The sequence below is a fragment of the Hordeum vulgare genome, chromosome 7H (assembly GCF_904849725.1).
Source record: "Hordeum vulgare subsp. vulgare chromosome 7H, MorexV3_pseudomolecules_assembly, whole genome shotgun sequence".
In the NCBI taxonomy this organism is placed as follows: Eukaryota; Viridiplantae; Streptophyta; class Magnoliopsida; order Poales; family Poaceae; genus Hordeum; species Hordeum vulgare.
In genome coordinates this window covers 387,056,400-387,128,488 of record NC_058524.1, presented here as the reverse complement: position 1 = coordinate 387,128,488, position 72,089 = coordinate 387,056,400, and positions in this window count along the sequence as shown.

Sequence of the window (72,089 nt, the reverse complement as noted above, 5' to 3'; positions counted from 1 at the left end):
ATGAAGGGTTTCGTTCGGAAAAAAAAATCAGGGTGGAGCTTTTTCGTGGATTCTCCGCCGCCACGAGGCGGAACTTGAGCATATCCAATCTATAGCTCCGGCAGGACGATCCTACCGGGGCAACTTCCCTCCTGGAGGGGGAATCATCCCCATCGTCATCACCAACACTCCTCTCGTCGGAGGGGAGTCATCTCCATCAACATCTTCATCAGCACCAACTCCTCTCCAAACCCTAGTTCATCTCTTGTAACCAATCTCCGTCTCGCGACTCCGATTGGTAGTTGTAAGGTTGCTAGTAGTGTTGATTACTCTTCGTAGTTGATGCTAGTTGGATTATTTGGTGGAAGAGTTTATGTTCAGATCCTTGATGCTACTCATTACACCTCTGATCATGATTATGATTATGCTTTGTGAGTAGTTACTTTTGTTCCCGAGGACATGGGATAAGTCATGCTAATAATAGTCATGTGAATTTGGTATTCGTTCGGTCTTTTGATATGCTGTATGTTGTTTTTCCTCTAGTGGTGTTATGTGAACGTCGACTACATAACACTTCACCATATTTAGGCCTAGAGGAATGCATTGGGGAGTAGTAAGTAGATGATGGGTTGCTGGAGTGATAGAAGCTGAAACCCCAGTCTATGCGTTGCTTCGTAAGGGACAGATTTGGATCCACTAGTTCAATGCTATGGTTAGACGTTGTCTTAATTCTTCTTTCGTAGTTGCAGATGCTTGAGAGAGGGGTTAATCATAAGTGGGATGCTTGTCCAAGTAAGGGAAGTACCCAAGCGCCGGTCCACCCACATATCAAACTATCAAAGTAACGAACGAGAATCATATGAACATGATGAAACTAGCATGACAGAAATTCCCGTGTGTCGTCGGGAGCGTTTTTCCTCTTATAAGACTTTGTTCAGGCTTGTCCCTTGCTACAAAAGGGATTGGGCCACTTGCTGCACCGTTGCTACTACTTGTTACTTGTTATTTTTTGCTTTCTACGTTTCACCATCACTTGTTACCGCTACTTTCAGTGCTTGCAGTTATTACCTTGCTGAAAACCGTTTATCAGAGCCTTCTCCTCCTTGTTGGGTTCGACACTCTTACTTATCGAAAGGACTATGATTGATCCCCTATACTTGTGGGTCATCAAGGTAGCACGTCCGTAAGCAAGTAGACCGACACCTACCGGCATCTACTACTATTACTTCACTCATCGGCCGCTATCCAGCATGCATCTAGAGTGTCAAGTAAAACAGAGTAATGCATGGAGAAAAATGACATGATGTAGACAAATAAAATCTATTTAATATGAATCAACCCAATCGTTTTATCCCCAGTCACAGTAATACAAATATGTGTCTTGTCCCCGACTTTGTCACTCGGGTATAGAGCGCCACAAGATTGAACCTACTACAATGCACCTCTCTCACTAAAGATAGATCAATCTAGTTCACCAAACCAAATCAATAGATCATAGAGAATTACTAAGCAATCATAATCATGCATATAAGAATTCGGAGAATACTGAAATATATTTCATGAATAATCTAAGCATAAACGAACAATTGATTGGATCCTAACAAACTCATCGCACAAAGTGATTACATAAGATAGATCAACGCAAGAATCGCGGTGATCATGGTAATGAAGAACATAGAGGGAGAGATAGCCATCTAGGTAGTATCTACAGACCCATAGGTCTATGGTGAACTACAAATATCACCATGGGAGCAGCAAGGTTGATGTAGAGGTCCTCCCTGATCGATCCACCCTCCGGTAACACACCGAAACAGGGCTCCAAACGGGGCAGAACAAAGACTTGCGGCGCCGAAAAAAGTGTTTTGGGAGGCTCCTTATGGTTGTTGAGATAATTGAGACTTTATAGGACATAAAGGGGCACCAAAGGCCAAGGGAGGTGGGCCCAAGCCATCAGGGTGCGGCCACCCCCTGGGCACGCTCTGTTGGCTTGGCGCCACCCTGTGAGGCCTCCGACCTCCTTTCTAAGCTTCGAGGTACTTATTTTTCGCAAAACAATTGTTAAAAAGTTTCTGGGTATTTCGACTTTGTTTGGTATAGTATTCGTGAAAAGCCAAAAACATGCACAAAACAACATCTCGCACTTGGCAGTGGGTTAATAGGATAGTGCTCAAAAATAATATAAAATAACAAGTAAATGCCTAAGAAGCAACATCAAATGATAATATAATATCATGGAATAAGAAAAAAGCGTAGATACGTTGGAGACGTATCAACATCCCCAAGCTAAATTCCTTCTCGTCCTCAAGTAGGTAAATTATAAAAATGGAATTTTTGATGTGACATGCTACCCAACATGTAATCTCTTGCAGGTATGACCATTGATAAATGATGAATTAACAAACATCAACATAGTAATATCCATAAACATAAGTAATATAATCATCAATGTTCAAAATATACGATCCTTAAAGAATGTTTACCCTCCATTCATTTTCTCATATTAGCATGGCATAGCTCCATATTCACCACATAAATACAAATGTCAAGCACCAGGATGTTAAGCAAGGCAATTGGATTGTACTTTTTATCGCGCTTCAGCTTTTTATTACTCACTCAATACATGAGTATGAACCATGGACATAGCATATAGGTGGAATAGAATATGGTGGTAGGTTTCAAAGGGGTAAAAGTGGAGAAACAAAAAGTCTTCGACAAGCTAGGCGTATCAACGGTCTATGGAGATACCCATAAATAGATATCAATGTGAGGAGTAGGGATTGCCATGCAGGAATGCACTAGAGCTATAAGTGCATGAAAGGTCGACTAAAGCTAAGTGGGTGTGCATCCAACTTGCTTGGTCATGCCCATCATCGGAATATACAAGCCAAGTTCTATAATGAAAAATTCCCAAATAGCATATGAAATTGACAAAACATGAGATTCTCTATATGAAAAACATGGTGCTACTTTCAAGAACAAGTGTCAAAAAATAGGTAGTAGCACTGTTCCTTATCTCTTTTCTCTCAATTATTCTTTCTATTTTTCTTTTTCTCCTTTTTTCATTTTTTTCATTCTTTCTCTTTTATTCCTTTCTTATTTTTTATTCTATTTTTCGTCCGGAGTCTCATCCCAACTTGTGGGGGAATCATTGTCTCCATCATCCTGTCCTCCCTAAGACACTACCCTAATAATGAATAGCATCACAATTCTATTTACTAACAACTATATATATGAAAAACTACTAAACAATATGACTCTATATGAATGCCACTGGAAGTATACCAGGATGTGCAATGATCTAGCGTAGCAAGGATATGAAAGAATGGACAAGCCATGGAAATATCAATCTAGCTATCTTACGATCATGTAAAGCAATATGATAATAAGTGTACTAATCATATGATATGATGGTGGAAGTTGCATGGCAATATATCTCGGATTGACTATGGAATGCCATGATAGGTAGTATGGTGGCTATTTTGAGGAAGATATAAGGTGGCTTATGTGCAACAAAGCGTATCATGTTGTGAGATTTGGATGCACCGCTGAAGTTCGCACCGATCCTTTAAGTGAGAATGGGAAATGCACGGTACCAAAGAGGCTAGGAAATATGACGTTGTGAGAGTGCATACATCCATGGATTCACATTAGTCATAAACTAACTCACATAATTATCGCAAGATTTTATTAGCTCTCTAGAAGCAAAGTACTACTCACATGCCCCTCGGGAGGAGGTTGATAGGAGTACGCCCACCCCCCGTGACCTAATCAGCGCAGTATTTGAACAAGGAATAAGAATCCTCACACATCATCACCATGCCATAACCAATATTTAGTTGAACAAAAAATTAACATCATTGAACTATCAATATTTTTACTAACCAACAACCATAATTTCATATTACCACATCCTTTCATATTACCACATCAATATCATTAACACACAATTTCTCTTTTATGTGCTACATGTGGTTTTGATTATGCACTCTTTGAATACCTATTATTTTTGGACTAGGCTATTAACCCATGAAGATTATCGTAACTATTTATTAACTCTCAAACAAATTTAAGTGATGATCAAGAGTGCAATTATTTATACAAAGTCTATACGCCACTATTTGGATCAAAAGATATAACTGAAGCACTATAGCAACTGCTTAGCTCAAAACATAAAAGTTAAGCACATAGAGTATTCTAACAAATCATGGTGAACATGTGTCTCTCTCAAGTTGGTGTGTCCAGCAAACAATGATTGTGGAAAAAATAAACAATATCAAACAATCATACACGACGCTCCAAGCAAAACTCATATGATGTGATGAATAAAAATATAGCTCCAAGTGACATACCGATGGATTGAGACGAAAGAGGGGATGCCTTCCGTGGCATCCCCAACCTTAGACACTTCAGTCTTCCTAGATTTTGACTTGGGGTGCCTTGGGCATCCCCAAGCTTAGGCGCTTTGCCTCTCCTTACTCCTTCATCCATCGTGATAACACCCAAAACATGAAAACTTTGTCACACAAAACTCAACAAAAAACTCACGAGATCCATCAGTAGGATAGGTGAACCATAAACATAACTTATTTTTCTAAGTTGATTCATATTTTATTATTGCATAAGGTACTGTATTCTAACTTCTCCATGACTTATAGCGCCTGATATAGTCCATAGCATCATCAAAGCAAGCACACTATGCAAGCAAAAATAGAATATGTCCAAAACAGAACATACTACAGTGATCAGCAAACACACCCTACTTTTGTAAATCCAAAAATTCTGATAAATTTGGACAACCTAAGAAATTTGTATAGAAATATTGTGTAAATAATTCAGATCCAAAATACGTTCCAGTAAAACCAGAGAAATTCTTCACTGGATGCAAAAGTTTGTGTTTTGCACCGTATCAATTCTACTGATCATTCAAATCATCCCAAAGACTTTACTTGGCACAAACACTAATTTAAACATAAAATCACAATCATTACAGTATCAATAATAATGTTCTCTCACATAAACAGAAAGTATAACAAGAAGAATAAGATAACTATTGGGTTGCCTTCCAACAAGCGCCATTGTTTTACGCCCCTAGCGACACTCCACCCATAAGTACCCCAAATGATAGATTCACAAGGTGGTTTAATTCTCTTCCTAGAGAAGTGTTGCATCCCTTTCTTTAATGGTAATTGTAAACTTATGCTTCCCGTTTTCTTATCAATAATTGCACTTATAGTTCGTAAAAAAAGGTATCCCAAGTATTATTGGACAAGATGAGTTGCATCCAATATCAATAACTATCAAATATAAAAGCACATAATTTATATTATCATGTATAAGAACATCATTTACTCTTCCCATAGTGTTTTTATAGTAGAATCCACAAGACGCAATTTAAGGGAACACTCATATATATCGGTGAGACCAAGCACATCACATAGAGATTTAGGTATAGTTGAAACACTGGCACCAACGTCACACAAATCATTGCATTCATAATCTTTGAGCTTAATTTTAATAGTAGTTTCCCACCCATCATGCAACTTCTAGGAACAAAGAATTCTAGCGTAAGTTTCTCATCATATGCTTTTATCGTTGCTTCTACTATATGTTTGGTAAAAGCTTTATTTTATTCATAAGAATTCGATGAGATAATTAAAGATTGAAGCAAGGAAATATATTATACTAATGAGCAACTCTCATAATTAAATTCCTTGTAATCCAAGATAGTGGACATGTCACTATTGAAGTTTTGACCTCTCCAAACCCACTTTTACATTTTCATCATTACAATAATCACCCTCCAAACAAATGGGACGCCTTCTTGATAAAGTTGAATCAAATTCAGTCCCTCTATCATATGTTTTCTGATTACTAAACAAAGTTCAATGGAGTAAGTACCAATAATTTAAAGATCTTCATCATAATTACGATAAAAATCAAGTGGAAGAGTCTTTTCTAAGAACTCTCATTTGGCTCTCAACCTTGCGGTCCTCTATTTAATTTCAATAATAGATATTTGGATGGATTTAATGGAATCATTAGTATCATTCTTTGGTGGTAAGTTTTTTATTCTTAATATTTTCCACATCAAGAGCAATTATATCCATGTTCCTAGCCAAATCATCAACTTTATGCAACTTTTCTTCTACCATAGTATTGAAAACCTTTTAAGAACAAATGAATTATTTAATGGTGTTGTAAAGATCAGAGGATAACCTATTATTATTTTTAGAAGTATTTCCATTATAATTACCATAATTATTATATGAATTGTTGAGATACGATCAAGTATTGAAATTTCCTCTATAAGCATTGTTCTTGAAATTGTTTTGCGAGAATAAGTTCACATCAATAGCATCATCATTTTTCTCAATCAAGGAAGACAAAGGAATATCATTGGGATCAACATGAGCATGTTTACTAGCAACCATATTCATAAGAGCATCCACTTTCTCACTCAAAGTAGCGATTTGCTCAACAGAATTTACCTTCTTACCAGTTGGAGCTCTTTCGGTATACCATTCAAAATACATTGTCATGATGTCGTACAGATGTTTGATGGACTCTCGTAATGTCACCTACATGAAGGTACCACCTGCAACCTATTATAGAAGATTTCTAGATACAAAGTTTAGTCCAACATAGAAATTTTGGATAATCATCCATAATTTCAAACCATGAGTAGGGTAATTTTTGAACATCAATTTCATTTTCTCCCAAGCTTGTGCAACATGTTCTTGGTCATGTTTCTTAAAATTCATAATTTTATTTCTAAGGAAGATGATCTTAGTAGGAGGAAAATACTTGGTAATAAAAGCTTCTTTAAATTTATTCCATGTTCCAATACTATTACATGGTAAAGATGAAAACCAAGATTTAACATTATCTGTAGTAAAAAAAAGAAATAATTTTAATTTAACCACATCATTATCCATATACTTTTTATTTTGCATATCACATAACTCAACAAAGGTGTTGAGATGAGCAGCGGGATCCTCATTAGCACTTCCCGAAAATTGTTCTTTCATCACAAGATTCATCAATGCAGCATTAATATTATAAAACTCTGCACTAGTGGCAGGTGGTATAGGAATACTAATAAAACCACTGTTATTAGTATTTGAGAGGTCACACAACTTAATGTTGTCTTGAGACATGGTGACCAACCAAGCAAACTAGCAAGTAAAATAAGTAAACTAGCAAGTAAAGCAAGCAAACAATTTAACTAGCAAAGGTTAATATTTTTGTATTTTTGATTTTTATAGCAAGCAAAATATAACAACAAATAAACAATACAACAAGTGAATGCTAATTTGTGAGAAGGTACTTGATAGGAATTTGATGGTACTCCCCGACAACGGCTACTTGTGATATGCGTTGGGCTTTTTTAAAGAGGAGGCGATAATGCAACACAGTATAGATAAGTATTTCCCATAGTGAGAACCACTGTTATTGATCCAATAAGAGAACCACACACTTTCTAGTATTCAACGCCTACACACAAAAGAGCACATACTTGCACCCAACGCGGGCAAGAGGGTTGTCAATCCCCTTGAACTCGTTACTTGCAAGCAATAAGTAGTGATAGCTAGAGGGTTGAAATATATAAAATATAAAAGTAAATAGAAATAACAAAAGGCAGCAAGGTATTTTTTATTTTTGTGAATAGACCTGGGGGCCATAGTTTTCGCTAGAGACTTCTCTCTTGTAGAAAGCATACAATACGTAAGCAAATTACTATTGGGAAATTGATAGAAAAGCACATACTTATGCAATATATTTTCATGGCAATGATCATTAAATATAGGCATCACACATGTAAGCAAGTAGATCGACTCCTACCGGCGTCTACTACTATTAGTCCACCCATCGACCACTACCAGCATGCATCTAGAGTATTAAGGTAAACAGAGTAATGCTTGGAGAACAATGACACGATGTGGACAAAGAAAACCCAATTAATATGAATCAAACCCATAATTTTCTCCTTAGTTACAGCACTGCAACGACGTGTCTTTTCCCCTACTTCTTCACTAGGACATAGAGCACCGCAAAATTGAATCCACTACAACGCACCCCTCTCATTGAAGATAGATCAATCTAGTTGGCCAAGCCAAATCAATAGATCGGAGACAATTACGAAGCTATCATAATAATGCATATAAGAATTTATGGAAGACTCAAATATATTTTCATGAATAATCTGAACATAAACCCACAATTTATTGGATCCCAACAAACACACCACACAAAGTGATTACATAAGATAGGTCACCGCAAGAATCATGGTGATTATGGCAATGAACATAGAGGAAGAGATAGCCATCTTGGTAATAACTAAGGACCCATAGGTTTGTCCTGAACTACTCAAACATCACCATGGGAGCAAAAAGGTTGTTGTAGATGTCATCCATGATCGATCCCCCCTTCGGCAGGGCACCGAAACAAGGCGACATATGGGCACGCGGCGGAAAAAAGACTTGAAGTGGCGGCAAAAGTGTTTCAGGATGCTCCCTAGGGTGTATGGGATAATCGAGAATATATAGATACATAGGGGCACCGGAGGCCAAGATAAGTGGGCCCGAGCCATCAGGGTGCGACCAACCACCCTGGACGTGTCATGTTAGCTTGGCAACACCCAGTGGGGCCTCTGGCCTCCTTCCAAAGCTTCCACATACTTATTTTGTCCATAAAAAATTATCAAACTTTTTTGGGGTATTTAAACTTCGTTTGGTATAGTATTCCTGAAAAGCAAAAAACATGCAGAAAAGGAGCAAGTGGCACTTGGCACTGGGTTAATAGCTTATTGCTAAAACATAATATAAAATAGCAAGTAAATGCCTAAAAAGCATCCTAGAATGATAATATAATAACATGGAAGAATCAAAGATTATAGATACGTTGGAGACATATCATTCATATTTTGTTGATGCTCGAGGCGCATGGAGGACTAGTAATGCGACACTTTGGCGTGAAGAACACGGAGGAAATACTTGCTACACATTTCTTTTGGTCAAAAATGAGACGGGATGTTGAGTGTTTTGTGGCTGGCTGCACTACACCTCAAAAAGTTAAGTCACGTATCAATCATCATGATTTATATATTCCTTTGCCTGTACCTAGTGTTCTGTGGGAGGATATATGTATGGACTTTGTTTTAGGTTTACGTCGAACCAACAAGGGATGATATAGCATATTTGTTGTCGTGGATAGTTTTTCAAAAATGGCACACTTTGTACCATGTCATAAAAGTGATGACACTCATAATGTTGTTGATTTATTTTTCTGTGAAATTATTCGCTTACATGGTGTGCCAAATACAATATTTTGAGATCATGATACTAAATTTCTTAGCCACTTTTGCAGATGTTTATGTGCTAAGTTGGGGACTAAATTGATTTTTAGTACTACATGCCATCCCCAAACTGATGGAGAAACTCAAGTGGTCAACAAAACATTGTCTACTATACTTAGGGCTGTTTTGAAGAATAAACAGAAAATCTGGGAAGAATGCTTTCCTCATATTGAGTTTGCTTATAATCGTTTGTTGCATTATACTATGAAAATGTGCCCTTTTTAAATTGTGTACAATTTCCAACCTAGTGCACCTATTGATTTGTTGCCTCCTCCATATTCGGAGAAGATTAATTTTGATGCTAAGAAATGTGTTGAATTGATCTTAAAAATTCATGAGTTAACTAAAGAAAAACATTATGTGTATGAATGCTAAATATAATCTTGTTGAAGATAAGGGTACAAAACATGCTATTTTTGCACATGGAGATCTTGTTTGGTTACACTTGCATAACGATAGGTTTCCTGATTTGTGCAAATCAAAGTTAATGCTATGGGCTGATGGTCGGTTTAAGGTGTTAGAGAAAATAAACGATAATGCATATAAACTTGAGCTACCTGCAGATTTTGGGGTTAGTCCCACTTTTGACATTGCTGATTTGAAGCCTTATTTGGGTCAGGGAGATGAGCTCCCATCAAGGACGATTTCATTTCAAGAAGGTAAGGGTGATGAGAACATTAATACCATTATTCCACCCAAAACCCTACTACTACACATACCAGACCAATTACTAGAGATCGCGCACGCCAACTGGGTTTCCAGGTACTTTCATTTCTTGGTAACAATTCCAATGTTCATGAGAATATGATGCTGCCTAAATTGGATAGATTTGTGTTGATTCCTAATGAACGGGCTAGCATAGACAAGAAGGATGAACACTGGAGTTAGATCAAGCATGGAGATGAAGGCGCACGTGAAGGGAACCAAAACGACATTTCTAGTGTCGATTTTAGCACTTTGAAGCCTCCTTAATGACATTCAAGGACATGGACGAAATATAGAAAATTCCCTTTCATAAATTCCGTCCATAGATTATTGTAGGTGTTGCGCCACCGTATTTTTGGTCAAGGCCCATGTAATTCTGGTATACAACTTTCTAGGTCGGTTATAGAGTCCGTATTGTAGGGGAAACAACCCAGGAGGTGTTTTAATCCCACCTTGCCAAGGGTGGATGGAATACCTTCCTTTTCCTCCTATAAATACACCCCTTAATGAACTTTTTATACTTGGGTTTTGTTTAGATTAATACTTCTTCATAGCTGCAACTTCGCATCCTTCGTTTGTGTTCCAAGACCAGACCAAGACATCACTTAACCCCACTTTCATTAATAAAGTTTTCATCTTATATTTTCAATTTTAGTTTCTTGCTTGCTCTTCATTTGCATGCAGGAAATCGACCTTCATGGTCAGGTTGATCGAGCTCTGGCGTGGTCAATAACCTCTCAGAGTTTGTTTAGCGATTGCTAAGGCGTGACGTCCTCACACGTTCATAATCGGATCGTCAAAGTCTACTACACAAAAAACAATAGTCACTATCTTATCAGAAGACAGACATCGTTGCCTCTATCAATACCTCCGTGGTGATGGTGTGTCCGTGCGGGGCTCAATGAGATCATTCTTTGATTCGGAAAGAGCAGACTCAAACTTGGTGAGAGCCTTGTCGGGCGCGGCGTCAAAGGCCTTTACAAGGTGTCTCCGGTTGCAGGGGGTGTCGGCCCCCATGACTTCTTCGGACATTGCCCCTTTCTTGCTCAGGGATGAAGGGCCTTCATCCCCTTCTCCTCTTCTTCCTCTCCTTCCTCCTCGTCAGAGGAGATGACCATAACGTTCTCAGACTTAGTGTCCAAGGGATATCGTATCTGAAGGCCTTCCCTTTTCTTCCCGAGCTCCTTCTTTGCCTTAGATGGGGCCTTAGGTCACACCATGGACAAGAGGGCTAGTAGCTCGGGGGTCCTAATGTCTTCAGGCTATGCCGCCAAGCACTTGATCCGCGCCGCCTTGGATGCCCATTTCTAGAAACAAGGGGAAGACCTAGGCAAATACGAAATGAAAGATTGTTAAGATCATGGGCATTAATTATTACCTTGTAAGGGACGCATGAAGCCTTGTAGACGATGTCCACCCCATTCTTAGGGAATTCGGTGTGGGACGGCTTGAAGAGAGTCATACACACACCATCAATATTGGTGAGGAACAAGTAATGCATCATTGGAGCGTCTTCAGGCGTGTAAAGCCACATTGGTCATGTACGAAGCTCGAGTGGTAGGATGCAGCGATGCAACATCACATCCACCACATTGACCAACTCGATTTTCTTTTGAGGCCTCATATCCTCTCCTCAAGAGAGTTGACCTCCTCTCGATTTCTGCACTCTAGGCCAGCCTCTTCTAGGACACCAGCTTCCTTGGAGCCATACCTATGAAGGCGGGAGTCGCGGCCTAGACCGTAACATGGGGGTTGCTAATATAGAACCACTCGAGCTCCCAGAGCTTCACAGTCTTGACAAAGGTTCCCTTCAGCCAGTTCAGCTTCTGGAGTTTGCTGATCATGGCACCCCGCACTCAATAAATTCCGCGTCGCCGCCCTTCGACTTGGTGCAGAAGGTCTTCATCCAAAAGCCGAAGTGCGGCTCCATGCGCATGAGCGCCTCACATACCGAGACAAAGGTGGTGATCTGCCAAATGGATTTCGGGGCTAGATTGTGGAAATCTAGGCCGTTGAAGAAAACGATTCACCACATGAAGGGGTGCAGGGGGAACCCCAGACATCGAACGAGGTGGGGAATGAAAATTACCCGCTCCCCAAGCTTGGGAGTGGGGACGTGTGGGTCAGGCTCTCGATCCCTACAGACGATGTCTGCGGGGATGTACCCTACCATTCAGATCTCCTCGATGGTGGCATCGGTGACCTTGGAGGCCACCCACCTCCCCTCCATATTTGCTTTGGACATGTGCACAACATGCAGAGGGTTGGATAAAGCTTCGGTCTTGGAAAGGGGATTGGTGGTGCGAGAGCTGGGGGAGTTGGGGTGCTTGAGCAAGAGGAGAGTGTGTGGCAAAATATTAGTCGCCCCTGCACTATATAACTCAGTAAAAACGATGAACTCCCCCACCACCACCCCCGCTGCAACACAAAAACACCATGTTTCAGATAATCGTGTTGTTGGGCTACATTGGGTGAAACAATCGATTCATGATATCTGCTAAAATGCACGCATGATATCTGCTAAAATGCACGCATGATATCTATTTGATACAACGAGCCAATGAGAGAGTTACAACTCATGCATATAATGTCATGGGCGATGACACTTTGGGGAAGTTGTCAGTAATTGATTACTCATCATGCCTATAGTTTAAGTCTTCGAGACTAAGTAAGTCACGCACTTAGGATGGACAAAGAGGCATTTTGGTAACACGTGGTTGGTTGACTTTATTTCTTGTTAAAGGGTGATATTAGGTTGTTGGATATCGACTACCTTTGTATAGTTGTTGTGGCTGGGGTTTTGAACTTGCTTTCTAAGTCGAAGACAATATCCAAGGAAGATTATCATCCATGGCTTCCAAGACAAGTGCGGGGGCTACTGACGATGTCCTGGACTAGGGGATTGGCCTAGTCGGTTTAGTCCAAGGTTCATACTAATAGCTCGATAAGAAGGAAGGATTTCGGAGGCCTTTAACATGTAGTGTAAACATATCCGACTTAACCAAGGACCTGGCATGCACTCAAAGTAAGGCTATTAGAATCCGGCATGAAATCCCTAGATGGCAAGCGACCATGTGTAACCCTAGATACCCGTGGGGCTTATATAAGCCAGAGGGTTTAGTCTGTAGAGAGACATTCATTCATCATCATATTCACCCCTAGGGTTTAGACCACAACTTACGATCTCGAGGTAGATCAACTATATACCTTGATAAACCATAATATAAGCAAGAGCAGGGCGTAGGGTTTTACCTCCTAAAAGAGGGACTAAACCTGGGTAAAAATTGTGTTCTTTGTCTCTTATTACCCATCAATCCGATCTCATACCTCGTCCCCCTACCCAAGACTCAAATAATATTCATGGATAGAACAAATCATGTGTCTTCGTGTTCTTCGTATCTTATTACCCATCAATGCGATATTCACGACAATGATCATGTGTATATAGGTATCACGTCCATAAACAAATAGGTCGACTCCTACCTGCACCTATTACTATTACTCCACTCATCGACCGATATCCATCATGCATCTACAGTATTAAGTAAAACAGAGTAATGCATGGAGAACAATGACATGATGTAGACAAAGTAAACTCAAGCCATATGAATAACCCCCTTCATTTTATCCTTAGTAGCAGAAACATAGAGATGCATCTCGGCCCTTCTACCACTAGGATATAGAAATTCACAAGGTTGAACCTACCACAACACACCTCTGTCACTCAAGAAATATTGATCTAGTTGGCCCAATTATTTCAATAGATCACAGAGAATTACGAAGCTATCATAATCATGCACATAAGAGTCATATAAGTATTCAGCGGAGACTCGAATATTTATCATGAATAATATGAACATACACCCACAATTCATCGGATCCCAACAGACGCACCACACAAAAGGAATTACATCATATGGATCAAAGCAAAGATTTGATGATCATTCTATTGAAGATCAAAGAGAGAGAGAGAGAGAGAGAGAGAGATTGCCATATATGTACTGACTATGGACCCGAAGGTCTGTGGTGAACTACTCACACAACATCGTGAGGGCAGCAAGATTGATGAAGAGGCCCTCCGTGATCGATCACCCCTCTGATAGGGCCCCAAAACGGAGCTCCATATGGCCTCTAGTCGGACGGAGACTTGCGCCGGAGGTAAAAAGTGTTTCGGGACTCCCCCTGTTGTTTTTAGGGTATATGAGAATTTACGAGCCAAAGAATGGAGTCAGGAGGGCTACGAGGGAGGCACAAGCCATTATGGCCCCAACTAGGCCGCGCCATATTGGCTTGTAGGCTCCTCATGAGGCCTCCAGCCTTCTTCCGATGCTCGTTGGTCTTCTTTTGGTCCAAAAAATCACCAAAAAGTTTAAGGGCAATTGTACCTCGTTTGGTATGGAAAACCTAAAAAGTCAAAAACACGCAGAAAACATAAACTCGCATTGGGCATTGGGTCAATAATTTAGTGCTTAAAAATAATATAATTTGGTAAATGAATACCCAAAAGTATTCTAGAATGATAATATATGAGCATGGAACAATCATAAATTACAGATACGTTGGAGACGTATCAAGCATCCCCAAGCTTAATTCCTGCTTGTTCGCGAGTAGGTAAATGATAAAAACACAATTTTTTATGTGACATGCTATCCACGATGTAACCTTATTCATGCATGCTCGCTGAGAAATGATGAATTAACAAACATTAACATAGCAATACTTATAGGTATAAGTACCAAATCAGTAATCTTTCAAAGTATACCATCCTCAAAGATTGTTTTACCCCTCATCCATCTTTATTATACTATCAAGGCATTCCTCCATCTTCTCCACATTGATACAAATGTCAAGCACCATGTTGTTCAAGTCACGCAACTGGATTGTACGCTTTCAATATGCATCAAGTTTTTATTCTTCATGCAATACACGACCGTGAACCATTGGACATAGCATAAAGGTGGAATAGAATATGGTGGTAGGTTTCAAAGGGGTAAAAGTGGCGAAGACAGTGTCACATCAACTAGGTGTACCAACAAGATATGGAGATGCACGTCAATTGATATTGATGGGAGGAGTAAGGATTGCCATGTAAATGATGCACAAGAGCTATAACTGTATGAAAGCTCCACTCAAGCTAAGTGGGTTGTGCATCCAACTTGCTTGCTCATGAAGACCTCGGGAGGACACTCGTCGTCGGAATATACAAGCCAAGTTTATGAAAAACTGATTCCCACTAGCATATGAATTATATAACATGAGACTGTCTATATGAAGAACAAGGTGCCACTTTGAGGCACAAGTGTCGTAAAGGATAGTAGAAAAGTCCCTTCTCTCTTTATCTCTCATTCATTTCTTTAATTATGGTGGGATCATTTGGCACCCCCCATTTTTATTTCCTCACTTGTACAATGCTCTAATAGTGATGATCATCACACTTTTATTTACTTAACTCGGTGCATGTGTGTGCACCCAATCACCTATGGGACCTTTGGCCCCTTCGTGGTTCAGCGGGGAGATCGTGTGACACAAAGAGCACAAAGTACGAGGCAACGCGATGATGAGACTCGGGGCGTTTACCCAGGTTCAGGCTGATGTGAAGCATAAAACCCTACTCCTACTTTGGTGGATTGATTGGGGAAGACAGAGTTCGCACAGTATTCTGCCCTGGCAAGGGTTGCCGCGGAGAGTTATTACGTTCGTACAAATATTCTTGGTTCTAATCCCCTGGGGTCTGAATCCTTTGCTAGGTTGCGTTGGGCCTCCTTTTATAGATCGATGGGCATCCACAGTGGAAAACAGACATGATTAGATAGCTAAGAGTGCTATCATACCTAACTCTCGCACTTAAGACAAAGTGCCATAATTGCGGCCTTAGGTGGCGAGCGGGGGTGCGTTCCTGGCAAGCTCCTGCCACCTATTAGCTGGTCGTGGCTTGGTGTTTCGACCTGCCTCTAGACAGGTGTCAACTAGTTGTAATCTCTCTTCCGGCGCGTCACCAAGTATCTAGTGAGAGCCACTTAGCCATCTTGGAGCTCGACACCTCATCGATAAGTGACTGGTGTAGCAATGAGGTGGAGCGGTGGCAGATTGGCTTGCGCTTGCTGGGGAGGCGACTTGCCGTGTCTTATCGAGGATGCTTGTCACTTCACCCCCAGAAGGTGCCGAGGGTTCCTGGCATATCTTGTGACAATCATGGGCTTCTTGTGTAGGTCTAGCCAGCGTCTGGTTCCGGCTATTTCCTTGGGTTGGTGGTTGCCCTTGAGGGGTTATGCTCTTGACGCGTGTGCAAAAGTCAAGGACACTAGGTACCCCATTACTAGTGCACCGACAGGATCCCCAGGCCTGGCCCAAACGCGCTCGCTCAATGATGTTGGGTCAGGCCCAAAGATTGTGCACGAACGTAGAATTGCAAAGGGGTAACGGCCAACCCACTGTTCTTCACTATCCCACCACTTCATGCCGTTTCTACCACGCGCGCCACATGAATTGCGAGAATCTCGCGGTGGGTGCGCGTGACTTCAAGGCCTGGTCATGGCAGAAGCCACACCATCATGGATTGGATTGATGGGGCCGTTACCTGTTCGCACGTGATGGTGGGCAACGACATAGGTAGATATGGGTGGTGACCCTTGGAGCATAGGAGAGCCAGCCCCCCCCCCCCCCCCCCGCACCCTCCCTATAAAGGAGGGAGGGGTGTGGTAGGAGATTCTCATCCATCTTTCTCCTCTTCTTGAACCTAGGGTTACCGACTTGCTCTTCTCTTCTTGTCCCTTGAGGTGGCTTCGGTTTTTGGCTATGGAGGGGAGGCTAGGGCGCCTCCCATGTTCTGTGGGGGCAGCAAGAGCCTCCCTTCGAGATCATGTGGTTGCTTCAGTTCTGGCGATGGAGGGCGGTACTAGTGCTCGAGGTGGGGCCATTGGAAGGGCCCGGGGTCACCAAGGAGCCCGTGGTCCAAGGGGACGGCATGTTATGCTCGACCCTCCTCCCGTGACACCGGGGCACGCGTTGCCGGGGCACACTGAAGGTACAATATTGGAGTTCATCGTCAGGCTGTGGAGTCCTCCCTGCGGTAGTTTATGCCTCTCTTGCCCTTTTGCTAGGGTTATGGAGTTTGACAAACCACAGGGATTGTGGCTCCCGTGCTCCTTCTTCCGGGTGATAGAGAAAAAACGTTAGCAAGGTACCCGGTTGTCTACGGGTGGATGCAGTGGTGGTTCTCTCGATATCACGGGAGGGTCTCCCGCCCATGGCGCCATGTTTAGCACGCATGGGTGAGAGACTTCTTCCTGCATGTTCTTCTCAAAGAGAGGGAGGATCCCCCGCCTTTGGCCACTAGGGACAACCATGCTCTCTGTGAATGGTCCCGGAGAGCATGGGTCTTTCCTCGCCACGTCGAGGGGTCCAACGGCAGCGGAGGCGCCTACGCGTGCGATGGGAATGATGGAGGTTGCGATGGCAGCGACCTTCGGTGACCTAGGGACGGGGGTGGCGACTCTAACTCGTCGTGATTACCGGCAGCACCATCATCAACAGCTGGCCTCAGCGGCGCCATCATCTGCACCTGCCTTCTGCCTACTTCTTCCCTGCCGGCTTCGTCCGCCCTTCCTGGGTGCAGCTCTCTTCTAGTCCTGGCGGGAAGGCGCTGAATCCCAGCCGAGCACTCCTTTCGCCTGCCTTCCCTCCTTCATCCAATCTCTAATGAAAGAGGACAAATAATCCATTACGGGGCACTTAAATTTTTATAAAGCAAAAGTTTGTTGGCCCTTGCTAAATTTTTATTAATGGAAATGTAATTTTTTATCCATTTTGTACTGAACAGTGAATAAAATGAGCGCCATTCATCTTTGTCGAGTAATGCCCCGCTGCCCTTCTATTTGCATTGGGTTGTATGTATGTTCTTGTCGTACATGAGTCCTTGTCAGGGTGGTGCAAGACACAAGTGTCGAAGGGGGAGCCAGCCCCCTGGCAACAGACGAGGACCATCCCCCAGCAAGGCCACTTGTCTATATTGGCGCGGTCCCTCCCAATGCTAATAAGCGACAAGAGATGAAGGACGGCTCGTCCCGACAAGGGCTCCCCTCGTGCGGAGAGTTCCATTGTACACAATTGAAAAGGGGCGGCGAGGATTTCCTCGAGGAAAAGAACAGAACCGAGCTTAAGATAAGGTAGTTTAAACTTATCACTTTAGGGAGGCCCCCCTTGAAGGTGCGCTGGTTCGCCGTCCTTGCCTTTCCGTTGACTCCTATTTACCTAGAGGTCAAACACACAGAGAAAAAGAGAGGCTCCGTCCTCTTGGGGAGAGGGGAGACGCGATAACAAGGATTCACAAGCCCATCACGCACTCCTAATATCTGGTAAACTAGGGCAGTAGTGACATCATAACACAAGTAAATGTGTAATGCACAAGCAAATGATGATATGATGCAATGCCTAGCTTTATTTATGCACAAGGTCTGCGCCTCGCTTTGTACAAAGGGTTACATGAACTGCGGCAAAGCTTGTAAAAAATGTGGTTGCCGGGGACTGGGCCTGGCAACCGCGCCTCACGGGTTGAACTTACGAAGATGTTCAATATTCCATGACTTAAGCACTTTGATGCCATCTTCAGTATCGAGACGATTGCGCCATGTCTGGTGACTTGTACTACCCGGTAAGGGCCTTACCAATTTAGTGTCAACTTGTTGGAATCCTTGGTAGACTGAACGCGCCTAAGGAGAAGGTCGCCTTCCTCAAAGCTCCGGGCATGGACCCTGCGACTATGATAGCGACATAGGGACTGCTGGTAGCGTCCAGCACACACAATAGCCCGGAGACGATCTTCCTTGAGGAGCGTGGCATCGTCATGCTGTAGCTGCTGTTGCTCCACTTCATCATAGGCAAGCACTTGAGGTGACCCATATATGAGTTCCGTGGGGATAACTGCTTCTGGCCCATATACTAGGGAGAAAGATGTCTGGCCGTTAGCTCAACTCGGTGTCATTATGAGCAACGAAAGAACCACCGACGGCTCATAGATTTAGGGCTTGCCGCATATTTCCGGTCTATCGAAAGATCTTGTTCTGATTCCTCAAAATAGTTCAACATTCATCCTCTCAATTTGCCCGTTGCTCCTTGGGTGTGCAACAGAGGCAAAGGAGACCTTCCTTCGAGGGCTTTGGACGTACTGCATGAATATGCGGCTTGTGAACTTGGTGTCGTTGTTAGCGATTACTCCGTTGGGTACTCCAAAGCGGCACACCACTCCTTTCATGAACTTGATAGCTGACTACGTGGTCACCTTTCTCACTGGCTCCACCTCAGGCCATTTTGTGAACTTGTCGATTTCTACGTACAAGAATTTGAATCCCCCGGCAGCGTCTGGGAAGGGACCCAGGATATCGAGCCCCCAGACCAAGAATGGCTAGGATAAAGGGATCGTCTCGAGGGTTTGCGCTAGCTGATGAATGTGTTGGGGAATGTTGCATGGGAAACAAAAAAAATTCCTATGGACACGAAGACCTATCATGGTGATGATCGTCTACAAGAGGGAGATCAAATCTACATACCCTTGTAGATCGCTAAGCGGGAAGCATTAAGAAACGCAGTTGATGTAGTGGAACGTCTTCGCAATCCAACTCGCTATCGTCCCACGATCCGTCCCGATCTAGCACCGAACGGACGACAACTCCACATTCAGCACACGTACAGCTCAATGACGATCTTTGCCTTCTTGATCCAGCACGAGAGATGGGGAAGTAGATGAGTTCTCCGGCAGCGTGACGGCGCGCCGGTGATGGTGATGATCTATTCCTGCAGGGCTTCGCATAAGCACCGCAGAAATCCGATCTAGAGGAAGAACTACAAACTAGAGGAGAGGGTAGCACGTGGCTGAAATTGTGTCTCAAAAACCCTCAAACCTCTAGTATATATAGGAGGAAGGAGGCTCTAGGCTTGCGCACCAAGGGAACCTCCCTTGGGCTCGGCCGAATAGGAGAAGGAGAGTCCTCCTCCAATCCTACCTGGATTAGGACTCCTGCCCAAGTTATCCACCTCTTTTGGTTTTTCCACTTTTTACCTCATGTGCTTTCTTTGGTTGACTATTCAGCCCATCAAGGGTTGGTGCGCCACCATCAAGTCCATGTGGCCCTCTTGGGGAGTGGTGGGCCCACCTGGTAGACCCCCGGTACCCATTCGTCACTCCTAGTACACTGCCCGTAATGCCCGATATCCTTCCGAAATCTAAGTACCAACTTCCTCTATATCAATCTTCGTTCCCGGACCATTCCAGAACTCGTCGTGACGTCCGGGATCTCATCCGGGACTCCGAACAAATCTTCGGTCACCAGCACCTATAACTCAACTATACCGAAACGTGATCGAACCTTAAGTGTGCAGACCCTGCGGGTTTGAGAACTATGCACACATGACCTGAGACATTCTGTGGTCAACATCCAATAGCGGGACCTGGATGTCCATATTGCATCCTATATATTTTACGAAGATCCTATCGGTTGAGCCTCTATGTCAAGGATTCATATAATCAGTATACCATTCCCTTTGTCATGCGGTATGTTACTTGCCCGAGATTCGATCGTCAGTATCTCCATACCTATTTCAATCTCGTTACCGGCAAGTCTCTTTACTTGTTCCATAATACAAGATCCCGTGACTAACTCTTTAGTCACATTGCTTGCAAGGCTTGTATGTGATGTTGTATTACCGATTGGGCCCCGAGATACCTCTCCATCACACGGAGTGACAAATCCCACTCTTGATCCATGCTAACTCAACGGACACCTTCGGAGATGCCCGTAGAGTACCTTTATAGTCACCGAATAATGTTGCGTTGTTTGATACACACAAGGTATTCCTCCGGTGTCAGTGAGTTACATTATCTCATGGTCATATGAATGAATACTTGACATGCAGAAAACAATAGCAACAAAATGACACGATCATATGCTACGTTTATAGTTTTGGGTCTTGTCCATCACATCATTCTCCTAATGATGTGATCCCGTCATCAAGTGGCAACAGTTGTCGATGGCTAGGAAACCTTAACCATCCTTGATCAACAGGCTAGCCAACTAGAGACTCACTAGGGACACAAATTTCTCTATATATCCACACATGCATTTATGTTTCCATTCAATACAGTTATAGCATGGATAATAAACGATTATCTTGAAACAGGAAATATAATAATAACTACTTTATTATTGCCTCTAGGGCATATTTCCAACAGTCTCCCACTTGCACTAGAGTCAATAATATAGCCTCACATCTTCATGTGATTTACAATGTAATGAATCTAGCACCCATACAGTTCTGGTGTTGTTCATGCTTTGCTCATGGTAGAGGTTTAGTCAGTGGATCTGCAACATTCAGATCCGTGTGCACTTTGCAAATATTTATGTCTTCCTCCTTGATGTAATCGCGGATGGCGTTGAAGTAATGCTTTATGTGTGTGGTCCTGTTGTGAAACTTTGGTTCCATGGCTAGAGCAATGGCACCAGCGTTGTCACAGAACAGATTGATTGGATCCAGTGCACTTGGCACTACTCCAAGATCTGACATGAACTACTTCATCCAAACACCCTCCTTGGCCACCTCTCAGGCAGCTATCTACTCTGCTTCGCATGTAGAATCAGCTACGACGCTTTGGTTGGAACCGCACCATCTTATCACACCCCCGTTAAGAACAAATATGTATCCGGTTTGCGACTTAGAGTCATCCGGATCAGTGTCAAAGCTTGCATCGACGTAACCCTTTATGACGAGCTCTTCGTCACCCCCATAAATGAGAAACATTTCCTTAGTCCTTTTCAGGTATTTCAGAATATTCTTGACCGCCGCCTAGTGTTCCACTCCTGGATCACTTTGAAACCTGCCCGCCATACTTATGGCCAGGCTGACATCCGGTCTTGTGCGCAGCATTGCATACATGGTAGACCCTATGGCTGAAGCATAGGGGACGACACTCATCGTTTCTCTATCTTCTGCAGTTACTGGACATTGAGTCTTACTCAACTTTATACTTTGGAACACAGGCAAGAACCCCTTCTTGGATTGTTCCATTTTGAACTTCTTAAAAACTTTATCAAGGTATGTGGTTTGTGAAAGAGCTATTAGGCGCCTCGACCTATCTCTATAGATCTTTATGCCCAATATGTAAGCAGCTTCTCCTAGGTCTTTCATTGAAGAACTTTTATTCAAGTAATCCTTTACGCTTTCCAAAAACTCCACATTGTTTCCAATCAGCAATATGTCATCCACATGTAATATTAAAAACTCTATAGAGCTCCCACTCACTTTCTTGTAAATACAAGATTCTCCAAAACTTGTATAAACCCAAACGCATTGATCACCTAATCAAATCGCTGATTCCAACTCCGAGATGCTTGCACCAGTCCATAAATGGATCGCTGGAGCTTGCACACCTTGTCAGCATTCTCTAGATCGACAAAACCTTCTGGTTGTATCATACAAAACTCTTCCTTAAGAAACTCGTTAAGGAACGCCATTTTGACATCCGTCTGCGAGATTTCATAATCAAAAAATGCAGCTATTGCTAACATGATTCAGACGGGCTTAAGCATCGCCACGGGTGAGAATGTCTCATCGTAGTCAACCCCTTGAACTTGTGAAAAACCCTTGGCCACAAGTTGAGCTTTATAAACGGTCACATTAACGTTCCGTCCATCTTCTTCTTAAAGATCCATTTGTTCTGAATAGCCTTGCGACTTTCAAGTAATACTTCCAAAGTCCACACTTTGTTTTCATACATAGATCCTATCTCGGATTTCATGGCTTCTAACCATCTGTTGGAATCTGGGCCAACCATTGCTTCTCCATAATTGGCAGGATCATTGTTGTCTAACAACATGATAGACAAGACAGGATTCCCGTACCACTCGGGAGCAGTACATGCTCTTGTCGACCTGCGAGGTCCGGCAGTATATTGATCTAAAGCTTCATGATCATCATCATTAGCTTCCCCTTCAACTGGTGTTGCCTCGATAGAAATTTATTTCTGCTCTGCACCACCATCTTGTTGAAGCAGAGGTTTTGTCACCTCATCAAGTTCTATCTTCCTCCCACTCAATTCTTTCGAGAGAAACTCTTTCTCAAGAAAACCTCCGTTCTTAGCGACAAACACTTTGCCCTCGGATATGAGATAGAAGGTATACCCAACTGTCTCTTTTGAGTAACCTATGAAGACACACTTTTCTGCTTTGGTTTCCAGCTTTTCAGGCTGAAGCTTTCTGACATAAGCATCACATCCCAAACTTTAAGAAACGACAACTTTGGCTTCTTGCTATACCATAGCTCATATGGTGTCGTCTCAACAGATTTTGATGGTGCCCTATTTAAAGTGAATGCAGTTGTCTCTAATGCATAGCCCCAAAACGATAGTGGTCAATCGGTAAGAGACATCATAGATCGCACCATATCTAGTAAAGTACGATTACGACGTTCGTACACACCATTATGTTGTGGTGTTCCAGGCGGTGTCAACTGTGAAACAATTCCACATTGTCTTAAGTGAGCACCAAACTCGTAACTTAGATACTCTCCTCCTCGATCAGATCGTAGGAACTTGATCTTCTTGCTACGATGATTTTCAACTTCACTTTGAAATTGCTTAAACTTTTCAAATGCTTCAGACTTGTGCTTCATCAAGTAGATATAGCCATACCTACTCAAATCATAAGTGAAAGTGAGAAAATAACGATATCCGCCGCGTGCCTCTATTGTCATTGGTCCGCACACATCAGTATGCATGATCTCCAATAAGTCACTCGCACGCTCCATTCTTCCAAAGAACAGAGTCTTAGTCATCTTGCCCATGAGGCGTGGTTCGCATGTGTCAAGTGATTCAAAATCAAGTGACTCCAAGAGTCCATCAACGTGGAGCTTCTTCATGCGCTTAACACCAATATGACCTAAGCGGCATTGCCACAAGGAAGTGGCGCTATCATTGTTAACTCTACATCTTTTGGTCTCAATGTTATGGATATGAGTGTCATCACAATTGAGATTCAATATGAACAAACCCCTCACATTGGGTGTGTGAGCATAAAAGATATTACTCATATAAATAGAACAACCATTATTCTCAGGCTTAAATGAGTAACCGTCTCACAATAAACAAGATCCAGATATAATGTTCTTGCTCAACGTAGGCACTAAATAACAATTATTTAAGTTCATAACTAATCCCGATGGTAACTGAAGTGAGACTGTGCCGACGACGACCGCATCAACCTTGGAATCATTTCCCACGCGCATCGTCACTTCATCCTTCGCCAGCCTTTATTTATTCCGCAGTTCCTCTTTCGAGTTTTAAATGTGAGCAACAAAACCGGTATCAAATACCCAAGCACTACACGAGAGTTGGTGAGGTACACATCAATAACATGTACTCCCTTCGTAAACTAATATAAGAGCATTTAGATTACTATTTTAGTAATCTAAATGCTCTTATATTACTTTACAGAGGGAGTATATAATATAAACATTGTTTGGCGTTGGCCGCCTTCTTATCGGCCAGATACTTGGGGCAGTTGCGCTTCCAGTGACCAGTCCTCTTGCAATAATAGCACTCAGTTTCCGGCTTAGGACCGGCCTTGGGTTTCTTCGTCGGAGGGGCAACAACTTTGTCACTCTTCTTGGAGTTACCCTTCTTTCCTTTGCCGTTCTTCTTGAAACTAGTGGTCTTATTGACCATCAACACTTGATGTTCTTTATAGATTTCTGACTCAGCGACTTTCAGCATCACAAATAACTCGCCGAGTGACTTATTCATCCCTTGCATGTTATAGTACAACACGAAGCTCTTGTAACTAGGTGGCAGTGATCGAAGAATTCTGTCAGTGATAGCTTCTTGCAGGAGAGCGATCCCCAACTCAGCTAGACGGTTTGAGTACCCAGACATTTTGAGCGCATGTTCATTGACACACGAATTCTCCTCCATTTTGCAAGCATAGAATTTATCGGAGGTCTCATACCTCTCGATCTGGGCATTCTTCTCCAAGATAAACTTCAACTGCTGGAACATCTCATATGTTACATGACGTTCAAAATGTCTTTGAAGTCCCGGTTCTAAGCCATACAAAATTGCACATTGAACTAGTGAGTAGCCATCCTTACGAGCTTGCCAAGCGTTCAGAACATCTTGGTCAGCCGTAGCGGGTGGTTCATCTCCTGACGCTGCATCAACGAAATAATTCTTTTGCCTAGCTTGGAGGATAAGCCTAAGATTTTGAGCCCAGTCTACAAAATTGCTACCATCATCTTTCAGCTTAGCTTTCTCTAGGAACGTATTGAAATTCAGGGTTACAACTGCGCGAGCCATTGATCTACAACATAAAATTTTACAAAGATTATTTAGACTATGTTCAAGACAATTGAGTTTAGCTAATCATATTACTAATAAACTCCCACTCAAATAGACATCCCTCTAGTCATTCGAGTGTCGCATGATGCAAATTCACTAACTCAAGTCCGATCATCACGTGAGTTGAGTATAGTTTCACTGGTGAACATCTCCATGTTGATCATATCTACTATATGATTCATGCTCGACCTTTCGGTCTCTTGTGTTCAGAGGCCATGTCTGTACATGCTAGGCTCGTCAAGTTTAACCCGAGTGTTCCGCGTGTGCAACTGTTTTGCACCCATTGTATGTGAACGCTGAGTCTATCACACCTGATCATCACGTGGTGTCTCGAAACGATGAACTATTGCAACGGTGCACAGTCGGGGAGAACACAGTTTTTATCTTGAAATTTTAGTGAGGGATCACCTTAAAATGCTACCGTCGTTCTAAGAAAAATAAGGTGCATAAAAGGATTAACATCACATGCAAATCATAAGTGACATGATATGGCCATGATCTTGTGCTTCTTGATCTCCATCACCAAAGCACTGGCATGATCTTCATCGTCACCGGCGCCACACCCTGATCTCCATCATCATCATATCCATCATTGTGCCGCCACCGAGGTTGTCATGCTATCTATGCTATTACTACTAAAGCTACTACCTAGCAATATAGTAAACACATCTGGAAGCACAAACGTTAGTCTAAAGACAACCCTATGGCTCCTGCCGGTTTCTGTAGCATCGACGTGCAAGTCGATATTTAACTACTACAACATGATCATCTCATACATCCAACATATAACATCATGTCTTTGGCCATATCACATCACACGCATACCCTGCAAAAACAAGTTAGACGTCCTCTAATTTGTTGTTGCATGTTTTACGTGGCTGCTACGGGTATCTAGTATGATTGCATCTTACTTACGCAAAGCAACAACGATGATATGCAAATTGCTATTTAACCTTATCCAAGGACCGACGCGGTCAAATCCAATTCAACTAAAGTTGAAGAAATAGACACCCGCCAGTCATCTTTATGCAACAAGTTGTATGTCAGTTGATGAAACCGGTCTGTGTAAGCATGCTCGTAAGGTTGGTCCAGGCCGCTTCAATCGAACAATACCGCCGAATCGAGAAAATACTAAGGAGGGGAAGCAAATTGAACATCAACGCCCAAAAACTCTTTTGTATTCTACTCGAGATTTCATCTACGCATGAACCTAGCTCATGATGCCACTCTGGGGAACGTTGCATGGGAAAAGAAATTCCTACGCACACGAAGACCTATCATGGTGATGATCATCTATGAGAGGGAGATTGGATCTACATACCGTTGTAGATTGCTAAGTGGGAAGCGTTAAGAAATGCGGTTGATGTAGTGGAACGTATTCGCAATCGAAATGGCTGCCGTCCCACGATCCGTCCCGATCTAGCAACGAACGGATGGTACCTCCGTGTTCAGCACACGTACAGCTCGATGACGATCTCCTCCTTCTTGATCTAGCAAGACAGACAGGAAAGTGGATGAGTTATCCGGCAGCGTGACGGCGCGCCAGTGACGGTAGTGATCTATACCTGCAGGGCTTGGCCTAAGCATCGTAGAAATCCGATCTAGAGGAAGAACTACAAACTAGAGGAGAGGGTAGAACGTGGCTGAAATTGTGTCTCAAAAACCTCAAACCTCTAGTATATATAGGAGGAAGGAGGGGCTAGGCTTGCGCACCAAGGGAACCTCCCTTGGGCTCGGCCGAATAGGAGAGGAGGAGTCCTCCTCCAATCCTACTTGGATTAGGACTCCTCCCCAAGTTGTCCACCTCTTTTGGTTTTTCCACTTTTTACCTCATGGGCTTTCTTTGGTTGACTAGTCAGCCCATCAAGGGATGTTGCGCCACCATCAAGTCCATGTGGCCCTCTGGGGGAGTGGTGGGCCCACCAGGTTGACCCTCGGTACACATTCGTCACTCTCGGTACACTGCTGGTAATGCCCAAATCCTTCCAGAATCCAAATACCGACTTCCTATATATCAATCTTCATTTCCGGACCATTTCGGAACTCCTCGTTACATCCGGGATCTCATCCGGGACTCCGAAAAAAACATCGGTCACCATCACCTATAACTCCACTATACCAAAACGTCATGGAACCTTAAGTGTGCATACCCTGCGGGTTCGAGAACTATGCAGACATGACCTGAGACATTCTCCAGTCTATATACAATAGCGGGACCTCGATGTCCATATTGGATCCTACATATTCTACGAAGATCTTATCGGTTGAACCTCTGTGTCAAGGATTCATATAATCCCGTATACCATTCCCTTTGTCCTCCGGTATGTTACTTGCCCAAGATTCGGTCGTCGGTATCTCTATACCTATTTCAATCACGTTACCGGCAAGTCTCTTTACTCATTCTGTAATACAAGATCCCGTGACTAATTCTTTAGTCACATTGCTTGCAAGGCTTGTATGTGATGTTGTATTACCGACTGGGCCCCGAGATACCTCTCGGTCACACGGAGTGACAAATCCCAGTCTTGATCCATGCTAATTCAATGGACGCGTTCGGAGATGCATGTAGAGTACCGTTATAGTCACCCAATAACGTTGCGACGTTTGATACACACAAGGCATTCCTCCGATGTCAGTGAGTTACATGATCTCATGGTCATAGGAATAAATACTTGACATGTAGAACACAATAGCAACAAAATGACACGATCATATGCTACGTTTATAGTTTTGGGTCGTGTACATCACATCATTCTCCTAATGATGTGACCCCGTCATCAAGTGACAACACTTGTCTATGGCTAGGAAACCTTAACCATACTTGATCAACAGGCTAGTCAACTAGAGACTCACTAGGGACACAGTTTTCTCTATATATCCACATATGCATTTATGTTTTCATTAAAAAAATTTATAGCATGGATAATAAACGATTATCTTGAAACAAGAAATATAATAATAACTATTTTATTGTTAACTCTAGGACACATTTCCAACAGAATATTCTTGGGATAGAACTGGCAGGCCTCACACTTGGTGACTAGCTCGGTTGCATCTTGGAGGGCTGTGGGCCAATAGAAACCCTGACGGAAGGCTTTCTCGGCAAGGGCCCTTGATCCTATGTGTGACCCACATATGCCTCCATGAACCTCTGCCAATAGCCTTAGTCCTTCCTCCCGATAGATGCACCTTAATTCCACACCGTTGGGTCTCCTTCTGTACAGAGTGTCGTCAACAAAAAGGTACATCCTAGACCGATGGGCTAGTTTTTCGGCCTCTTCTTGCTCTTCGGGAAGTTCTCGTGTTTGAAGGAATCGGACAATATGTTGCGCCCAAGCCGGAGCTTGTCGCTTGACAGCAAGTACTAAAGGCATCTCCTCATTCGTGGGATCACTTACCTCTGCTGTGAGAACTGGGGTTCCATGGGAGGAAGCGGCTCACCAGGCTAAACAGAACCGCCTCCAACAATTTCTCTACCATGAGCTTCCGTGAGCTTAAGGAAGCTCTGCCGGGAAATGTTTGTCGGAGTTCAGTTTTCTTCTTTTTATGGTCATCATTGAAGGGGATACGGATGGTTGACTAAGGTGAAGGACAAAAACTCCTGGTTCCATAGGAATTTTTTGTGCGCCACACTTTGAGAGGTGATCATAAATGTTGTTCTCTGCACGTTGCACATGTTCGTCGTGCAATCCGCTAAAGCGTTCCTCCAACTTACTCACTTCCTCCATGTAAGCCTCCATCAACGAACTCGGATAATCTTTGTTGTCCTGCTTCACCACGAGCTGAGAGTCTCCTCTAATGACCAGCTGCTTGATTCCCAACTCTACCACGATTCTGAGTCCTACAAGGAGTCCTTCATATTCGGCGACGTTATTGGTAGCTTCCTCGTGGGGGAAAATGCATTTGGACCACGTATTTGAGGTGCTCTCCGGTGGGGGTGATGAGGAGCACTCCTGCCAGGCACCTTGGCGTGAGAAGGCACCGCCAAAATACATGACACATTCCTTAGGTGCTTCCCTGCCAGGGAGAATGGTTTCTTGGAATTCTTCGTCTGGTGTGGGTGTACATTCGGCTATGAACTCTGACAGCGCTCTGCTCTGACAGGTGGAAGTGCTTTTGTAATTCAACCCAAAACTTGATAGCTCCACGGCCCACTCAACTATCCTGCCAGTGGATTTGGGGTTCCTCACGATATGTTGCAGTGGAAAACAGGGGACAACCGTGATCTCATGGGCTTGGAAGTACTGGCGCAGCTTCCTCGAGGCCATGATGAGGTCGAAGATCAGCTTTTGTACAACAGAGTACCTTGACCTAGCCCCCTGTAACAAGGAGCTGACAAAGTACACCGGCCTCTATACCACTTTATTATTCGCCATCTCTTTGGTGTTCTCTGTGCCAGCCTCCTGGGGTTCTGCTAAGTCTGTGTTGGGCGTTGCTGCGGATACCTTGACTTCATACCCGACAACATCTTCTGTGGTGGCTGCATCTTCATCTACTTCCCGCTGCCCCACCAGAGCTGCACTAACCACTTGATTCGTTGCCACCAGGTATAGCACCAACGACACTTGCGGCTTGGGAGGAACCAAGGTGGGAGCGGAAGAAATATATGTTTTCAGATCTTGCCGCGCTGCGTCTGCTTCTAGGTTCCACTTCATTAGGCCGTCCTTCTTCAAGATTTTGAATAACGACAAGGCTCGTTTAGCGGATTTGGAGATGATTCTGCTCAACACGGCAACGCATCCGGTCAACCATCTCATGCCCTTGATTGTCTTGGGTGTTTTTATCTGCTCAATAGCTTTGATCTTGTCGGTATTAGCTTCTATTCCTCGCTAAGACACAAAGAACCCAAGTAGCTTGTCAGATGGGACACCAAACACACATTTCTCAGGGTTGAGCTTCAGGTTGAACTTGCGAAGGTTCGCAAAGGTCTCTTCTAGGTCTTGTACAAGGGTAGCTTCGTCTCTGGTCTTGACCACTATGGCATCCATATAAGCTTCCACATCTCTGTGCAACTGGGTCCAAATCCAATTTGCACGGCTCTAGCAAAGGTAGAACAAGCGCTCTTTAACCCAAAGGGCATTCGTACAAAGTAGTATGTGTGGCATGGAGTTATGAATATGATCTTTTCCTCATCCTCTTTGGCCATGAATATATGATGGTATGTGTAATATGCATCCAGGAAGGAAAGTCGATCGCACCCGGAAGTGGCATCAACTATCTAATTAATGCGCGACAAGGGAAATTGGTCCTTCGGGCATGCTTTGTCTAAGTCAGTGAAATCAATGCAAATCCTCCATTTCGCATCTACCTTGCGCACCACTACCGCGTTAGCTAACCACGTTGGATTCAATACTCCTTGGACCAAACTAACTGCTTCTAGCTTCTTGATCTCTTCAGCAATGAGCATTTGTCTCTCCACGACGTGTTTCCTAACTTTATGCTTGACGGGTTTGGCATGCGGGAAGATAATAAGGTAGTGCTAAATTACCTCTTTGGGAACACCGGGGATGTCAGAAGGTTGCCAAGCAAACACATTGACATTCACGTAAAGAAAGGAAACAAGCGCGGTTTTCTATTTGTCGTTAAGGGTGGCACTGATGGTAAATGTACCGTTGGAGCCATCCTCCCTTTGTTGGAGCATATATCTCCATATGTGGTTTTCGTAATTGATGACAATTCCTATGGACTAATGGTTTCCTTAAGTTATATTTATAGGATTTGTCCATACGCACTTCTTGAAGTCCATCTGTTGGGTTCAAGGAGTTTATATGATGACAAAGGTGGTATTCAAGGTATTATCCAAAGAATGGTCATAGAGACAGAAGGTTGATCAAGATCGTCAGACAAAGAGTAAATCAAGATGATCAACACACAAAGCGTACAAGATGTACCGAGAGGGATCAAGTGATCCCATGGTATGGTAAGCATTGTCCATTACGTATTTGTGTACTAACCCATGGTCTTCGTGAGAATTCTATGTGGGGTTAGGTGTGTTTCCATGGGCTTGCGTCAAGAGCAAGATCTCATACAACCCATGGAGGATGACATCAAGTGGTGGAGGATGGTGGCAACAGACTTGTGAAGATATGCTGAAGAGCGGCTGACCCATAGTGTTTATGGGGGAGCACTCAACTAGTCTTCATCAAGCCAACGCAATCAAGAAAGGTGGTCCATCTTGAGGAAGCCAAGATCATCGTCATCTATCTCAATAGGACGAGGTTCAAGGTATAGGTTTGCCCTTGATAGGTTTTCTGTTTTAGGATAGATTGCCGTACTGTCAAGGGGGGCTCTCAAGTGAGTAGCTTGATCGTATTGTTTGTTGAGAGCTCAAACCATTTGCATCCTTGCATCATACTTCTTGTTTCTTTGTTTGTGTTTCTCTTTGTGAGTTTTGGAGCTTATGTTCATCTTCATGACAAGCTCGAGTTCATCCAAAACGGAGTCCATATGCATCTTCTATGATGTTTTCGATGTTGGGAGTTTTTACCGGTCTTATTCAAAGAAGAGTTCTCATCATTTTCTTATGGGACTTTTCTCACTTCCTTCTTATTGATATTTCTATCCAGATTGTGTTAGCCCATGTCGTTATCTTTCCAACAAACCTGGTTTCGTTGAATTCGGAGTTCGTATGCGAAAGTTAGAGCAGTTTCAGTATCCAGCGGTAGTACCGCTCCTCGTGCCAGCGGTAGTACCGATCGTGTAGCCGTAGTACCGCCCCCAGAGCGGTAGTACCGCTCCGTGAGACTGTTTTTCGCATCCTTTTTGGCCTCATCATGGTTGGTGAACCTACCGAGCGGTAGTACCGCTCTATGTTGGCTGTGAAGCATAACGGTTGGATTTTTCCCACCTATAAAAGGGGGTCTTCTTCCCCATTGAACCTTATCTCTTCAGCACGTGTTCTTCCCCCATTGTTGACCTTCTTCGAGCTTGCTAACTCTCAATCCCTCAAATGATTCTTGCTAGTTCTTGAGGGAAAAGAGAGAGGTGATCTAGATCCACATTTCCACCAATCACTTTCTCCTTAAGTTAGGGGAACCCATTGGGTCTAGATCTTGGAGTTCTTCGTGTTCTTCTTCATTCTTCCTCTCATTTTCCTCCCTAGCATTAGTTGCTTTGGTGGGATTTGGGATAGAAGGATTCGGGTACTCCGTGTGCCCTTGCCATTGCATTTGGTGCATCGGTTTGAGTTCTCCACGGTGATACGTGGAAGTGAGAAGTTGAGAAGCTTCTTACCTTTGGGTACTTGGAACCCCTAGAAGCTTGGTGGTTCCTCAGAGCTCAATCATTGTGGTGTAAAGCTTCGGGCAAGCGTCGGGGTCTCCAATTAAGTTGTCGAGATTGCCCCGAGCATTTGTGGTCACCTCGAAGCCATATGCCATTGTGGTGAAGCTTCGTGGTGGTGTTGGGGGCCTCCAATTAAGATGTGGAGATTGCCCCAACCTTGTTTGTACGGGTTCGGTGACCGCCCTCGAGGGTCCCTTAGTGGAATCACGGCATCTTGCATTGTGGGAGGGCGTGAGGAGATTACGGTGGCCTTAGTGGCATCTTGGGGAGCATTGTGCCTCTACACCGCTCCAACGGAGATTAGCATCCGCAAGGGTGTGAACTTCGGGATACATCATCGTCTCCACGTGCCTCGGTTATCTCTTACCCGAACTCTATACTTATGCACTTTACTTTGTGATAGCCATATTGTTTCTTGTCATATATCTTGCTATCACTTAGTTTTTTATCTTGCTTAGCACAAGTTGTTGGTGCACATAGTTGAGCCTAGTTGTTGTAGGTTTTGTGCTTGACATATGAAACGTTAGTTTTATTCCGCATTTGTTCAAGCCTAAACCGTAATTATTTGAAAGCGCCTATTCACCCCCCCTCTAGGCGACATCCACATCCTTTCAATTGGTATCAGAGCTAGGTCTCTCTTTATTATGTTTAACCACCTAGAGCGTAAGGATGTCGACTAGGGGTTTAGGATTCACTGAAACTCTTAGTTTCGATGGCATAAATTTTGATGTTTGGGTAATTCGCATGCTTAATCACTTTCGGGTCTTGGACCCAAATTTAGAGCGAATTGTAGATATGGGTTTTTATCCTCCAAAGGATTCTCAAAATATATCTTTAGAGGATGAGAAAAACTCTTATCTTAATGCTCAAGCTTCTAATGTGCTTTTTGATGCTTTGAGCAATGCAGTTATATTTGAACTCATGCCATTCCGGGATGCTCATGAGTTGTGGACCAAGCTTCAAGACAAATATGGTATGTCCAATATATGTGGGAATGATTGTTCTCCCTCCACCTCCGGTCGTGTGGACTTCTCAACTTCATCTACTTCACCTACATGTGGATTGCCACAAGGTAATGATATGGTGAGTAGTGGTGATCATTGCAACGATGATAGTGGGTTTATTGTTGATGACCCTTCATCACTATATTATTTCAATGCTTCATCTTTGGGCATTAACACTTTGAGCACTCTAAATGTTTTACATGCTTCTGTTGATAGTCCTTGCATATCATGTAAAAACTGCTTGGCTAAATCTCATGATGATATGCTTCCTATATCTTGTTGCCATGATAAAAATGTATATATTTCCTCGAGTTGTTGTGCTAACAATGTAGAGGAAATTCATCACTCCATGGAACAAGATGTGGCCTTGAATGATGCTTCAAGGGATCCTACATCATCATCTATTGTGACTCACTTTTGCCTTATGGCTAAGGCTTCAAAGGTATATCCTACTTTGAATCCCAATATATCTCATGATGATGATGTTGATGATAATGGGGATGAGAATAACGATGAAGAGAGTGATAATATTGCATCCTTAAAAATTAAGGATGAAATGATTTTTAAATCTCTTTATAAGGATAAACTTGCTTGTTCCAACTTCTTGGAAATCATGTCTATTGCCAGTGAGGGCAAGAAATACATTGAGGAGTTGGAAGCTCATCTCGAGGAGCATGAGGCCACCATTGAGACAATGGAAGGTCATGAGCGTGAATACGCTAACGAGATCGCGGAGCTATCTCAAGCTCTTCAAAATGAACAAACCACCAAGGAATCTGTTGAGGAAACCTTTGCTATAGAATTATCTAGATTAAAGGAATCCCATGATAGAGCTCTCGAGGTGGCTAATGATTTTAGATCTAAAAACGATAAGCTTGAAGTTGCACATACTAAACTCGTTGAGGACTATGAGCACCTCGAAAATGGCTCAAAGGCTATTAAGAGTTCGCTCATCGAACTCACCAAGTCTCATGCTCAACTTGAAGCTTCATATGCTAAAGAGGTTGCTAAGTTGCCTTCTCCTCTTATTGTTAATAATGATGCTTGTGCTACTAATTCTACTTCTTGTGAAACATCCATTTTAAAGAAGAATGTTGAGCTAAGGGCTCAACTCGAGTTGCTATCTAGCAATTTTGGAAAATGGGAAGAAAGTCATGTAATGCTCACAAGCTCTCATGATTATCTTCTAGTATCCCATAATGTGCTAAAATTAGCTCATGAGGCTATTACTACCAAGGTAACATCGAGTGAGCCATGTGGACATTAGCACTACTTCTAGTCAAAAAGCTATATTGCCATGTGCTAGTCCTCGTAATTCATCTACTCACACTGTTGCTACATCTTGTGATGAATTACTTTCCATGCCTTGTTGCTCTAACAATGAAGCTTATACTTCCTCTAGTACTTGTGTTGATACTAACCATGTAGAGGAAATCAAAGAGATCAAGGCCCAAGTCAGTTCCTTGAAGAAAGACTTGGAATAGAGTCATGAAGGAATGTCCACACTCAACAATGTCTTGTGTGGGAAAAATTCCCAAATGACAAATATGGGCTTGGATTCAACTCCAACAAGAAGAATAAGTACAAAAGCTTCAAGAAGAAGGGCCAAGAACAAGTCAAGAATTCGGCCAATAGTATTTGCTTCAAGTGCAAAATTGAAGGGCACCATGTTAGATCTTGCCCACTAAAGAAGAAGCCCCAAAGTCACAAGCAACAAGGAAAGAGGCCACAAGTGCACTCACATACTCAACTATAAGTTGAAGAAAGGCCCCTTCCCAAGAAGATCCAAGCCAACACTCCTCATGTTGAGAAATCACTAGGGAAGAAATTAAAGGGTAGATGTTGCTACTTATGTCGTGAGAAGGGTCACTTCGCTTCTTCTTGCACGAGAGGTAATTTATCCAACCCAATCATTATTGATGATAGCTATTCTCTTGGGAAGGATAAGGTTGGCAATGTGTTTGCCAAGTTTGTTCGTACTCAAAGTGGTGTCAAGAAAAGTACCATTTGGGTTGCCAAGCCTATTGTGACTAACCTCTTAGGACCCAACGTGGTTGGGGACCAACAAGCTCAAACTTGATCAATAGGTAATTGTGGAGGACATTGGATAATTTGATACATAATGAAGAATTAAGGGGTCTTCATGTAACGACTAAGATGCGGTCCTTTCTGATCTGGGGATCGAGGCGCCGAATTGGAAAGGAGCGCATCTAAGCGTTTCGCAAACATGGTAACATAGCACATACATAATATCAACAGAATGACAATAAGGGATTCAATTGTCAGCTCATAAATATATCAGAGTACATCATGCATACAATCAAGGTAGTTTCGCTACGGACTACAAAACATGGGAAATAACTATGGTACCCTGCCTGCTGGCCCACGATCACGACCACGCCTCAATCTTTTGGATAGTTCACGTACAGGCGGTCGTTCTCCTCATCGTACTGCCACGCCAGCTGCGTGCCGTCGAGATCACCTGTCTCGGGGGTACCTGAACCTGTTGGTGTTGTGAAGGAATTTGTGAGCCATGGGGACTCAGCAATCTATGACCTCGGTGCTAGAACTAGTCAAGTTATTAGGTTGGATAGGTGGGGTATTTAGGTTGCAGCATCCTAAGCTTGATATGGTGGCTAACTTACGTAGAACATATATGAAGGTCATCTATACTAGAGGTCGATGATAGATGATCACTAAGTGATCCTGAACACCTACCTACGTCAATCATAACCCCACCGTGTTCCTGATCGAAGAGAGATCTTCGAAGGGGACAGTCACGGTTACGCACACAATTGGCAATTTTATTAGCTTATGTTTAAGTTATCTATTACCGGATGTTAACAAAATATTCCAAGTTGCCACATAACCGCGGGCACGGCTTTCCAAAAGATTAAACCCTGCAGGGGTGCTCCAACTAGTCCATCACAAACGTACACGGGCCGCAAAGTAATCCTCTATCATGAATTTCGTGATCTCGTCAGATTCCTTAGAGGAAAACCACAACTCTGGGGAGAACCAAAGCTTCACCGGGATTCCTATACGCAAGATATATCGCTAAGGTAAGACAAGACTAGTGATACGTCCATTTTGCATCATGCTTTCATGTTGATATTTATCGCTTTATGGATTGTTATTATACTTTGTGGTACCATACTTATGCCTTTTCTCTCTTCTTTTGCAAGGTTTATTTGAAGAGGGAGAATACCAGCAGCTGGAATTCTGGACTGGAAAAGGAACAAGTCTAAGTCCTCTATTCTGCGCAACTCCAAATGCCCTAAAAATGAACATGGAATTTTTTGGGAATATATAAAAAATACTGGGGAAAGAAGTGCCAGAGGGAAGTTGCCAGGGGCCCACAAGCCTGGTAGCCGCGGCCTGCCCCCTGGCCGCGGCTACAGGGCTTGTGGGCACCCTGGTGGCCCACTGGCCCCCCTCTTCTGCTATATGAAGTGTTTCGTCCAGAAAAAAAAATTAGAGCGGAGCTTTTTCGAGGAGGCGCCGCCGCCACGAGGCGGAACTTGAGCAGAACCAATCTAGAGCTCCGACAGGACGATCCTGCCGGGGAAACTTCCCTCCCGGAGGGGGAAATCATCGCCATCGTCATCCCCAACACTCCTCTCGTCGGAGGGGAGTCATCTGCATCAACATCTTCATCAGCACCATCTCCTATCCAAACCCTAGTCTATCTCTTGTAACCAATTGCCGTCTCGCGACGCTGATTGGGACCCGTAAGGTTGCTAGTAGTGTTGATTACTCTTTGTAGTTGATCTTAGTTGGTTTACTTGGTGGAAGATTATATGTTCAGATCCATTATGATATTCATTACTTCTCTGGTCATGAATATATCCATGCTTTGTGAGTAGTTACTTTTGTTCCTGAGGACATGGGATAAGTCTTGCTATTAATAGTCATGTGAATTTGGTATTCGTTCGGTATTTTGATATGCTGTATGTTGTCTTTTCCTCTAGTGGTGTTATGTGAACGTCGACTACATAACACTTCACCATATTTGGGCCTAGAGGAAGGCATTGGGGAGTAGTAAGTAGATGATGGGCTGTGATGTTTGCTGTGTATCCCTTGCAACGGCGCCAGAAATAGTTGTGTCGACGGCACCAGGAATCCTTCAGCTGCGGCTACGCCTTAAGGAACTTCCTAGGCAAGTATGCAAAGAATTTCCCCCGTGGCCTTGCAGCCTTGCGTTGGTGTTCCCTCGAAGCGGAAAGGGTGATGTAGCACAGCGACGGTAAGTATTTCCCTCAGTTTGAGAACCAAGGTATAAATCTGGCGGAAAAGTATCTCAAGATCCTGCACAAACACAAAATCTTGCACCCAACGCTATGAAGGGGTTGTCAATCCCTTATAGATTGTTTGCCAAGTGAGAACTGGAAGGAACAAAGTAACAAAGCAAAGTAAAAGTAGAGGTGTAAACGATGGATGTGAATAGACCCGGGGGCCATAGTGTTTACTAGTGGCTTCTCTCATGAAAGCAAGTAGACGGTGGGTGAACAAATTACTATCGAGCAATTGATAGAACCGCGCAAAGTCGTGACGATATCTATGCAATGATTATTTCTATAGGCATCACGTCCAAAACAATTAGACCGATACTTTGTGCATCTACTACTATTACTCCACACGTCGACCGCTATCCAGCATGCATCTAGTGTATTAAGTCCATAAGAACAGAGTAACGCCTTAAGCTAGATGACATGATGTAGAGGGATAATCTCAAACCAATGATAAAAACCCCATCTTTTCACCCTTAATGGAAACTACTTGATGTGTGCCTTGCTGCCCGTACTGTCACTGGGAAAGGTCACCACATGGCAGAACACAAAACCAAGCACTTCTCCCATTGCAAGAATCATAGATCTAGTTGGCCAAACAAAACCCAAGACTCGGAGAGACTTACAAGGATATCAAATCATGCATATAAGAAATGAGCAAAGACTCAAATCTATATCATAGATAATCTGATCACAAATCCACAATTCATCGGATCCCGACAAACACACCGCCAAAGAAGATTACATCGGATATATTTCCATGAAGATCATGGAGAACTTTGTATTGAAGATGCAAGAGAGAGAAGAAGCCATCTAGCTACTAACTACGGACCCGTAGGTCTGAAGTGAACTACTCACGAGTCATTGGAGGGGAGATGATGATGATGAAGAAGCCCTCCAACTCCAAAGTCCCCTCCGGCAGGGCACCGGGAAGGGTCTCCAGATGAGATCTCGCGGAAACGGAAGTTTGCGGCGGCGGAAAAGTATTTTCGAGGCTCCCCTCATTTTTTGCAGAATATTTGGGAATTTATAGGCCAACGACCAAGGTCAGGGGGCGGCCAGGGAGGCCACAAGCCTGCCCACCGCCGCCTCCCCCTGGTGGCGGAGTGGGGGCTTGTGGGCTCCCTGGAGCCCACCTGGCTTGGCCCAAAAGCCCCCTGGTCTTCTTCCGTTCGGGAAAAAATCATTTGGGGGTTTTTCTTCCATTTGGACTCCGTTCCAAAATCACATCTGAAAAGAGTCAAAAACACGGAAAAAACAGGAACTGGCACTTGGCACTAAATTAATAAGTTAGTCCCTAAAAAGATATAAAAGGTACATAAAACATCCAAAGAAGACAATATAACAACGTGAAACCATCAAAAATTATAGATACGTTTGAGATGTATCAAGCATCCCCAAGCTTAACTCCTGCTCGTCCTCGAGTAGGGAAGTGATAAGAATGAATTTTTGATGCTTTCATGCTACCTAGCATAGGTGTCCTTTGTAATTCCTCTTATGTGATGTGAATGTTCATATCTATTAGATTCAAAACAATAGTTTGCTACATGGAAACAATAATAATTCAAGCAAACTAGCAAAGTAATCATGAACTTTCAAAATAACAAGCCCAAAAGAAAGTTATCCCTACAAAAGCATATAGTCTGGCTATGCTCTATCACCATTGTACAACGCGTTTAAATCGTGCACAACCCTGGTATTGGCCAAGTAATTGTTTCACACCTTTACTTTCTCAAACCTTTTCAACTCTCACGCAATACATGAGCATGAGCCATGGTTATAGCACTATAGATGGTGTGGAATGTGGTGGAGGTTGGAAGACAAAAAAGGAGAAGATAGTCACATTAACTAGGCATATCAATGAGCTGTGGCGATGCTCATCAATATATATCAATGTGAATGAGTAGGGATTGCCATACAAATGATGCACTAGAGCTACGAGTATGTGAACGCTCTGAAAGAAAACTAGTGGGTGTGCATCCAACTTGCTTGCTCATGAAGACCTAAGGCAATTTTGAGGAAGCCTATCATTGGAATATACAAGGCAAGTTATATAATGAAAATTTCCCACTAGCTATATGGTGCTGACAAAACGAGAGACTCTCAATCATGAAGATCATGGTGGTTAATATGCACAAGTGTGGAAAAAGTGGTAGCATTGTCCCTTCTCTCTTTTTCTCTCATTTTTTTATTTGGTGGGCTCTTTGGCCTCTTTTTTTTTGGGCTTCTTTGGCCTCTTTTATTTCCTCACATGGGACAATGCTCCATTAATGATGATCATCACACTTTCAACTCAAACTTAGAGCAACTATGACTCTATATGGAATGCCTTTGGTAGTGTACCCTGGCAATGATCTAGCATGGCATAGACAACAATGGAAACATCATGCTAGCTATCTTACGATCATGCAATGGAAATGTAGACGTGGTGGCACATGTCATGGTGGTAGTTGCATGGAAATATATCTCGGAATGACTTTGAAAAAGCCATAGTAGGTAGGTATGGTGGTTGTTTTGAGGGAGGCTAATGGTGGATTTTGTGCACCGGCGAAAGTTGCACGACACTAAGAAGATAGTGATGGTGGAAGGTGAAAGTGCATCTAAACCATGGATTCAATATATGTCATGAAGAACTCATATACTTGTTGCAAAAGTTTTATTACTAATCGAAACAAAGCATTCAACGCATACTCCAGGGGAAGGGTTGGTAGGTATAAACCATCGCGCGATCCCGACCGCCACGCAAAGGATGACAATCAATATACTAATCATCCTCAGATTTCATCACATAGTGGTTCACCATACGTGCATGCTACGGGAATCACTAACTTCAACACAAGTTTTTCTAGATCCACAACACCTTACTAGCATGACTTCAATATTACCATAACCACAACTCAAAACTAATTGAGATGAATCAAACTTCTCTAACTATTCAATGCACATGAAGGTGGAAGTTTTCGTATCCCTTTGGATAACTACCCCTTTTGAGACTACTTTCAAAGCATAGATCAATTGCCAAGCCACGCACCGCCGTGCTCTAAAAGATATAAGTGAAGCACATAGAGCAAAAGTATCTAGCTCAAAAGATATAAGTGAAGCACATGTGAGCTGAATTGTCTACCAAAAGATATAAGTGAAGCTCGACAAAATCACGGTGTGTGCATGTCTCTCTCTCTAGGTGTGCAGCAAGGATGATTGTGACACAACAAAAATAAAAGACTCCTATGATATAAGACGCTCCAAGCAAAAACACATAACATGTGGTGAATAAAAATATAGCCCCAAGTAACGTTACCGATGGATTGAAGACGAGAGAGGGGATGCCTTCCGGGGGCATCCCCAAGCTTAGGATTTTACGGCATCCTTGAATCTCTTGGGGTGCCTTGGGCATACCCAAGCTTGAGCTATTGCCACTCTTTATCTCTTTGTCCAAAAGAACTTCACCCAAAACTTGAAAACTTCACAACATGAAACTTAAACACAAACTCGTGATAACATTAGTACAAGAAAGCAAACCACCACTTCCTTAGGTACTGTAGAAAACTTAAATTCTACTTGTGCTGATATTGGGTTACTGTACTTTCAATCTTCCATGGCTAATACCCCCCGATACTATCCATAGTTTCATCAAAATAAGAAACCAACACAACAAAAACAGAATCTGTTAACAGCAGACCAGTCTGTAGAAATCTGTATATTTCGTATACCTATGGTACTTTAAAAATTCTGAACAATTACGACAGTCTGAAGAATTTTCGTAATAATCAGCAGTAAAAAGAATCAACTCAAAAGCTTTTACAGAAAAAAAATGAAAATTCTTTTCGTGAGCAGAAAGTTTTTGTCTTTTCGAGCATGACCAAACGATCATCCCCAAGACTAATCATAACGGTTTTGCTTGGCACAAACGCAAAAAGAAACACAAAAAACACAATTATAACAGAATTATGAAAGTGTGGAAAACACAAAACAGAAAGAAAAAGGATAAATTCGTTGGGTTGCCTCCCAACAAGCGCTTTTGTTTAACGCCCTTAGCGAGGCGAAAGGTGATGAAATCACGTATAGTAATCTTTGGTGCTCAAACCATAGGTAGCCCTCATCATAGATTCATAAGGTAATCTTATTTTCTTTCTAGGAAATTGCTCCATGCCCTTCTTTAAAGGAAATTGAAATCTAATATTCCCTTCCTTCATATCGATGATAGCACCAATAGTCCTTAGGAAAGGTCTACCAAGAATAATGGGACATGAAGGATTGCAATCTATGTCAAGTACAATGAAATGCACGGGTACATAGTTCTTATTTCCAACGATAATAACATCATCGATCCTTCCCATGGGTTTCTTGACAGTAGAATCCGCAAGATGCACATTAAGAGAACACTCTTCAATCTCAAGAAAACCAAGAATATCACATAAAGACTTTGGAATCGCGGAAACACTAGCACCCAAATCACACAAAACATTGCACTCATAGTTTTTTATGTTGATTTTGATAGTAGGTTCCCACTCATCATGAAGTTTTCTAGGTATAGAGACTTCTAGTTCGAGCTTCTCTTGAAGAGATTTCATCATAGCATCTACGATATGCGCGGTAAAGGCTTTACTTTGGCTATAAGCATGTGGCGAGTTTGCAATGGATTGCATCAAAGAAATGCATTCAAACAAGGAGCAATTATCATAATTGAATTCCTTGAAATCCAAAGTGGGAGTTTCATTACTACCCAAAATTTTGACTTCTTCTACTCCACTCTGCACACCTTTATCATCAAGATAGGTGGACTTCGAATCATTGGGGCGTTTTTCAACCAAAGTGGATTCATATCCAGCCCCTCCATAAGTAGGTTTGACACGAGAAAACAAAGATTCAAGAGGAGACACACCAAGCACTTTAAGATCTTCGTGATTTGCATCAGTAGAATGCACCCTTTTAAACCATTCATGTCTAGCGCGAATTAGGGCGGTTCTTTCTTTGCTCTCATTCATGGAGATACGCATAGCTTTCAAAGTTTCATTAAAGTTGACCTTGGGTGTTGCGCATCTAACTTTCAAAGCATCAATATCACAAGACATCCTATCAAAGCTCCTAGGCAAATCGTCTATTCTGAGTAGTTTTTCCTCTATGGACGCATTGAAAATCTTTTGAGAGTTGATGAACTCTTTGATATTACTCTCTAAATCAGAGGGTAATTTGTTGTGATTTACATTAGTGTTGCGGTAGGAATTGCCAAAATTGTGAGAGGAGTTACTAGGAAAAGGCCGAGGAACATAGTTTCCTCTAAAACCATTGTTGTTGCCAAAATTGTTCCTACCAACAAAATTCACGTCCAAACTAGCGTTGCTACTCTCAATCAAAGAAGATAGTGGCATGTCATTAGGATCTACGGTAGCATTTCTACTAGCAACCAAATTCATCAACTCGTCCAACTTAGCACTAAGCGAGTTAATTTCTTCTATAGCGTGCACCTTTTTGCTAGCAGGCGACCTTTCAGTGTGCCACTGAGAGTAGTTGGTCATGATATTGTCTAGGAGTTTTGTAGCGTCTCCTAACGTGATTTCCATGAACGTTCCACCTGAGGCGGAGTCCAAGATATTGCGAGAAGCGAAATTCAAGCCAGCGTAAAAGATTTGTATAATCATCCACAAACTCAAGCCATGAGCGGGACAATTTCTAATCATAAGCTTCATCCTCTCCCAAAATTGTGCAACGTGTTCATGATCAAGTTGCTTGAAATTCATGATATCGTTACGTAAGGAGATGATCTTAGTCGGCGGAAAATACTTGGATATGTAAGCATCTTTGCACTTATCCCAAGAATCGATACTATTTTTAGGCAAAGAAGAAAACCAAGTTTTTGCGCGATCTCGCAACGAGAAATGAAAAGTTTCAACCTAATCACGTCATTATGCACATCTTCTCTTTTGCATATCACAAAGCTCAATGAAGGTATTGAGATGGGATGCGACATCTTCATTAGGAAGCTCAATGAAGGTATCGAGATGGGATTCGGCAAAGCTGCGTTGATTTCATACGATTCCGCACTAGTGGCGGGAGCAATCGGACTACTAATAAAATCATTATTATTAGTGCTCGAGAAGTCGCAAAGTTTGGTGTTTTCAGACATGATGACTTCAACAACCAAACAAGCACACAAGCAAGCAAGAGAACCAGCAAAGGCAAAAGAAAACGGCGAAGGAGAAAGGCAAATGAAAACGGCAAATGTGAAGTGGGGGAGAGGAAAACGAGAGGCAACTGGCAACAAAAGTAAATGCAGGAGAAGAGTTTGTGAATACCACTTGGATAGATCTTGATTTCTCCTCCCCGGCAACGGGGCCAGAAATACTTCTGATGTTCGCTGTGTATCCCTTGCAACGACGCCAGAAATAGTTGTGTCGACGACACCAAGAATCCTTCAGCTGCGGCTATGCCTTAAGGGACTTCCTAGGCAACTATGCAAAGAATTTCCCCCGTGGCCTTCGAGCCTTGCGTTGGTGTTCCCTCGAAGCAGAAAGGGTGATGTAGCACAGCGACGGTAAGTATTTCCCTCAGTTTGAGAATCAAGGTATCAATCTGGCGGAAGAGTATCTCAAGATCCTGCACAAACACAAAATCTTGCACCCAACGCTATGAAGGGGTTGTCAATCCCTTATAGATTGTTTGCCAAGTGAGAACTGGAAGCAACAAAGTAACAAAGCAAAGTAAAAGCAGAGGTGTAAACGATGGATGTGAATAGACCCGGGGGCCGTAGTGTTTACTAGTGGTTTCTCTCATGAAAGCAAGTAGACGGTGGGTGAACAAATTACTATCGAGCAATTGATAGAACCGCGCAAAGTCGTGACGATATCTATGCAATTATTATTTCTATAGGAATCACGTCCAAAACAAGTCGACCGCTATCCAGCATGCATCTAGTGTATTAAGTCCATAAGAATAGAGTAACGCCTTAAGCAAGATGACATGATGTAGAGGGATAATATCAAACCAATGATAAAAACCCCATCTTTTTACCCTTGATGGCAACTACTTGGTGTGTTCCTTGCGGCCCCTACTGTCACTCGGAAAGGTCACCACATGGCAGAACCCAAAACCAAAAACTTCTCCCATTGCAAGAATCATAGATCTAGTTCACCAAACAAAACCCAAGACTCGGAGAGACTTACAAGGATATAAAATCATGCATATAAGAAATCAGCAAAGACTCAAATATATATCATAGATAATCTGATCACAAATCCACAATTCATTGGATCTCAACAAACACACCGCCAAAGAAGATTACATCGGATAGATCTCCATGAAGATCATGGAGAACTTTGTATTGAAGATCCAAGAGAGAGAAGAAGCCATCTAGCTACTAACTACGGACCCGTAGGTCTGAAGTGAACTACTCACGAGTCATTGGAGGGGCGATGATGATGATGAAGAAGCCCTCCAACTCCAAAGTCCCCTCCGGCAGGGCGCCGGGAAGGGTCTCCAGATGAGATCTCGCGGAAACGGAAGCTTGCGGCGGCGGAAAAGTATTTTCGAGGCTCCCCTGATTTTTTGCGGAATATTTGGGAATTTATAGGCCAAAGACCTAGGTCAGGGGGCGGCCAGGGAGGCCACAAGCCTGCCCACCGCCGCCTCCCCCTGGTGGCGGAGTGGGGGCTTGTGGGCTTCCTGGAGCCCACCTGACTTGGCCCAAATGCCCCCTGGTCTTCTTCCATTCGGGAAAAAATCATTTCGTGGTTTTTCTTCCATTTGGACTCCGTTCCAAAATCAGATCTGAAAAGAGTCAAAATCACGGAAAAAACAGGAACTGGCACTTGGCACTGAATTAATAAGTTAGTCCCAAAAAAGATATAAAAGGTACATAAAACATCCAAAGAAGAGTGAGACCATCAAAACTTATAGATACGTTTGAGACGTATCAGGTTGCTAGAGTGACAGAAGCTTAAACCCTAGTCTATGCGTTGCTTCGTAAGGGGCTGATTTGGATCCACTAGTTTAATGCTATGGTTAGACGTTGTCTTAATTCTTCTTTTGTAGTTGCGGATGCTTTCGAGAGGGGTTAATCATAAGTGGGATGCTTGTCCAAGTAAGGGCAGTACCCAAGCGTCGGTCCACCCACATATCAAACTATCAAAGTAACAAACGCAAACCATGTGAACATGAGGACAATTAGCTTGACAGATTTCCCATGTGTCCTCGTGAGCGCTTTACTTCCTATAAGACTTTGTTCAGGCTTGTCCCTTGCTACAAAAGGGATTGGGCCACTTTTCTGCACCGTTTCTATTACTTGCTAATTTTTACTTGTTGATTTTCACCTGCTACGTTTCACCTCACCACACCATGACTTGTTACCGCTAATTTCAGTGCTTGCAATTATTACCTTGCTGAAAACCGTATACTAGAGCCTTCTGCTCCTCGTTGGGTTCGACACTCTTACTTATCGAAAGGACTACGATTGATCCCCTATACTTGTGGGTCATCAAGACTCTTTTCGAGCGTCGTTTCCGGGGAGTGAAGCGCCTTTGGTAAGTGGAATTTGGTAAGGAAACATTTATATGCTGTGCTGAAATTTATTGTCACTTGTCACTATGGAAACTATTCCTTTGAGGAATTTGTTCGGGGTATCTTCACCATGAATGGAAGCACGAGGAGTTTCTCCTCAACCTAAGGTACCTACTGAAAATATCTTTTATGAAATTCCTTCGGGTATGCTTGAGAAACAGTTGGTTAATCCTTTTACAGGAGATGGATCATCACATCCAGACTTGCATCTAATCTATGTAGTTGAAGTTTGTGGTTTATTTAAGCTTGCAGATTTGCCCGAGGATGAGGTAAAGAAGAAAGTCTTTCCTTTATCTTTGAAGGATAAGGCATTGACATGGTATAGGCTATGTGATGATACTGGATCACGGGACTACAATCGGTTGAAATTGGAATTTCATCAAAAGTTTTATCCTATGCATTTAGTACATCGTGATCGGAATTATATTTATAACTTTTGGCCTCGTGACAGGGAAAGCGTAGCTCAAGCTTGGGGGAGGCTTAAATCAATGCTATATTCATGCCCCAATCATGAGCTCTCGAGAGAAATTATCACTCAAAACTTTTATGCTCGGCTTTCTCATGAAGATCGTACCATGCTCGACACTTCTTGTACCAGTTCTTTTATGAAGAAGGATATTGACCACAAGTGGAATTTATTGGAAAGAATCAAATGTAACTCTAAAGATTGGGAGCTTGAAGAAGGTAAGGAGTCAGGTATGAATTTCCAGTTTAATTGCGTTAAATCTTTTGTTGAAACAAACACTTCTAGAGATTTTAGCGCTAAGTATGGACTTGACTCAAAGATAGTAGCTTCTCTGTGTGAATCTTTTGCTGCTCATATTGATCTTCCCAAAGATAAGTGGTTTAAGTATCATCCTCCTGTAGAAGTCAACATATTTAAACCCAATCTAGTTGAAGAGAAAGTCATTGCCTATAATGATCCTATTGTTCCTTGTGCCTACACTGAGAAACCACCTTACCCTGCTAGGAAAAATGATTATTCTACAGCTCCAACTATGTTACGTAGGGGTTACATTAGACCACTTGCACCCCCTCAGCAAATTAGAGTTGAACCTAGTATTGCTATTATCAAAGATCTCTTAGCCGAAGACATAGATGGGCATGTTATCAAATTCTGCGAGGATGCCGCTGGAATTGCTAAACCTCACGCGAAAGACAAACACAGACCTGTTGCTGGCCTGCCCATTGTTTTTGTCATGATAGGAGATCACTGTTATCATGGTTTATGTGATATGCGTGCTAGTGTTATTGCAATACCCCGGTCCCTATATGATGAAATCAAAGATGAGATTGCACCTGCTGAGTTAGAACCCATTGATGTCACTATTACGCTAGCTAATAGAGACACTATCTGCCCTGTGGGAATTGTGAGAGATGTAGAAGTCCTGTGTGGTAAGACAAAGTATCCTACTGATTTCCTCGTCCTTGCTACTACACAAGATAGCTTTTGTCCCATCATATTAGGTAGACCCTTTCTCAACACTGTCAATTCTCATATTGATTGCATTAAACAGACTGTCATTGTTAGTTTCGAGGGTGTGTCTGATGAATTTAACTTCTCCAAGTTTGTAAGACAACCCCATGAAAATGAGTCGTCTGGTAGGGATGAAATTATTGCTCTTGCCTCTATTGCCGTACCTCCTACGGATCCTTTAGAGCAATATCTCCTTGAGCATGAAAATGATATGCATATGGATGAAAGAGATAAGATAGATAAAATTGTTTTAGAACAATATCCTATTCTTAAGAATAATTTTCATGTTGAACTGCTTGGGGATCCTCCCCCACCAAAGGGTGATCCTATGTTCGAGCTAAAACAGTTACCAGATACACTTAAGTATGCCTATCTTGATGAGAAGGAGATCTATCCTGTTATTATTAGTGCTCACCTCTCGAATCACGAAGAGAAGAAGTTATTAAAAACTTTGAGGAAGCATCGTGCTGCTATTGGATGTACTCTTGATGATCTTAAGGGTATTAGTCCCACTCTCTGTTAGGACAACATTAAAACCGATCCTCATTCTAAGCCAGTTGCTGATCATCAACGGAGATTAAATCCTAGGATGAAAGAGGTCGTGAGAAAAGAAATATTAAAGCTTCTAGAAGCAGGAATCATTTATCCTGTTGCTCATAGTGATTGGGTAAGTCTAGTACATTGCGTACCTAAGAAGGGAGGTATCACCGCCATTCCTAATGATAAGAATGAACTAATCCCACAGAGGATTATTACTAGCTATAGGATGGTGATCGACTTCCAGAAACTGAACAACGCAACTAGGAAAGACCATTACCCTTTGCCGTTTATCGACCAAATGCTAGAAAGGCTATCTAAACGCACACACTTCTGCTTTCTAGACGGTTATTCTGTTTTTTCCCAAATACCTGTTGCACAATCTGATCAGGAGAAAACCACTTTCACCTGCCCCTTCGGTACCGTTGCTTATAGACGTACGCCTTTTGGCTTATGCAATGCACCTCCCACCTTTCAAAGATGTATGATGGCTATATTCTCTGACTTTTGTGAAAAGATTGTTGAGGTTTTCATGGATGATTTCCCCGTTTATGGTTCTTCCTTTAACGATTGCCTCAGCAACCTTGATAGAGTCTTATAGAGATGCAAAGATACCAAGCTCGTCTTGAACTGGGAGAAGTGCCACTTCATGGTTAATGAAGGCATCGTAAGTTGATGAGGCTAAGGTTGATGCAATTGAGAAAATGCCTTGCCCATAGATATCAGAGGTATACGAAGTTTCCTAGGTCATGTTGGTTTCTATAGAAGGTTCATTAAATACTTCTCTAAGATTTCTAGGCCTCTTACCAACCTCTTGCAGAAGGATGTTCCATTTGTTTTTGATGAGGATTGTGAGGAAGCTTTCGAAATACTTAAGAAGGCCTTGATAACCGCACCTATTGTTCAACCACCTGATTGGAACTTGCCCTTTGAAATCATGTGCGATGCTAGTGATTATGTTGTTGGTGCTGTTCTAGGACAAAGAGTTGACAAGAAATTGAATGTCATTCACTACGCTAGTAAAAGTCTAGACAGTGCCCAAAGAAACTATGCCACTACGGAGAAGGAATTTTTAGCAGTTGTGTTTGCATGTGAAAAGTTCAGATCTTATATAGTTGACTCAAAACTCATTATTCATTCTGATCATGTTCCTATTAAGTACCTTATGGAGAAGAAGGACGCTAAACCTAGGCTAATGAGATGGGTTCTCCTGCTACAGGAATTTGATCTGCACGTTGTTGACCGAAAGGGTGCTGATAACCCTGTAGCAGATAACTTGTCCAGGCTAGAGAATATCCTTGATGACCCACGACCTATTGATGATAGCTTTCCTCATGAGCAATTGAATGTCATCCGTACTTCACATAGTGCACCGTGGTATGCTGATTACGCAAACTATATCATAGACAAATACATACCACCCAGTTTCACCTACCAGCAAAAGAAGAAATTCTTCTTTGATTTGATACACTACTTTTGGGATGATCCTCACCGTTATAAGGAATGAGTAGACGGTGTTATTAGAGGTTGTGTGCCTGAACATGAACAGGGACAGATCCTGCAGAAGTGTCATTCCGAAGCCTACGGAGGACACCATGCCGGAGATAGAACTGCTCATAAGGTATTGCAATCAGGTTTCTATTGGCCCACTCTCTTCAAGGATGCCCGTAAGTTTTTCTTGTCTTGTGACGAATGCCAAATAATAGGGAACATCAGTATACGTTAGGAAATGCCTATGAACTATTCACTTGTCATTGAACCATTTGATGATTGGGGCTTTGATTATATGGGACCCTTCCCGAGTTCCAATGGGTATACTCACATCTTAGTTGCTGTTGATTACGTCACTAAGTGGGTAGAAGCTATCCGCACTACAAATGCTGATCACCACAACTCTATTAAGATGCTTAAAGAAGTCATTTTCCCAAGATTTGGAGTCCCTAGATATCTGATGGCTGATGGCGGTTCACACTTCATTCATGGTGTTTTCTGCAAGATGCTAGCTAAGTATGATGTCAACCATAGAGTTGCATCTCCTTATCATCCTCAGTCTAGTGGTCAAGTGGAGTTGAGTAATAGGGAGATCAAATTGATTTTACAAAAGACTGTCAATAGATCTCGAAAGAATTGGTCTAGCAAACTTGACGATGCACTATGGGCTTATAGGACTGCTTATGAGAATCCCATGGGCATGTTGCCGTATAAAATGGTTTACGGTAAGGCCTGTCATTTACCTCTTGAGCTAGAACACAAAGCTTATTGGGAAATGAAAGAGCTCAACTTATATTTCAAACTTGCCGGTGAGAAGCGGTTGTTTGATATCATCTCCTTAGATGAATGGAGGGCCCAGGCATACGAGAATGCCAAGTTGTTCAAGGAAAATGTTAAGAGATGGCACGATAAAAGAATACAAAAATGTGAGTTCAATGTAGGTGACTATGTCCTGCTATACAATTCTCGCTTAAGATTCTTCGCAGGCAAGCTTCTCTCTAAATGGGAAGGTCCCTACGTTGTCGAGGAAGTATATCGTTCCGGTGCCATCAAAATCAATAACACGAAAGGTAATTTTCCTAGAGTGGTAAATGGGCAAAGAATCAAGCATTATATCTCTGGTACTCCCATAAAAGTTGAGACCAATATCATCAATAACATAACTCCAGAGGATTACATAAGGGATGTTTATCAGCCTGTTTGAGACTTTGAAAAAGAAGAGGTATGTGTTTCGGTAAGTAATTAGACTCCAAAACTTATCCAGTAGGAAATTTTCTCCGTTTTGGAATTTATGGAAAAATAGAAAAATAAAAAGCAGTCCGGAGAGCGCACGAGGCGGCCACAAGCTTGGTAGCCGCGGCCTCCCCCTGGTCGCGGCTACAGGGCTTGTGGGCACCTCGTAGGCCTCCCGGACTCCATTTTCTTGCGGAGCACTCCTTCTGGTCCAGAAAAAATTATTATATATACGCTCGAGGGTTTAAATCTCCGTATCATGGAGTTTTCCTCTGTTTTCGTTTCGAGCCTGTTTCTTCTGCAGATCTAGACTGCTATGGCTTCCCCAAAAGCTCCAAAGGACAAGGTCTTTGAGAAGGTAATCAATCCTTACCTCGTAGAAGTGTTGCAGCACCCTCAATCTATCAAGATGAGTGAGGGGATGTTGCACATCCATGATGTTTAGGGGCCTAAGAAGACCGGGAGCATGGAGATGAGGCTTGAAGCAATGGAACAACAAGTCTTCAAGTGCCAAGGGATGGTGGAGCATGGACTCAATGCCAACCACATGATGATCACAGAGTTCACCAACAAGCCCAAGATCAATGTCAACAACATCGACTCTCGGCTCTATGACAGATTTGATCATCTCCAAGCCCGGATATATGACCTGCAGAATCAAAATTGTGAGTATGAGTATAGATTTAAATCAATAAGGTTGGCTGGAGATTTGAGTATCCCGGAGACTCGCTCATCTTTCCATGATGGAGCCCCTATGCCTTGGAAGGCGGAGGGCCAAACCCAGGTTGCAAAGACTCCACCACCATCACCACCAAAGGAAGACAACTAAGCCTTGGTATGGATAACTCCCTTGGCTTGTGCCAAGCTTGGGGGAGTTTCCCTAGTATCGTATCACCTTTATATCTTTTGCTTTTACCTTTGTTTTAGTTCTTCCCTTTTAAGTTTTTATTTCTTCTCTTAGTGGAATAAGTCTTAAGTGTTTAGTTTGAGTCTTTTTCCTTGTGTCTCCCCCGATGTATTCGAGCCTGCGAGCTATATAATAAAGAGTATCTTAGTCATGAGCTTTGTTTTGTGCCGTGATCAAAAGTATGAAAAGAACGATAGCATGAAAGATCATGAGATGATCTTATGGAAAGTGATAGCTTCACATATAACAAGTATGATGATTAAAACTTGTTGAGAATAGACCAACATAGACCCTAGTCATTGTTGCAATTAATAAGAAGTAATAAGGAAAGAGAGGTTCACATATAAATATATCATATTAGACACTTTCTATAATTGTGAGCACTCACCGAACTATTACATGCTTAGAAGTAGATGTTGGACAAGGAAGACAACATAATGAATTGTGTTTGCTTGATTCCAAACAATGTTATATGTCTAGAGATCCCTTAGCATGTGACGATTGCTTAAACCTCATATTAGCCAAAATTTCTGTACTAAGTAGAAATACTACTTGTGCATCCATAAACCTTCAACCCAGTTTTGCCATGAGAGTCCATCGTACCTACCTATGGATTGCGTAAGATCCTTCAAGTAAGTTATCATCAGTGCAAGCAATAAAAAGTTGCTACCTAAAGTATGTATGATTTATTAGTGTGTGGAAAATAAGCTTTGTACGAACCTGTGATGAGGAAGACATAAAAGCGACATACTGCATAATAAATTTCTGTATCAGAGAGGGCAATATAAAGTGACGTTCCTTTATACTAAGAGGTCGTATATCCAAACCTTAAAAGCGCATAACAACCTCTGCTTCCCTCTGCGAAGGGCCTATCTTGTACTTTTACTTTTGTCCTTGTGAAAGTCATGGTGATCAACACCAATTCCCTATTCCGTCTTCATCTTGGTGAACGTCATATGCTAGGGAAAGATTTATATTCATATATCAACTTGGAGATGAGTACTCTTGCTTTATTATTGTTGAATTTACCCTTGAGGTAAATGGTTGGGAGGCAAAATTATAAGCCCCTATCTTTCTCTCTGTCCAACTAAAACTTTGATACCATGAGTACCACGTGAGTTGTAACAATTGTGGAAAACAAAAGAGATGATTGAGTATGTGGATTTGCTTTACAAGCTCTTATTTGACTCTTTCTGATGTTATGATAAATTGCAATCGCTTCAATGACTATCGACTGTTGTTGGCTACTTCTCGGTAAGGTTTTTGATTCATACTTTGCTTTGTGAAGGAATTGTTACTTTCCCATAAGAAACTTTTATGATGTATTGTTGTTCTATGTGTGATCATGATGCCCTCATGTCCGTATTATGTTTTATCGACACCTGCATCCCTAAACATGTGGACATCTTTATGGATATTGGTTTTCGCTTGAGGACAAGCGAGGTCTAAGCTTGGGGAGTTGATACGTCCATTTTTCATCATGATTTCATGTTGATATTTTGTGGTACCATACTTATGCCTTTTCTCTCTTATTTTGCAAGGTTTATTTGAAGAGGGAGAATACCGACAGCTGGAATTCTAGACTTGAAAAGGAACAAGTATGAGTCCTCTATTCTGCCCAACTCGAAATGCCCTGAAAATCAACGTGGAATTTTTTGGGAATATATAAAAAATACTGGGCGAAAGAAGTGCCGGAGGGGAGCTACCAGGGGCCCACAAGCCAGGTAGCCGCGGCCTGCCCCCCTGGCCGCGGCTACAGGGCTTGTGGGCACCCTGGTGGTCCACTGGCCCCCCTACTATATGAACTGTGAGAAGTGCCACTTCATGGTTAATGAAGGCATCGTCTTAGGACACAAAGTTTCCGAGAAAGGCATTGAAGTTGATAAGGCTAAGGTTGATGCAATTGAGAAAATGCCTTGCCCATAGATATCAGAGGTATACGAAGTTTCCTAGGTCATGCTGGTTTCTATAGAAGGTTCATTAAAGACTTCTCTAAGATTTCTAGGCCTCTTACCAACCTCTTGCAGAAGGATGTTCCATTTGTTTTTGGTGAGTATTGTGAGGAAGCTTTCGAAATACTTAAGAAGGCCTTGATAACCGCACCTATTGTTCAACCACCAGATTGGAACTTGCCCTTTGAAATCAAGTGCGATGCTAGTGATTATGCTGTTGGTGCTGTTCTAGGACAAAGAGTTGACAAGAAATTGAATGTCATTCACTACGCTAGTAAAACTCTAGACAGTGCCCAAAGAAACTATGCCACTACGGAGAAGGAATTTTTAGCAGTTGTGTTTGCATGTGAAAAGTTCAGATCTTATATAGTTGACTCAAAAGTCATTATTCATTCTAATCATGTTCCTATTAAGTACCTTATGGAGAAGAAGGACGCTAAACCTAGGCTAATGAGATGGGTTCTCCTGCTACAGGAATTTGATCTGCACGTTGTTGACCGAAAGGGTGCTGATAACCCTGTAGCAGATAACTTGTCCAGGCTAGAGAATATCCTTGATGACCCATGACCTATTGATGACAGCTTTCCTGATGAGCAATTGAATGTCATCCGTACTTCACATAGTGCACCGTGGTATGCTGATTACGCAAACTATATCATAGACAAATACATACCACCCAGTTTCACCTACCAGCAAAAGAAGAAATTCTTCTTTGATTTGATACACTACTTTTGGGATGATCCTCACCGTTATAAGGAATGAGTAGACGGTGTTATTAGAGGTTGTGTGCCTGAACATGAACAGGGACAGATCCTGCAGAAGTGTCATTTCGAAGCCTACGGAGGACACCATGCCGGAGATAGAACTGCTCATAAGGTATTGCAATCAGGTTTCTATTGGCCCACTCTCTTCAAGGATGCCCGTAAGTTTTTCTTGTCTTGTGACGAATGCCAAATAATAGGGAACATCAGTATACGTTAGGAAATGCCTATGAACTATTCACTTGTCATTGAACCATTTGATGTTTGGGGCTTTGATTATATGGGACCCTTCCCGAGTTCCAATGGGTATACTCACATCTTAGTTGCTGTTGATTACGTCACTAAGTGGGTAGAAGCTATCCGCACTACAAATGCTGATCACCACAACTCTATTAAGATGCTTAAAGAAGTCATTTTCCCAAGATTTGGAGTCCCTAGATATCTGATGGCTGATGGCGGTTCACACTTCATTCATGGTGTTTTCTGCAAGATGCTAGCTAAGTATGATGTCAACCATAGAGTTGCATCTCCTTATCATCCTCAGTCTAGTGGTCAAGTGGAGTTGAGTAATAGGGAGATCAAATTGATTTTACAAAAGACTGTCAATAGATCTCGAAAGAATTGGTCTAGCAAACTTGACGATGCACTATGGGCTTATAGGACTGCTTATGAGAATCCCATGGGCATGTTGCCGTATAAAATGGTTTACGGTAAGGCCTGTCATTTACCTCTTGAGCTAGAACACAAAGCTTATTGGGAAATCAAAGAGCTCAACTTCGATTTCAAACTTGCCGGTGAGAAGCGGTTGTTTGATATCATCTCATTAGATGAATGGAGGGCCCAGGCATACGAGAATGCCAAGTTGTTCAAGGAAAAGGTTAAGAGATGGCACGATAAAAAAATACAAAAATGTGAGTTCAATGTAGGTGACTATGTCCTGCTATACAATTCTCGCTTAAGATTCTTCGCAGGGAAGCTTCTCTCTAAATGGGAAGGTCCCTACATTGTCGAGGAAGTATATCGTTCCGGTGCCATCAAAATCAATAACACGAAAGGTAATTTTCCTACAGTGGTAAATGGGCAAAGAATCAAGCATTATATCTCTGGTACTCCCATAAAAGTTGAGACCAATATCATCAATAACATAACTCCAGAGGAGTACATAAGGGATGTTTATCAGCCTGTTTGAGACTTCGAAAATGAAGAGGTATGTGTTTCGGTAAGTAATTAGACTCCAAAACTTTTCCAGTAGGAAATTTTCTCCGTTTTGGAATTGATGGAAAAATAGAAAAATAAAAAGCAGTCCGGAGAGCGCACGAGGCGGCCACAAGCTTGGTAGCTGCGGCCTCCCCCTGGTCGCGGCTACAGGGCTTGTGGGCACCTCGTAGGCCTCCCGGACTCCATTTTCTTGCGGAGCACTCCTTCTGGTCCAGAAAAAAAAATTATATATACGCCCGAGGGTTTAGATCTCCGTATCATGCAGTTTTCCTCTATTTTCGTTTCGAGCCTGTTTCTTTTGCAGATCTTGACTGCTATGGCTTCCCCAAAAGCTCCGAAGGACAAGGTCTTTGAGAAGGTGATCAATCCTTACCTCGTAGAAGTGTTGCAGGACCCTCAGTCTATCAAGATGAGTGAGGGGATGTTGCACATCCATGATGTTTAGGGGACTAAGAAGACCAAGAGCATGGAGATGAGGCTTGAAGCAATGGAACAACAAGTCTTCAAGTGCCAAGGGATGGTGGAGCATGGACTCAATGCCAACCACATGATGATCACAGAGTTCACCAACAAGCCCAAGATCAATGTCAACAACATCGACTCTCGGCTCTATGACAGATTTGATCATCTCCAAGCCCAGATCTATGACCTGCAGAATCAAAATTGTGAGTATGAGTATAGATTTAAATCAATAAGGTTGGCTGCAGATTTGAGTATCCCGGAGACTCGCTCATCTTTCCATGATGGAGCCCCTATGCCTTGGAAGACGGAAGGCCAAACCCAGGTTGCAAAGACTCCACCACCATCACCACCAAAGGAAGACAACTAAGCCTTGGTATGGGTAACTCCCTTGGCTTGTGCCAAGCTTGGGGGAGTTGCCCTGGTATCGTATCACCTTTATATCTTTTGCTTTTACCTTTGTTTTCGTTCTTCCCTTTTAAGTTTTTATTTCTTCTCTTAGTGGAATATGTCTTTAGTGTTTAGTTTGAGTCTTTTTCCTTGTGTCTCCCCTGATGTATTCGAGCCTGCGAGCTATATAATAAAGAGTATCTTAGTCATGGGCTTTGTTTTGTGCCGTGATCAAAAGTATGAAAAGAACGATAGCATGAAAGATCATGAGATGATCTTATGGAAAGTGATAGCTTCACATATAACAAGTATGATGATTAAAACTTGTTGAGAATAGACCAACATAGACCCTAGTCATTGTTGCAATTAATAAGAAGTAATAAGGAAAGAGAGGTTCACATATAAATATATCATCTTAGACACTTTCTATAATTGTGAGCACTCACCGAACTATTACATGCTTAGAAGTAGATGTTGGACAAGGAAGACAACATAATGAATTGTGTTTGCTTGATTCCAAACAATGTTATATGTCTAGAGATCCCTTAGCATGTGACGATTTCTTAAAACTCGTATTAGCCAAAATTTCCGTACTAAGTAGAAATACTACTTGTGTATCCATAAACCTTCAACCCAGTTTTGCCATGAGAGTCCACCGTACCTACCTATGGATTGCGTAAGATCCTTCAAGTAAGTTGTCATCAGTGCAAGCAATAAAAAGTTGCTACCTAAAGTATGTATGATTTATTAGTGTGTGGAAAATAAGCTTTGTACGAACCTGTGATGAGGAAGACATAAAAGCGACATACTGCATAATAAATTTCTGTATCAGAGAGGGCAATATAAAGTGACGTTCCTTTATACTCAGAGGTCGTATATCCAAACCTTAAAAGCGCATAACAACCTCTGCTTCCCTCTGCGAAGGGCCTATCTTGTACTTTTACTTTTGTCCTTGTGAAAGTCATGGTGATCAACACCAATTCCCTATTCCGTCTTCATCTTGGTGAACGTCATATGCTAGGGAAAGATTTATATTCATATATCAACTTGGAGATGAGTACTCTTGCTTTATTATTGTTGACTTTACCCTTGAGGTAAATTGTTGGGAGGCAAAATTATAAGCCCCTATCTTTCTCTCTGTCCAACTGAAACTTTGATACCATGAGTACCACGTGAGTTGTAACAATTGTGGAAAACAAAAGAGATAATTGAGTATGTGGATTTGCTTTACAAGCTCTTATTTGACTCTTTCTGATGTTATGATAAATTGCAATCACTTCAATGACTATGGACTGTTGTTGGCTACTTCTCGGTAAGGTTTTTGATTCATACTTTGCTTTCTGAAGGAATTGTTACTTTCCCATAAGAATCTTTTATGATGTATTGTTGTTCTCTGTGTGATCATGATGCCCTCATGTTCGTATTATGTTTTATCGACACCTTCATCCCTAAACATGTGGACATGTTTATGGATCTTGGTTTTCGCTTGAGGACAAGCGAGGTCTAAGCTTGGGGGAGTTGATACGTCCATTTTTCATCATCATTTCATGTTGATATTTTGTGGTACCATACTTATGCCTTTTCTCTCTTATTTTGCAAGGTTTATTTGAAGAGGGAGAATACAGGTAGTTGGAATTCTGGACTTGAAAAGGAGCAAGTATGAGTCCTCTATTCTGCCCAACTCGAAATGCCCTGAAAATCAACGTGGAATTTTTTGGGAATATATAAAAAATACTGGGCGAAAGAAGTGCCAGAGGGGAGCTGCCAGGGGCCCACAAGCCAGGTAGCCGCGGCCTGCCCCCCTGGCCGCGGCTACAGGGCTTGTGGGCACCCTGGTGGCCCAGTGGCCCCCCTACTATATGAACTGTGAGAAGTGCCACTTCATGGTTAATGAAGGCATCGTCTTAGGACACAAAGTTTCCGAGAAAGGCATTGAAGTTGATAAGGCTAAGGTTGATGCAATTGAGAAAATGCCTTGCCCATAGATATCAGAGGTATACGAAGTTTCCTAGGTCATGCTGGTTTCTATAGAAGGTTCATTAAAGACTTCTCTAAGATTTCTAGGCCTCTTACCAACCTCTTGCAGAAGGATGTTCCATTTGTTTTTGATGAGTATTGTGAGGAAGCTTTCGAAATACTTAAGAAGGCCTTGATAACCGCACCTATTGTTCAACCACCTGATAGGAACTTGCCCTTTGAAATCATGTGCGATGCTAGTGATTATGCTGTTGGTGCTGTTCTAGGACAAAGAGTTGACAAGAAATTCAATGTCATTCACTACGCTAGTAAAACTCTAGACAGTGCCCAAAGAAACTATGCCACTACGAGAAGGAATTTTTAGCAGTTCTGTTTGCATGTGAAAAGTTCAGATCTTATATAGTTGACTCAAAAGTCATTATTCCTTCTGATCATGTTCCTATTAAGTACCTTATGAAGAAGAAGGACGCTAAACCTAGGCTAATGAGATGGGTTCTCCTGCTACAGGAATTTGATCTGCACGTTGTTGACCGAAAGGGTGCTGATAACCCTGTAGCAGATAACTTGTCCAGGCTAGAGAATATCCTTGATGACCCACGACCTATTGATGACAGCTTTCCTGATGAGCAATTGAATGTCATCCGTACTTCACATAGTGCACCGTGGTATGCTGATTACACAAACTATATCATAGACAAATACATACCACCCAGTTTCACCTACCAGCAAAAGAAGAAATTCTTCTTTGATTTGGTACACTACATTTGGGATGATCCTCACCTTTATAAGGAATGAGTAGACGGTGTTATTAGACGTTGTGTGCCTGAACATGAACAGGGACAGATCCTGCAGAAGTGTCATTCCGAAGCCTACGGAGGACACCATGCTGGAGATAGAACTGCTCATCAGGTGTTGCAATCAGGTTTCTATTGGCCCACTCTCTTCAAGGATGCCCGTAAGTTTTTGTTGTCTTGTGACGAATGCCAAAGAATAAGGAACATCAGTAAACGTTAGGAAATGCCTATGAACTATTCACTTGTCATTGAACCATTTGATGTTTGGGGCTTTGATTATATGGGACCCTTCCTGAGTTCCAATGGGTATACTCACATCTAAGTTGCTGTTGATTACGTCACTAATTGGGTAGAAGCTATCCCCACTACAAATGCTGATCACCACAACTCTATTAAGATGCTTAAAGAAGTCATTTTCCCAAGATTTGGAGTCCCTAGATATCTGATGACTGATGGCGGTTCACACTTCATTCATGATGTTTTCCGCAAGATGCTCGCTAAGTATGATGTCAACCATAGAGTTGCATCTCCTTATCATCCTCAGTCTAGTGGTCAAGTGGAGTTGAGTAATAGGGAGATCAAATTGATCTTACAAAAGTCTGTCAGTAGATCTCAAAAGAATTGGTCTAGCAAACTTGACGATGCACTATGGGCTTATAGGACTGCTTAGGAGAATCCCATGGGCATGTTGCCGTATAAAATGGTTTACGGTAAGGCCTGTCATTTACCTCTTGAGCTAGAACACAAAGCTTATTGGGAAATCAAAGAGCTCAACTTCGATTTCAAACTTGCCGGTGAGAAGCGGTTGTTTGATATCATCTCATTAGATGAATGGAGGGCCCAGGCATACGAGAATGCCAAGTTGTTCAAGGAAAAGGTTAAGAGATGGCACGATAAAAGAATACAAAAATGTGAGTTCAATGTAGGTGACTATGTCCTGCTATACAATTCTCGCTTAAGATTCTTCGCAGGCAAGCTTCTCTCTAAATGGGAAGGTCCCTACGTTGTCGAGGAAGTATATCGTTCCGGTGCCATCAAAATCAATAACACGAAAGGTAATTTTCCTAGAGTGGTAGATGGGCAAAGAATCAAGCATTGTATCTCTCGTACTCCCATAAAAGTTGAGACCAATAGCATCAATAACATAACTCCAGAGGAGTACATAAGGGATGTTTATCAGCCTGTTTGAGACTTCGAAAATGAAGAGGTATGTGTTTCGGTAAGTAATTAGACTCCAAAACTTATCCAGTAGGAAATTTTCTCTGTTTTGGAATTTATGGAAAAATAGAAAAATAAAAAGCAGTCCGGAGAGCGAACGAGGCAGCCACAAGCTTGGTAGCCGCGGCCTCCCCATGGTCGCGGCTACAAGGCTTGTGGGCACCTCGTGTGCCTCCCGGACTCCGTTTTCTTGCGGAGCACTCCTTCTGGTCCAGAAAAAAATTATTATATATACGCCCGAGGGTTTAGATCTCCGTATCATGCAGTTTTCCTCTTTTTTCGTTTCGAGCCTGTTTCTTTTGCAGATCTAGACTGCTATGGCTTCCCCAAAAGCTCCGAAGGACAAGGTCTTTGAGAAGGTTATCAATCCTTACCTCGTAGAAGTGTTGCAGCACCCTCACTCTATCAAGATGAGTGAGGGGATGTTGCACATCCATGATGTTTAGGGGCCTAAGAAGACCGGGAGCATGGAGATGAGGCTTGAAGCAATGGAACAATAAGTCTTCAAGTGCCAAGGGATGGTGGAGCATGGACTCAATGCCAACCACATGATGATCACAGAGTTCACCAACAAGCCCAAGATCAATGTCAACTACATCGACTCTCGGCTCTATGACAGATTTGATCATCTCCAAGCCCAGATCTATGACCTGCAGAATCAAAATTGTGAGTATGAGTATAGATTTAAATCAATAAGGTTGGTTGCAGCTTTGAGTATCCCGGAGACTCGCTCATCTTTCCATGATGGAGCCCGTATGCCTTGGAAGGCGGAGGGCCAAACCCAGGTTGCAAAGACTCCACCACCATCACCACCAAAGGAAGACGACTAAGCCTTGCTATGGATATCTCCCTTGGCTTCTGCCAAGCTTGGGGGAGTTGCCCTGGTATCGTATCACCTTTATATCTTTTGCTTTTACCTTTGTTTTAGTTCTTCCCTTTTAAGTTTTTATTTCTTCTCTTAGTGGAATAAGTCTTTAGTGTTTAGTTTTAGTCTTTTTCCTTGTGTCTCCCCCGATGTATTCGAGCCTGCGAGCTATATAATAAAGAGTATCTTAGTCATGAGCTTTGTTTTGTGCCATGATCAAAACTATGAAAAGAACGATAGCATGAAAGATCATGAGATGATCTTATGGAAAGTGATAGCTTCACATATAACAAGTATGATGATTAAAACTTGTTGAGAATAGACCAACATAGACCCTAGTCATTGTTGCAATTAATAAGAAGTAATAAGGAAAGAGAGGTTCACATATAAATATATCATCTTAGACACTTTCTATAATTGTGAGCACTCACCGAACTATTACATGCTTAGAAGTAGATGTTCGACAAGGAAGACAACATAATGAATTGTGTTTGCTTGATTCCAAACAATGTTACATGTCTAGAGATCCCTTAGCATGTAACGATTGCTTAAACCTCATATTAGCCAAAATTTCCGTACTAAGTAGAAATACTACTTGTGCATCCATAAACCTTCAACCCAGTTTTTCCATGAGAGTCCACCGTACCTACCTATGGATTGCGTAAGAACCTTCAAGTAAGTTGTCATCAGTGCAAGCAATAAAAAGTTGCTACCTCAAGTATGTATGATTTATTAGTGTGTGGAAAATAAGCTTTGTACGAACCTGTGATGAGGAAGACATAAAAGCGACATACTGCATAATAAAGTTCTGTATCAGAGAAGGCAATATAAAGTGACGTTCCTTTATACTAAGAGGTCGTATATCCAAACATTAAAAGCGCATAACAACCTCTGCTTCCCTCTGCGAAGGGCCTATCTTGTACTTTTACTTTTGTCCTTGTGAAAGTCATGGTGATCAACACCAATTCCCTATTCCGTCTTCATCTTGGCGAACGTCATATGCTAGGGAAAGATTTATATTCATATATCAACTTGGAGATGAGTACTCTTGCTTTATTATTGTTGACTTTACCCTTGAGGTAAATGGTTGGGAGGCAAAATTATAAGCCCCTATCTTTCTCTATGTCCAACTGAAACTTTGATACCATGAGTACCACGTGAGTTATAACAATTGTGGAAAACAAAAGAGATGATTGAGTATGTGGATTTGCTTTACAAGCTCTTATTTGACTCTTTCTGATGTTATGAGAAATTGCAATCGCTTCAATGACTATGGACTGTTGTTGGCTACTTCTCGGAAAGGTTTTTGATTCATACTTTGCTTTTTGAAGGAATTGTTACTTTCCCATAAGAATCTTTATGATGTATTGTTGTTCTATGTGTGATCATGATGCCCTCATGTCCGTGTTATGTTTTATCGACACCTTCATCCCTAAACATGTGGACATGTTTATGGATCTTGGTTTTCGCTTGAGGACAAGCGAGGTCTAAGCTTGGGGAGTTGATACGTCTATTTTTCATCATGATTTCATGTTGATATTTTGTGGTACCATACTTATGCCTTTTCTCTCTTATTTTGCAAGGTTTATTTGAAGAGGGAGAATACCGGCAGCTGGAATTCTGGACTGGAAAAGGAGCAAGTCTGAGTCCTCAATTCTGTGCAACTCCAAATGCCCTGAAAATCAACGTGGAATTTTTTGGGAATATATAAAAAATACTGGGCGAAAGAAGTGCGAGAGGGGAGCTGCCAGGGGCCCACAAGCCTAGTAGCCGCGGCCTGCCCCCCTGGCCGCGGCTATAGGGCTTGTGGGCTCCCTGGTGGCCCACTGGCCCCCCTACTCTGCTATATGAAGGGTTTAGTCCGGAAAAAATCAGAGCGGAGCTTTTTCAAGGAGGCGCCGATCCTGTCGGGGAAACTTCCCTCCAGGAGGGGGAAATCGTCGCCATCGTCATCACCAACACTCCTCTCGTCGGAGGGGAGTCATCTCCATCAACATCTTCCACAGCACCATCTCCTATCCAAACCCTAGTATATTTCTTGTACCGAATCGCCGTCTCGCGACGCCGATTGGTACCCGTAAGGTTGCTAGTAGTGTTGATTACTCTTTGTAGTTGATGCTAGTTGGTTTAGTTGGTGGAAGATTATATGTTCAGATCCATTATGATATTCATTACTTCTCTGGTCATGAATATATCCATGCTTTGTGAGTAGTTGCTTTTGTTCCTGAGGACATGGGATAAGTCTTGTTATTAATAGTCATGTGAATTTGGTATTCGTTCGGTATTTTGATATGATGTATTTAGTCTTTTCCTCTAGTGGTGTTATGTGAACGTCGACTACATAACATTTCACGGTATTTGGGCCTAGAGGAAGGCATTGGGGAGTAGTAAGTAGATGATGGGTTGCTAGAGTGACAGAAGCTTAAACCCCAGTCTATGTGTTGCTTCGTAAGGGGCTGCTTTGGATCCACTAGTTTAATGCTATGGTTAGACGTTGTCTTAATTCTTCTTTTATAGTTGCGGATGCTTCCGAGAGGGGCTAATCATAAGTGGGATGCTTGTCCAAGTAAGGGCAGTAACCAAGCACCGGTCCACCCACATATCAAACTATCAAAGTAACGAACGCGAACCATGTGAACATGATGAAAATTAGCTTGACAGATTTCCCATGTGTACTCGGGAGCGCTTTACTTCCTATAAGACTTTGTTCAGGCTTGTCCCTTGCTACAAAAGGGATTGGGCCACTTTGCTGCACCGTTGCTATTACTTGCTACTTGTTACTTGTTACTTTTCACCTGCTACGTTTCACCTCACCACACCATCACTTGTTACCGCTAATTTCAGTGCTTGCAGTTATTACCTTGCTGAAAACCGTTTATCAGAGCCTTCTGCTCCACGTTGGGTTCGACACTCTTACTTATCGATAAGACTACGATTGATGCCCTATACTTGTGGTTCATAACCTAGCAGGACCTCCCGTCGTGTCGACGACCCTGATAAGAGCCGCGTATCTCAGTCTCAGGACACGATGGATGAGCTAGACGTCGGGATGGCTAAACCTCTGGGTGACCAGTGGGGCCCCGGACATCGCTCAGGTGGGACCAACACTCATGAGGAGCACTGGCCCGGGTGGTTGATTAAATTCCTCGGGGTAGCTATTCCCTATGCAGATTATTCTTAAGTGATTAGCAGATTGAAACCAATGTTGGGTCCTGCCGAACAAGTCTTAACACTACACGATTTATCAAGGGGGTCCCCATAACAACCCCGAACGTGTTAGGAACGATCCATATGGAATCAAACACTGGTAGCCGGTAACTATGGAGGCAATAACGGAACAAAGCACCCGGCAAAAGGCTAGGCCTTCTATTATCTACCAAGTATATAGGTGCATTAATTAAATAACAGAATTAAGATAATGATATCAAGCTCATGTTAACACATGAGATAAAGAACCTGCATATAGCAACGCTAACATCAGTAGCTGAGCAAAGCCTACTTAGCCATTCAAGTTTTGCTAGGAAGGGATAAGTGTTTGGTTTCATGGCATATCAGGAGGCAATATTCCAGTGGTAGGCAGCGAGCATATGATGGAAGAAACGTAATCTAGCATAACAAGACTAGAGATGGAATCAAGGTCATATCATCTTGCCTGTGATGTCCTCAACTTGGAACGGTTCTTGATCGTCCTGCACATACTCTCCCGAATCCACGTACTCGTTCTCTGATCCCGGTGCTATCCAACATAAGAATGACATCCAATGAACAACAGCACCTCAAGATGCAACAAGCACATGATGAATGAGATGAATATGAGCATGCATCACTATTTCTATCACTAGCACAAGCATGAGAAGTAAATTCATGTTCCTGGACAGATCTGCATCCTTAGATATAATGACATGCATGGGAATGACATGGTCAGATGCGTCTCGTGAAAACGATGCAAAACCATATAAAGAACATTACAATCGGAGCCACGGATCAACGGGAATCAACAAAACAAGATATGAAGCCATACGTGTCAAATTCATCACAACACACTCCAAAGGCATATCTCTGGTATTTCCAGGTTGCCAAGACATAAAACAAACCAACATGGATGGGATGGAGCAAAGAAGAACACCACATCATCAACTAAGCACTCACAATCATCAAAATGCCAAAACTACACAATCTGCCATAAACTTTATCATAGCACTTTGTGAGCTACATGCAAAGCACCTACAGTCACCCAAATATGCCAAAATAAGATATGTGGCTGTAGCTATCCAAGATTACTACAAGAAAAATCAAGAATATCACACAAAGGAGTTAAACACAGAAAGTTACACAGCTGCAAACTTGCCCAAAAATATCAGATTTCAGGGACTTAGTGAAAATTCCAGATTCTCACTATCTGTTTATGCTCTCAAGCATTTTGACAGCAGCCAAAACAATATCTTCATGAATCCAAATGGAATTAAATTTTAAAGGGGTCTAGACAAACATATCAGCTTCAACTTTCCAGTTGCAAGCTAAGGCTAGATCACAACACATTGACCCGCACAACCTCATCAACAGGGGAAAAAATATAAAGACATTCTCAGACTTAGTGAAAATCTCAGGTTTTCACTAATCTGGAATTTCAGCCACATGCCTACTTTGATTGGGCACACATGGATTCCTAATCATGAAATGAAACCAACATGTGGTAGAGGGGGTCACCCTCTACTACCATAACCAAGAAAAAAAACCTTGGGCTCTCGACCTCACATGGAACCAAGCTCTAAACATAGAAGAAAAATGAAATATGTCATCTCCAGAAAATGTTCCAATGGAAAAAATGATTTCACCAATGGATTCCTGGATGATTCTACCCCAAAAGCATATAAAATAACTATGCAGTTGCTTGGAACAAGTGAGCACAAACTAGAGAAGAAAAACTACATATAATCATATATAGTGAATAGTGCATCATCAAATGTGCAAACCACTAGAACAACTCCTACCCAAGCTAGTGCACACTCTCACAAGGCCAATGGTGGCATGAGGATTTAGACCCCATGCATGTGTGCCATAGCACATCACCATTCCCACGCAAACAACACTAGCACAAGCAAAACTACACTTATACAAGCTAGATATAATTAACCCCTACATAGTTCTCACACAAGCACTTGCACTACACATGATAGCTTGCACATGTGCTCCCCAAGTCATATCTTGCAATGAAATGGGTGAGACACACACATACCCACAAGCATACACACTAGTTAGGACACACTCACACACATGATATGTGGTGAGGGGGAACCCTTCACACACATACACATACTTGCACAAGGCCACCACCATGAGGATGACCAGCACCCACATGAGCTCTAGACTAGTAATACACACAAGTAAAACACACACACTTGCATGCAACAACTCAGCTACACCACCACACACACACACAAGATCATGAATCCACAAGCACATGCACCTACATAATATGTAACTTGGAGCAAAAGAAATAGCACCACAAGCTGTTGATAGGTACAAAATAAATGGCACAATTCAAACTACTGCAACATGTATCTACACATCCAAGTAGAACAGAAAAAGGAAGTAAAATGCACAGCAAAATAAAAATGGGGGGAGAGGATTCGAAGCCTGTACCCCCTGGTATACCAGGGTACACTCTACCACTCTGCTAGGAACCATGCACTCCACAGAGGAGGGGAACAGAGCAGGTAAGCTTCTCTGCTGCGGCAATCTACTGTTGCCAGGAAATATAATGCAAAAAAGTGGGGAGTGCATTGACTAGAGATCGAACGTTGCACCTCAGCTGTACACACAGACACACACCACCACGCTACTATACACGAGTCTGACAGTATGGGGGAGTAATTATAGGTAAGTTAGCAACCGCACCTGGTGCTCTGCTTGCACACAGGGTCGCTGGCGACAGGAAGGACGTCGGGCATGCGCTCCTGCTACTGCTGCGCCGCGCCAGGGAAATGATCCCCTACTGCTACTACTACGCCTTGCTAACCTACATGTTGCCGCGCCATGCTACAGCTACTGCACACAGCACAGGCTTAACAACACACACGCACCAACATCTACTGTTGCTCCTCAGGACAGGGGCACCCTGCAGTCTACTCGCTGGATCTACTCGAGGGAGTAGGGAGGAGGGAACCGGCTCACCTAAGGAAGGAAGGAGGAAGCCGTATGGTGGAGGGCGCCGGATCGGAGGGGAGGAAGACGCCCGGAAGAAGCCACTGTTGCAGATCAACGTCGAACCGAGGAAGACGAAGCAGTTCACCGGAGCAAACGCGTTGACGAGCTCATGGCCGTCGTTGCAGAAGTTCCCCGGCCTCACTGAGGTCGGGATTGGGGCGTGGGGTGATCTCCCGTGCCCCTGGACATGGCGGCAGCGACGGTCAGCGATGGGAGTGGGGTAGATGCCGGCGAGGCGCTGCTCTCCTCTCTCTGCTCCTATCTACAGAACTTACCAGGAGGAGGAGAAGAGAGATGGGAAGGAGATGGTGGCGGCGCGAGATGGGGGAAGAGGGGAAAACCTAGGGAGGGAGAGGGCACATACGCCAAAATATAAGGGGGGACCTCGATGGTTGTGCCCTCACGGCGGCAGCTTCTCTCTCGACCAGCCTGACAGAAAGTTGCAGAGTGGGGGGGGGAGACGGCGTCAGAGGAGGAAGGAGTTCGCGAGAGTGGGCTCCTGTGTGCGAGAGGGAAAGAAGTGGGCCACCAGGGAGGGAGGAAGCCCACCAGGTAGCGCAATATAAGAAGAATTAAAATCCCTGGAGCCTTATCCTATTTACAGGAATAACTAGAGAAGAAGAAAAGCACAGAAGAAAATATTGGGGATAAAATCAATAAAAATTAACCCTTGGTCATGGAAAAATATGACCTATTAGAGTAAAATGGAAAAATAAATATTAGGGGCAATTGAATATTTACAAAACAGCATTATATGGTCTGTCTTGTAATTATTTTGCACCTTTCAAACTTAAGTCAAATCAGAAACTTCACTTCTCCACACCCATCTCAAATCCACCTAAATCATGGGCATTTTTAAAACAGAAAAGGAAGAAGTGAATCTTGACATAGAGAAGAAATAGAGAGGGGGTAAGATGGTTTTGAAACCTAAGCACACACATGGTTGATCCTACTAGCACAAGCAACCTAATAGAGTTGCACCACACCACACATATATCCACAAGATCACAAACACCACATAAAATCATAAGAACACAATGCAACATCACAAGGACAAGGAAATGATATGATATGGCATGCATGCATGCAAGGAAGAATAACAAGTGACACACATGAAATCATACATGCATAGAGCTCTCATGTCATAGACAAAGTGGACCCACAAGGGAAGGTTCCAAATAGGGAAGGTTACACATTTGGGGCATTACACTTCATCATTCAAATTATCTCAAGCCAAGTCATTTGGATTATCGAGTTTCTATCTTATATCCAATGTGCCTCCTTACGGTAACTTGTACTTAAACTATTTACATTGTTAGTTACTTGCCCCTTTGCATGTTGTGGTTTTGTACCTTGCATGTGTTTGTATATGTTGTGCGTCCAACTTGCTTATCTTAAGTAATCGAGTATGTGTATGTTGGTTTGCACATCATGTACATGCGAGTCTTGTATTGAGCCTTTTCACATCTTGTTTGTATCTTTGTTGGCTCCTGTGAGATATTAATGGATTATCCCATTGTGGGGGAGTGATGTTCTTCGCACACCTCACTATCCTATAAATGTGTATACATGGGAATGCCACTTAGTATTGATATTTCAAGATTATCTAGTTTGTATGTGGTATGTCTTACTCATGAGAAATTCAAATTCTATATCGTCCATTAATTATCTCTTATTGGTTTTAATTTGCCACTTGTTAATATTGTTGGGTTATCACATTATGGGGGAGTAATATGCTATGTGCATATTACAAGCCTAGAAAATGTGTACATTTGAGGTATTGCCACTTAGTGTTGATATTGTGAAGTATCTAGTTCCTGGGTGGCATGTTATCTCCACAAGTGTCATTTGGTTGCGTTTTAGGGGTAAAATATGATGTTGGATATATTTGCGATCTACCAATGAGTATTATTTCCAAAATACTTCTTGTCCATGACAATTGGTATTCCCATCATGTGGTAGAAATTGCTAATCATCTTTACATTGGATTTTTTGTCTCGTTTGTCTTCCTTGCCTCTCTTGTGGATCTATTTTATCATGTCTAGTGTTTTATAGATATAGAGAAAGTGATGATCCCATCTTTTGCGTTTTGTACTTAAATGCAAATTCTATATAATGCACATCCCTTGGGGGAGCTATCATATTTTCTTTAGAACACTCTCTATATTCGTTTATCATAACATCTTTTGAGCCCCATCAAGTGCGTGTTTATGGGAGGTAATTCTTGCTCTTTATGATGCTTTGTGCCATCATGAAAATTTGTCGAGGTTTTGGTTTGTTGGAACCTAGCTCTCTTTTGGAAACTAGATACCTCATGTTTGTTTTCCTTCAATTGGTATCTTGTTTCCTTTTATTTGGCATGTGTCAATGGATATCTCATTCCTTGAGGTATCTTTTAATTGATATCCTTCAAGTGATAGTTTTTCATTCGGTATCTTATTATCACTTGATACCTTGTCTTTTGGTGTCCTATCAACTCTGTGTTGAGTTGATTCTTGAAAGCCTTGAGCATGCATATTTACTATATATAGCATCTTTTGCTTGCTTTCTTTCTTTGACCCAATATATAGGGGAAACTCCGCCTTGTCATAATTTGGCTAAAGTGTGCCTGAAATTCAAATTCATATCTATATGCACATATGTATGTGGAGTTTGTCATGTGTATTGTTGGTTTTCTAAATCTTTGGTCCCAATGAGTTTGGGCACCATTTTGTTTGTTTTGTTGTTCCAGGAACAATTGGACATGCGTTGGATGCTCGGCTCACCTACAAAGAAGGTGTTGAGACCATGTTATTATTGGAGCCAAGTTAGGATGATCAACGAACAACTATCTACTACATCAATCCAATGTTGTCTCGATAACAAGTATCTATTTCATGCATTCATTTCTTGCAAAGGCCCAAACCTGTCTTTTCTTGGCCGGGTTGCATCATGGCATGATCTCTTGATTCATTCTTGTAGTACTTGTTTCCTTTCTCAAAGAATCTGAACGATGATGTCTTATTGCTAGTTGGGATGTCTTTGATGTTCGTATGTTGGAAGTTCATATTGTATAATAAGAAAATATTAGGCCATGTGCTATGCTTCCAAGCAAAGATCTTATTGATATATTTATGACTTCCTTTTGGATATCTTGTTTGTTCCTTCTTGTAACCATTTCGTGTGTACATCCTTCTTTGTGGATATATATCATCATGATTGTCTTCTACTTAGAATCTTCTACACATGAAAGAATTACATCTCTAATTGATATCCTCTTTTCTCTCAGGTCCACCATTGCATTTCCTTTTTCGGTTTTTGGTGGCTTCATGAAAGGATTGTCTTGAGTGTGTATCTTATATTCCTACATCTTGATTCACTCTTTGGCCGTGAAGAATATTTTTTCTCATGCTTGTCTTGATGAGGGTTTTGCCATTTCGATTGGTATCCCTCCTCTTGACAAGGTTCTTATTTCCTATCTTCACCATGGGTTGTCGCAAGCATTGGTTCTTATTTTGTTTATTAGTAAGCTTGTGAACCCATTTTCTAGTGTGTGTGTGTGGGAATGATATATCTTGCACTTTGTTTCTCATTTCATCAAGACTATGTTGATGAGTAATGCTCGTCGTTATCTTAGTCTTCTCAAGTGCTTTGCCATGACTCACACACATTATTTTGGTTGAGCCTATTCTTAAGTTGCTTCTTTTACATGTTGCTCAACCATTCGTTTTGTGCAAGTGATATGCTTATTGTCTCATCTATCTTCGTCCACTCTGTTGTGTGTTTTTATTAATTTTGGGGGAGCAACGATCCTATCTTGTGCACTTGTATCAAATACAAAAATCTCTTATTAGTGCACAAATCATGGGGAGCTTCTCTAATTTTGATAAAACACTCTGTTGCCTTTATCATAATATCTTTTATTCATGTAGTTTGAAGGACCAAATGATTGATTTTTACATATGGTATCTTTTGGTTGCTTGCCTCTATTTTTGTATGTATTTGTGGCATGCGAACCTTTTATTTGCAATCTTTGGGTCCTTGATATAGTTCGTTTTCCTCCAACTTCTTATCAT